Source organism: Oryza glaberrima, chromosome 3 (genome assembly GCF_000147395.1).
Source record: "Oryza glaberrima chromosome 3, OglaRS2, whole genome shotgun sequence".
In the NCBI taxonomy this organism is placed as follows: Eukaryota; Viridiplantae; Streptophyta; class Magnoliopsida; order Poales; family Poaceae; genus Oryza; species Oryza glaberrima.
Window position 1 is genome coordinate 14,476,393 of NC_068328.1, and position 71,784 is coordinate 14,548,176.

At 45.0% G+C, this 71,784-nt stretch overlaps 3 protein-coding genes, 1 long non-coding RNA gene and 2 other non-coding genes across 11 annotated transcripts; 4 read left to right on the forward strand and 2 right to left on the reverse strand.

The window, feature by feature from the left end:
• Positions 1-1,591: 1,591 nt before the first annotated feature.
• Positions 1,592-1,663, forward strand: TRNAW-CCA (transfer RNA tryptophan (anticodon CCA)). Its single transcript has one exon. It is a non-coding gene; the product is annotated as a tRNA-Trp (tRNA).
• A 5,968-nt stretch (positions 1,664-7,631) lies between these two features.
• TRNAW-CCA (transfer RNA tryptophan (anticodon CCA)) lies at positions 7,632-7,704 on the reverse strand. The gene has a single exon. It is a non-coding gene; the product is annotated as a tRNA-Trp (tRNA).
• A 1,215-nt stretch (positions 7,705-8,919) lies between these two features.
• On the forward strand, positions 8,920-11,597 carry LOC127766035 (3-ketoacyl-CoA synthase 19-like). The gene has a single exon (XM_052291042.1). The coding sequence runs from the start codon at positions 8,926-8,928 to the stop codon at positions 10,339-10,341; it is 1,416 nt and encodes a 471-aa protein (XP_052147002.1). The 5' UTR covers positions 8,920-8,925; the 3' UTR covers positions 10,342-11,597.
• Positions 11,598-14,272: 2,675 nt separating this feature from the next.
• LOC127766971 (uncharacterized) lies at positions 14,273-19,094 on the reverse strand. Of its 2 annotated transcripts, XM_052292163.1 has the most exons (7): positions 18,792-19,094; positions 18,614-18,687; positions 16,870-18,207; positions 15,872-16,069; positions 15,630-15,781; positions 14,652-15,164; positions 14,273-14,572 (listed from the first exon to the last, which is right to left on the reverse strand). In XM_052292163.1, the coding sequence occupies exons 3-6, from the start codon at positions 18,200-18,202 to the stop codon at positions 14,700-14,702; spliced, it is 2,148 nt and encodes a 715-aa protein (XP_052148123.1). In that variant the 5' UTR covers positions 18,203-18,207; positions 18,614-18,687; positions 18,792-19,094; the 3' UTR covers positions 14,273-14,572; positions 14,652-14,699. The 2 variants fall into 2 exon arrangements, with proteins under 2 accessions (XP_052148123.1, XP_052148122.1); XM_052292162.1 differs by having other exon boundaries at positions 14,273-15,164.
• A 4,986-nt stretch (positions 19,095-24,080) lies between these two features.
• On the forward strand, positions 24,081-25,684 carry LOC127765897 (heavy metal-associated isoprenylated plant protein 23-like). 2 transcript variants are annotated; one of them, XM_052290869.1, is made up of 3 exons: positions 24,081-24,399; positions 24,677-24,896; positions 25,052-25,684. In XM_052290869.1, exons 2-3 carry the CDS (start codon positions 24,731-24,733, stop codon positions 25,357-25,359), a joined length of 474 nt encoding a protein of 157 aa, XP_052146829.1. In that variant the 5' UTR covers positions 24,081-24,399; positions 24,677-24,730; the 3' UTR covers positions 25,360-25,684. The 2 variants fall into 2 exon arrangements, with proteins under 2 accessions (XP_052146829.1, XP_052146828.1); XM_052290868.1 differs by having other exon boundaries at positions 24,083-24,441; positions 25,052-25,683.
• Positions 25,685-27,464: 1,780 nt separating this feature from the next.
• On the forward strand, positions 27,465-31,290 carry LOC127768913 (uncharacterized). 4 transcript variants are annotated; one of them, XR_008016636.1, is made up of 5 exons: positions 27,465-27,850; positions 27,987-28,159; positions 28,243-28,419; positions 28,515-29,863; positions 30,175-31,290. It is a non-coding gene; the product is annotated as an uncharacterized LOC127768913 (long non-coding RNA). The 4 variants fall into 4 exon arrangements; XR_008016637.1 differs by lacking the exon at positions 30,175-31,290 and having other exon boundaries at positions 28,515-28,607; positions 29,751-30,168; XR_008016634.1 differs by lacking the exon at positions 30,175-31,290 and having other exon boundaries at positions 27,466-27,850; positions 28,515-30,168.
• The last annotated feature ends 40,494 nt before the right edge of the window (positions 31,291-71,784 follow it).

Sequence of the window (71,784 nt, forward strand, 5' to 3'; positions counted from 1 at the left end):
AAATCCCGAAATTTTGAAAATTTTGGTCCGAAATTTCTGAAATTTTAAGTAAAATTTAGTTGAATTTGAACAAATATTACCCGAATGAATGAAAAAATGAAAAATTTCAGTCAAAATAATATCGTATCGTCGGTGACCGAAATCCGAAATTTCCAACCCTGGTGGGGATACGGCGGAGGAAGCAGGAAGGTACCTCCGCCGTGCTTCCCCATTCCCATCAGGTGGTGGTGGTGGTGGACAGTGAAGCGCCGGATATGTCAACCACCTTCCGAACTCCATTATCGTGTTTCTCTGGTGTTCTGATCGTTTCTTACCGGGCCGGGCTGGTGGTCTGGAATGCAGCCCCGGCTGGAGTTGGAGTTGGAGGAGGAGAGCTACACAGCGTAGAATTCTCCCATATTATTTATTTCGTTTCTTAATCTCCACTCTGTTCCTTTCTCTCCCGACTCGTGTTTCTTTGTATATCCTGGAGAACGTGTTGAAGACTCACGAAGAATTTAACTTTTTACGCTAGAGAACGTGTCGAATATTCCCGAAGAATTTAACCTTTCACCATTTTTTTCACAACGGTTTTTTTATGATCCAACGGTTCATATTGTATTTCTGTTGCATCCGACGGCTCGTGCTTCTCTAATGACGTGGTTCAACGATGCTTTATTTTGAGTTTTACCTTTCACTTATACTTTCACTTATAGAGATTTTCACAAGCCAGAAGTATGAAAAAGATTAGGTTTTTACCTCACCCTCTTTAGGTGGTGTTTGAATCTCCTGAAGATAAAGATTAAGTATTTTATGCAAAACGGGGTGGTAATAACATGTGATTAATTGAGTTTTAATTATTGTAAACTTGAAAAATAGAATAATATGATATTTTGGAACAACTGTTATATAGAAAATTTTTACACAAAATACACAGTTTAGCCGTTTAAAAAGCGTGCCATGAATATCCAAAACTTAATCCACTTTTTAAGTGGAAACGATCGGAGCCTTAGTCTTTATGTTTGGACCATGAAGTTCTTCGGTAATATACTGAAGCACCGTGACGAAGTTAGAAAGATTTTTGAGCCTGAAATTACTATAACTAATATTTGCTATAAAATTCTTATCAATTTACTTGACAAAAAAATTAATATTAAAATTTAATGGAGCCGCGCGGGCGGTAGCTCCACCCCTGCTGGAGTACTGCCGTTTGATACTCTGGTTATACTTCTTCCTGCTTGATTTACTTGGCACTTTTGATCAACGCACACATATTGAGCCAATCACCTGAGAACGATCAAAATTTCCCTAGCTTCTATAACAACACATATTTAAGTGTTGCCAAAATTTGATAGGAAGAAGTCGCTTTCCTTTTAACAACAGAGCTAAGCAGGGCAGTGAAGACTCCGAAGGTAGTATATTTTTTTCTCTCCTTTTCTCAATCACACAAAACCAAGTCGACCAAAAACACCTTTTCTATCCTGGAAACTGGAAGAAGGACTGATCCAACACTATTGCTGTTTACGTTCTTACTTAACTTATTTTGTACCTAGAATTAGCCATCTGATAAGTGTTAAAACAGATAACGTTATGTGCTGTTCGGGACACAAACGGATCCGTGGCGCAATGGTAGCGCGTCTGACTCCAGATCAGAAGGTTGCGTGTTCGATTCACGTCGGGTTCAATACCCCGATTCAATGTCCGTATTATTTTTATTTCCTAATTACCTTATATTCACATCGATAAGCGTACTTCTGTTCATGCCGATAGGAATACGCATTTTTTTTTCCTTCTGATGTTCTGTTCATGCCGATTCGAATACACCTTTTTTTTCCACTCTGATGTTCACGCCTATACATATATTTATCCATTAATCCATACCCATCCTTTTTTTTTTCTAATTTCATGTCCATGCTAATATGTATTTCTAATCATACTGATACGAAGTTATATATGGAAAGCTAGCAATCGATGAACTTCTATTTATTTGCACTACTAATATATTAGGGAAAAAGGCGAATAAAAAAGTGATGATTAAAGTGTTCTCGAGTTCTCAACTGATGGGCAGATTGCCTCGAACATGGATAGCCTCGACCGATATATACAGCCGTACAACACCATGTCCGTCGCGAGAGAATCTTTCTCCACCAACGGCCATGGCTTTGAGTTTGAACTCCACACCACTAATGTTGCCGGTGCCAAAGCAGGAGAGCAATGTTTCTTCTGTGACAACACCGCTAACAAATCAACAACATATTTTGAAACCCTCTATTAATAGAATTCGTTTCATTTTTTATTCCACCAAAAATGTTTCACCTAGTGTACTCACAATGTTTCACTATGTATAGATCTAATGTTGCAGTGAATTGAAACATTCTTTTGCAACAAATCACACACATAAACCCTCTATTAAGGGAATTCGTTTCATTTTTTGTTCCACCAAAAAAGTTTCACCTAGTGTACTTATAATGTTTCACTATGTATGAATTAAATGTTGCAATGAACTGGAAAATTCTTTCACTATTTGTTGAAACATTGTTATTATATTAGGTGAAACAACGTCCGATTTAAATGATTGAAACATTTTCGATCTACTTAGTGAAACAATTCCGATATACTTGGTGGAACATCGTGCAACATTTAAACATAATTCAATAGTAAGTTAAAAAAAACTTTTCATTGGAATATATCCATGTATGAAATTGTTTTAAAGATTTAATTGCAACGAATTTAATGGTGCAATTAAATCATGTTTGGAAAAATAATTTAAGAGAAACAACAGTTTAAAAGTGTCAGCGCCCAATTTTTCCACAGGCTCCTCCCGAGTCATCCTGGCGATGACAATGACGGGAGCTTGTAGCCTTCTTTCATGGAGAAGGCTGCCAGCGATAGGGATGGAGGAGAAGGATAGTGCTCGTAGCCTTCTTTCATGGCAGGTATTCAAAAAATTATGACCAAAGTACGAGGAAGATTTGTCTTTTTTTATACCATTGTTAGAATTGTAGATAGAATCGGTTTTATGTTTTTGACAGAGAGTTTTAGTTCCCAAAAGAGTCTCCTGTGCTGTGCTGCATAGCACTTAAAGATGTGAGAGGAAATCGGCCTTTGTACGTGATTCAGTGGGAAAGAAATAAAAAAGAGATCGTTTTTCTAAATCAATGAGTTTTTTTATCATCCTTGAAGCAGTAACTTGAGGTAAGTACTCGAGGTACCGGTTCAAATCAAACGGTCCAGGAGATGTACCGGCCGGATGAAAGAACAACAGAGAGAAACAACAGCAGATATCCACAGCTACCATAGGTTTCCCTTGTCTCTTCATCAGTTGGTTGCACGCATTGCTGCACCTGCAGCACCGGTGACCTGCTCGGAGATCTGTTCGCGCCGCTGATCTCTCCCTCCCCTCCCTCACTTTGGTGGACTGCATGTGCGTCCCTGCACTTCTCCCCTTCGACGACGTGTCACGCCATTCCTCGCCGCTCTCCTCCTGTGTTGGACGCCATGCGGGAGTACGTGAACATGAAAAAATTAGAACGAAAGAAAAGACGGCTACTTGGCGTGAACACACTACGCCAGATTCTCACACCTCTGACGGGATACCTGTAACGGGCAAACGATTTGGTCACTGGTGACCGTCACCTGTGAAGGGTCATACGGGATGCCGTCATCGGTGAGGCATCCGGCCGTGGCCCGTCACAGGCATCCCCTCACCTGTGACGGGTCGAAAGGAAAATCCGTCACAGGTGAGTCAGTGACGAGTTTTGCTTCCAACCCGTCACTGGTATCCCCTCACATGTGACGGGCCGAGGCATTATAAGCCGTCACAGGTGATGGGCCGCCACCTGTGACGACTTTGTTTCCCGGCCCGTCACAAGTGAAGGGATACCAGTGACGGGCAACTTAATTGAAACCCGTCAAAGGTATGACCAATACATTTGATGGGCTTTTTTTTACCTAACCCATTTGAGGTGTGTTGGGTCTATAAATACCCCCCAAACCGCCAACTGCTTTCCATCCCGAGCAGTTCACTATTCACAAATCGGTTGGGAGGGCAAGGGGGGCGAATTTTTGCTAAAATTCAAGGTAAAAAACACATTATTCTTCCCTTCATTCTCAATATATCGATCATCATATATTTTTCTTCCTATGTTGTTGATTTCAAATGGATCGTAGTTGGATGTACCATGTTCATCGTTCGTCCACAGAGTATAGAGAGGGGGTCACTGAATTTGTCACATTTGCGGAGAATGACAGAAAAAGTAGGATGAGCATGTACATATTGTGTCCATATAGGGACTGTAAGAATGAAAAGATGATCCTTGATAGCTTAGAAGTGCATTCTCATTTGATAACGAATGGATTCATGAAGAAATATATCTGCTGGACCAAGCATGGAGAGCAAGAGGCGTCTGATGCCGCGGCTGAAGAAGTGTTGGATCAGGATGTAGAGAACATCGCCGCAGCTCGAGAAGGCATGTTCGTACCTTCTCCGTTAGGTGGAGAGACCATAGATTTGGACACTCAATTTCTATCTACAATGTTGCATGACATTGAAGACGCAGAGGACAACGACAGAGATTTTGAGAAGTTTAGTCAGTTGATGGAAGATTGTCAGATGCCATTGTATGATGGATGCAAGTCGAAGCACAACAAGTTGTCATGCGTGTTGGAACTCATGAAGCTTAAGGCTAGTAATGGCTAGTCCGACAAGAGTTTTACAGAACTTCTTGAGCTGTTAAAGGACCTGTTGCAAGAGGGGAACAATTTACCGCAAATGACATATGAAGCGAAGCGAGTATTATGTCCGTTGGGCCTGGAGGTAAGAAGAATTCATGCTTGTCCGAACGACTGCATTTTGTATTACAAGGAATACGCTAACTTGGATGTCTGCTCTGTCTATGGGGCATCTAGATACAAACGAGCAAAGAGTGAAGGTGAAGGGAGTAAGTCAAAGAGGGGAGGCCCCGCAAAGGTGGTGTGGTATCTCCCAATTGCGGAGCGCATGGAGAGAATGTTTGCGAATAAGGAACAAGCAAAGCTAGTGCGCTGGCATGCCGAAGAACGGAAAGTCGATAGAATGCTGAGGCACCCAGCAGATTCAGTACAATGGAGGACAATCGATAGGATTTACAGGAATTCTCAAATGACCCAAGAAACATGCGTTCCGCCATGTGTACGGACGGCATTAATCCATTTGGTGATTTGAGCAGTCGTCACAGTACATGGCCAGTTCTGCTCGTTAACTATAACCTTCCTACCTCGTTGTGCTTCAAAAGAAAGTATATTATGCTTGCCATGCTCATTCAAGGACCGAGACAACCTGGCAATGATATCGATGTGCACTTTAAACCGATAATCGATGACTTTGAAAGGCTATGGAATGAGGGCACACGAACATGGGACGCATATGCACAAGAGTATTTCAACCTCCATGCGATGCTGTTTTGTACCATCAACGATTATCCGGCCCTTAGCAACCTTTCTGGCCAAACTGTGAAAGGGAAATGGGTGTGTTCGGAGTGTATGAAGGAAACAATAAGCAAATGGTTGAAGCATTCACACAAGATGGTCTACATGGGTCACAGGAGATTTCTCCCAAGGTATCACCCGTATAGGAATATGAGAAAGAATTTCAATGGACACAAAGATACAGTCGGACCCCCGGCAGAGCTAACAGGGACAGAGGTGCACAACTTAGTGATGGGAATAACCAACGAGTTTGGAAAAAAGAGGAAAGTTGGAAAAACCAAAGACAAGAGCATGTCGAAGGACAAAACAGAAGAGCATGTGGAAAAACAAAAGACAAAATAGAAGAGCATGTGGGAAAAGAAGTCAATATTTTGGAGACTACCATACTGGAAGGATCTTGAAGTTCGTCACTGCATAGATTTGATGCATGTCGAGAAGAATGTATGTGAGAGTTTAATGGGATTACTGCTTAACCCAGGTACTACAAAGGATGGTCTCAACACCCGACGAGATCTGGAAGACATGGGTGTTCACTCGGAACTACATCCCATAACCAAGGAATCCGGCAGGGTGTACCTTCCTCCAGCCTGCTACACTCTCTCGAAAGAAGAGAAGATTGATTTGCTAACATGTTTGAGTGGTATAAAGGTTCCATCTGGTTACTCATCAAGAATTAGTAGGTTTGTTTCACTGCAAGACCTTAAATTGGTAGGAATAAAGTCGCATGATTGCTACGTTGTTATCACACAGCTGTTGCCCGTTGCAATAAGGAATATTTTGCCTCCTAAGGTGCGACACACGATCCAACGGTTGTGCTCCTTCTTCCATACAATCGGCCAAAAGATCATTGATCCCGAGGGACTAGATGAACTACAGGCAGAAATTGTGGTCCAGCTTTCCCGTGGGACTAGATGAACATCTTTCCGTGCACCTTGTGAGGCAAACAAAGTGTTGTGGTCCAGTTTTCACGACGCAGATGTATCCTTGCGAAAGGTACCTGGGGATCCTTAAGGGTTATGTACGAAACTGTTCACACCCCGAGAGGAGTATCATCGAGAGTTACACCACCGAAGAGGTCATCAATTTTTGTGTGGACTACATGTCAGAAACATCTTCAATTGGATTACCACGATCTCATCACGAAGGGAGGCTTGATGGTGTTGGTACTGTTGGAAGGAAGATTGTTAGGTTGGATCGGAAGGTGTATGATAAAGCTCATTTCAAGGTACTGCAGCTTATAACTGAGATGGTGCCGTACGTTGACGAACACCTTGCAGTTCTCCGATAGGAGAACCCAGGCCGATTAAAGAGTTGGGTCAGAAACAAGCACATGTCTTCTTTCAACGAGTGGCTAAATAACCGAATTGCCAGGTTGCAGAACTTGTCTAGTGAAACACTTCAGTGGTTGTCACAGGGTCCTGAATGGAGTGCCACCACCTGGCAAGGATATGACATAAATGGATACACCTTTCACACGGTAAAGCAAGATAGCAAATGCACAGTGCAAAACAGTGGGTTACGCATCGAGGCTGCTAGTGACAGTGATCGGCATGATCAATACTATGGCAGAGTTGAGAAAATATTGGAGCTAGATTACTTGAAGTTCAAAGTACCGTTGTTTCGTTGTCGATGGGTCAATCAGTAACCGATCGAAACCAAAATCCGTCAATGGTAACCTCACCTGTGATGTACTCGCAAATAAAGGCCCGTCAGAGGTGACCTACCTGTGACGGGCCTTTACTTTCGGGGCCGTTGCATGTAGATCACCTGTGACAGCTTCTATCTACGGAGACCATCACCTCTGACGGCCTTTATTTAAAGGACCGTCAGAGATGAGTCACCTATGACGGTTCCCAACTGGCCATAGGCTAGCGGAGACCAACACCTCTGACGGCCTTCTAGTAACTTGCTCGTCAGAGGTGGGTGTCACCTGTGACGGTCGGCCACCCGTAAAAAGTGACTGGACTCACCAGTGATCACTGATCACTGACCATGCTTCGTATCACTGACCATGCGCGAAGCCGTCAAAGGTGAGGATTTGGGTACGTCACAGGTGACCTTGGCCAGTGTAGTGACATCAGAACGAAGAAAAAAGAAAGGCGTGTTCGTATCAGCATTAACTCGCTTATCGCGTGAACATCAAAAGGAAGGAATAAAAAGATAATCCGGATATTTGATCGGGGTATTGAACCCGACGTGAATCGAAAGACGCAACCTTCTGATCTGGAGTCAGACGCGCTACCATTGCGCCACGGATCCGGCCGTGTTCAGGGGCTGTACATAACCTTGTGTTATCATCAAGTAAACCAGCCTATCCTTACTAAACAGGAAACTTACATGTTGATTGGATATGGAGACACCTATTGTTAATTTTCTAGGTACAAAATAAGTTCAGTAAGAATGGTAAAGGTTAATATAAACAGCAATAGTGTTGGATTAGACATTCTTCCAGTTTCCAGGATAGAAAAGGTGTTTTTAGTCGACTTAATTTGTTTTGTGTGATTGAGAAAGAGAGAGAGAAAAAAAAGAGTCCTCACAGCCCTGCTTAGGCTTTGTTCGGAACCCAGGGTTCTCAACCCCCACTCCATCGTATTCCACGCGCATATACTTTTCAAACTGCTAAACCATACGTTTTTTAAAAAGTTTCTATACGAAAGTTGCTTAAAAAATTATATTTATTTTTAAAAAAAATAGCTAATACTCAATCAATCATGTGCTAATGGACCGTTCCGTTTTTCGTGTGTACTGTGTGTGTTGGGAACCGATACTTCCGAACACAGCCCTAGCTCTGTTGTTAAAAGGAAAACGACTTCCTCCTATCAAGTTTTGGCAACACTTGAATATTTTGGTCGTTCTTAGGTGATTGCGCCAAGTAAATCAAACTGGAAGTACTCCTAAATCAAACTATCAAGCGGTAGTATTCCAGCGGGGCTAGAGCCACCGTCCGCCCGCTCTCGCCGATGAAAACTATATTAAACTAAAATATTGAGCACGCCGACGAAAACTATATTAAACTAGAAAACTAATTTTGTCTAAAAAAAATTTTCTATCGCCAATAGAATTCCGATAATCCCGTTTATCGCTACCCTCCGATATTTTTTGGCTATCAATAATTAAAATGTGTGCCTTTTCACTATCTTTACAAATAACATCAGATTACTCTGGCTTATCTTTTTCTTTTTCTTTTTGAAAAAACAAGCGCAACTTTTTCACAAAATAGCCAAGCTGTTATTGAAAATGTGGCTGCAGATTTGACATTTCAGGCGCACAAGATTCAGCAAATCCGTTTTCTGAAACATGCGATTCATATGTGGTGCGAATATTGGCCCGTCAATTGCTACTGCTAACTGTAAAATGTACTAGTTCTGCGAAACAAGAAAACCAAGTTAGAAACTGTAATTAATTTCGTCGTTGCAACGGTCGCTGTTATATATACCAGTCGCCTCTTGGCTCTGAAACGCACTCGCACCCACACATCACATGCATGCGAACACGATGGAGCTCACGCCTTTGCTCGCCGTCGTGCTCCTCCTGCCGCCGGCGCTCGCGGTGGCGCACATGGCATGGACGGCCGCCTCCCGCCGCCGCCACACGCGGTGCTACCTCTTGGACTACGTCTGCTACAAGCCGGAGGATGACCGCACGCTGACGGCGGAGCTCGCCGGCGAGATTGTCCAGCGCAACGAGCGGCTCGGGATGGCGGAGTTCCGCTTCCTCCTCCGCCTCATCTCCCGCGCGGGACTCGGCGACCGGACCTACGTGCCGCGGAACCTCCTCGACGGCCGCGAGGAGCTCGCCGCGGGGCAGCTTGACGCGGTCGACGAGATGGACGCCTGCTTCGACGGCGCCGTTCCGGGGCTCCTCGCCAGGACGGGGCTCTGCGCCCGCGACGTCGACGTGCTCGTCGTCAACGTCAGCGGCTTCTTCCCGGAGCCCTGCCTCGCGTCCAGGGTGGTGCGCCGGTACGGCATGCGCGAGGACGTCGCGGCGTACAACCTCTCCGGGATGGGGTGCAGCGCCACGCTGGTCGCGGTGGACGTCGCCCGGAACGCCATGCGCGCGCGGTCGCCGCGGCCCGTGGTGGCGCTGGTGGTCTCGACGGAGTCGCTGGCGCCGCTCTGGTACGCCGGGAAGGACAGGACCATGATGCTGGGGCAGTGCCTCTTCCGGTGCGGCGGGGCGGCCGTGCTGCTCAGCAGCGACCCGGCCCACCGCGGCCGCGCCAAGATGGAGCTCCGCCGCCTTGTGCGCGCCACCACCGCGGCCAGCGACGACGCCTACTCCTGCATCATGCAGCGCGAGGACGACGACGGCTTCCTCGGGGCCAGCATCAGCAAGGCCCTCCCCAAGGCCGCGCTCCGCGCGTTCGCCGCCAACCTGAAGCGCCTCCTGCCGCGCGTCCTCCCGGCCATGGAGATCGCCCGGCTCGCCGCCGACCTGGCATGGCAGAATCTGCTGCAGTGGCGCCGCCGAGGGCAAGCCAAGCTGAAGATCAACCTCAAGGCAGGGGTGGACCACATCTGCCTCCACGCTGGCGGGGTGGCGGTGATCGACGCGGTGAAGAAGAGTTTCGGGCTGGAGGAGCGAGACGTCGAGCCGTCGAGGATGACGTTGCACAGGTGGGGGAACACGTCGGCGAGCAGCGTGTGGTACGTGCTGTCGTACATGGAGGCGAAGGGGAGGTTGAGGCGAGGCGACAAGGTGCTGATGGTGACGTTCGGGTCGGGGTTCAAGTGCAACAGCTGCGTGTGGGAGGTAGCCGGCGACATGGCCGACAAGGGCGCGTGGGCCGACTGCATCGACGCCTACCCGCCGGAGAGCAAGCCCAACCCGTTCTTGGAGAAGTTCGCTTGGGTCAACGATGAAGTCGCCGATGAATCCGCCTCGCCGTTCTAGAGGACGGGATCACGCGACACGCATTGGCAGTAGGAGACTAGGAGTAAATAAAGCGCAACCCGCCTCGAGTATAATTTTGCTATAACAAATAGTATATTCCTAAAGAATAACGTGGATTTCTTGACGACAGATGTAGGTGTTATAAAATCTATTTTAACGTGGATGATTTAAGATGTAAGTAAAAAGCTTAGTATAGAAGGAAGCTTACGCCGGAAAAAAACTTACATAGAAAATAACTTATCGTGGAAGGAAGCTTGCAGTGTGAGCAATCTTACAAGAGAAGCGCTTAAAGGCAGAAACAAGCTTGCCGCGAAAGCCAGCTTGCAGGAGAAGTAAGCATACGACACAAACCAGCTTACGGTGGAAGCCTCTAACTTTCTCTGCCTATAAATAAGACCCAAGGTCTAAGACGATGACGACCTGTTAATGCAAAATTTTTCACCGCCACACGAAGCCAAGGAATATTTGCATTACTTCAGTGTAGTTCTTAAAATTTAGGTTTAAGGCGTGCCAACTGGTTTGATCCTGCAACCAACAGAAAGACAACATAAAAATTTAATTGACAATAGTCCATTGGTTGATGGGCCGATGTTGTATCATATTAATTCAGCTGATGCAGGGATTGAATCGTCCATAAGTTATAGACGGTACAAGCGAAATAGATGTAACTTACCTTGTTATTGGAGATCGAAATCAACAAATGCAGTCCAACTCGTAAAGATGAAAATCTAGAAAAGTAGAGGGGACGATGCCGATCCTTTCACGCCAATACATATCTCTATTTTAGTTGTACATGGGAAACTAGCAATCGATGAACTTTTATATTTCTCTGCAGTACTAAGGTTGTGTTTAATTCCTGAAATTTGGAAGAAGTTTAGAAAAAGTTGGTAGTTTGGAAAAAAAAAGTTAGGAGTTTATATGAGTAGGAAAGTTTTGGATGTAATGTGATGTGATGGAAAGTTAGGAGTTTGGGGGAAGTTTGGTGTGAACTAAACAGTGCCTAATATAATAGGGGGGAGAGAAGAATAAGAAAAAAAATGATAAATCAATAGGATTAAATCATTCTCTAGTTTTCAACTGACGGGCAGATTTCTCCACCAACGGCCATGGCAGATTTTAAGGTAAACCCAATCTCACAAATCTATGGCACATACTCCCTCCATCCCAAAATAAATCAACTCCTAGAGTTTAAAATTTGTCCCAAATTAAACCAAGGCCGTGTTTAGATTCAAACTTTTTTCTTCAAACTTTCAACTTTTCCGCCACATCAAATGTTTGGACACATGCATGGAGTATTAAATGTGAACGAAAAAAACAATTACACTATTTGCATCTAAATCGCGAGACGAATCTTTTGAGCCTAATTATGCCATGATTTGATAATGTGGTGCTACAGTAAATAGTTGCTAATGACGGATTAATTAGGCTTAATAGATTCGTCTCGCAGTTTACAAGCAGAATTTGTAATTTGTTTTGTTATTAGTCTACATTTAATACTTCAAATGTGTGTTCTCATACTTAAAAAAAATTTAGCACGCGAACTAAACACAGCCTAACTCCTACCTTCTTACTTACCATCAATCCGCAAATCGAGAAATTTTATTACTTCAATACCCCTCACCTACCCATCAACCAATATAACATTCACATTAAAAAAATTAGTTATTATAGATCCTGATTCTTTTGGCAAGGGGATGAATATAAAAAAAAGTATAGATTGACAAAATGGGACATTATATGTTAGCCAAAAGATCAGGGTGGTCTTGGCGTTCACAATTTAGAAATTCAAACCAATGTTTTTTAAGTAAATGGTTGTTTAAATTAATAAATGAGCAAGGTGTGTGACAAAATCTATTGAAAAGAAAATATCTCAGTGGTAAATCAATAACTCGGGTTGAGAAGAAAACAAGGGGATTCCCCTTTTTTATCAGATCTAATGGAGGTTAAGAATTACTTCTTAAATACGGGCTCCTATATTATTAATAAAGGTGAGCCAGTTAGATTCTAGAAGGATAATTGGTTAGAGAATTACTCTTTGAAGGACAAATCAGAGTGCGGACAATTAATCGGAATTTGACGGAAATTTAACGTTTTGGACAAATATACGTACATAACTCATAATAGCTTGTTATTTTTGGCACATAAATGCATATAACTACATATACACCTACTATTCTTAAATAAAAATAAGGATAACACGACATTAACTCGATATATAGTAAAATATAGGTCTGGACACTCATAGTTGTGCATCAAATAGTGATATGTTTGGTTCGTAATGCATAAAGGTCCTATTCGAGATTCAAACAAAAGATTAAAATGAGGACAACAAAATATGAGAGATTGGATTTGAAACAGGATTAGATGAAAATAACTAACCCTAGACTTGTAGCTTGTAGCGGCAGGAATGAAATGCCAGGGTTTTGGGATTGAAAACGAATTTCTGCTACCAATATGGTGCTAGGTTACACAACTAATGGGTCAGCGTGTTATCGTGGGCTGGCTGGGCAGGGCCTTATCACGTGATTAGGCCCGGTTGTTCTGCCGATTAGTCGGTAATAACGGTGATTATACGTCCCGGACCACTAATGTGCACCGTTTTGCTAAAACGTGACGGAGAGGTCGGCGCCACCGTTTTAACGTCAGTATATACGGCCGTATCATCACCCGTTATCCACAACACTGAATATAATAGGTTATCTATGAAGTTAGTTCTATTTTTTCTTTACTCTCTTTTTCTTACTATAATTTAATGTAAATATCTTAAAACATGTATATAGCTAACTCTGACATAAGAGCCAGCACTTCTTATTTTTCTCTCTTTCACATAAGCTTATAGTTGACATGTAGTCCACTATTATCTTGCTCTCAAAGCAAGATATGGTAAATAAATAATTGTTTAATTTATCATCTTCTCATACTGGTTTTCATCCCGTTATCTGCAAAGATAGTAACGATATCTATTGTAGGTTTTCATCCCAGTATATTGAAACAAAAACCACAGGTTTGGCGCAATGCTAAGAATGAAAACATTCAGATACTAGACTCAATAGTTATGTTCAGAGATAGCGATGCTGAATACAAAGACCTCTCAAATATATAAGCTTCAGCTCTTCTAATTTTAGTGCACGCTATTTTACTTCAACTAGACATATTGGTTTTATTATGTCCCAGATCAAAGGAATTGACGAGTACATACATTCAGCATGCAAAACAAGAAAATGGTTTACGAACACAATGGAGGAACAAGAGAGTGACCACCTGGGGCGCCCTATGCAAGTCCCCCAGCAAGATGACAGGTAATAATGCAAAATATTACTTCAACCCTCTCATTCCTTCTGTGACTATGCAGCTAATAAATATTTCTAACCCACGGTTGGTCATGTGGGTGGCATTGCTCTGAGATTCGTAGAATTGGAACGGAAAAGACTTGTCCAGCGAGTTCTACACAATGGTATTATTCAACCGCATGCAGCTAGATATATGTCCTATATATTATATACTCACTAAAATTAATTCACAATCCACTGCAGGACACCACTCGATACCAACAAAAGGTGGCTTCCAACCTTATTAATTCTTCTCTGAATATTATCATCTAAAGTGTAAGAAGATATAAGTTGTCTACAACACCGAAGCAGCTAAAGATGCAATTTCTGACCCCCACGAAGCACTGAGACCTCAATTTTATGTCTATGTAGTATCAATGTATCCAGCTATTACTTATTACTGCTCTAAAACATTTAATTTGGGGATGACTAATGTACTGCAAACTGAGCATGCATTCAGATTGCACATCGAACTATTTTGCCACAAATTCCAGAAAGAGTATCGAGCAGAACAGAAGACAAACCTATCAGTACAAGCAGCAAAAGAACACAAACCGAAGCACATCCCATACAGGTGAGAATTTACCAAGCAAAATGGCCAATGTGACAATAACTATCCTCGCAATTAAATTATAATAGGAGTCACAAGTCGCAACCATACCCGATTGTTTAAACCAACCATAATCTCAGACGTCAGACGTTCCAAGTAACAAGAGTTAGACGCAACACACTAGACAGTGATAGAACAAAAAACATTCCTTCGGTAGAAAATACATTTGCTGCTTCTACACTAGCCTACAGCTACTCTCTCTTGCAGCAAAATACCTAACAGCAGTCGCCGCCTCCTGTTATTTCAAATGAACTGCAAGAGCCAGCTGCTGAGCTGTAGTACACCATTTTTCCTGGAAAGTTAGGAAGAAAGATCTCAGGCTCTCAGCCCTACAACCTGCATACACATGCAAGTATGTAACCACTACATACCTCCACATGCCCCCATACTAGCGACAAGAAAAAAGAGGCTACAGCTCCTCATTCTCTCTTGCCTTTGCCCTGTGAAGCAAGCTTGGCTGCCACTTCCTCTTCTGATAAAGGAAGGTAATAAATCCTAGGAGAAGAATGTGTCTTCCTGAAGAGATCATCGAGTGTCACAACAGGAGGTTCCGGCTGTTTCTTTGGGGTGGGTGGAAGCCTCTCCTTTGCTGATCCTGAGTCAGATGTAGGAGGCTTAGTAAGAGGCGGTGGAGGTGGCAAGTGCTCCCTTGGTGCAGCGGCTTGACGAGGCATGTTTTGATTAGCCTGAGCCTGTTGAAAGGGTGGCTCCTTTGGTGTAGTAGCAGGGCTAATAGGAGCCGCCGCTGGCAGAGGAGGTTCAAGCTTGAGCTTCACTTCCTGGGGATCAACAAATTCAGCAACCAAACGATTGCCGTTGTTTGGTGGCCACTGCAAATCGTAGACAGCATCCCGAGTAGCCACAGCTTCCTCTACTGATGAAAACTGCAAGATGGGGGCCATGTAGGCAAAGTCAGTGGAACAACAACGCAAGCTCAAGCTCACATTTAACGCACAACCAGTCCACACAAGAACTTCAAATGCTATACTAGAATGAAATTATTCTGGTACAGAGTACTCCCTCCAGACGTTGGGACACCTAAACTTAGTTCTCGCATCAAATATATTTGACTAGACTACAGGGAGTACATTTATAAAACCAATTTTAAGTTCTCTGGTTACCATCTCAAGATGATCTATCACTGGGTCCATGTTAAGAATTCCCATGTCGAAATGATCCATTATACCCATGATTGAACACATTTTGGTAATGCTAATTAACAAAAAGGGCTAAAGAGATTTTTTGTGCAGAAATTCATGTATTCAGTTAACTATGTTTATGCAATTCAGATGATATGATAAGTAACAAACTAAGAACAATTGTAAATCTTTGATAGCAAGGAAAAATACCGTAACATAGCAGTGGGTCTTGATGTGATCCATCCAGAAACTACAAAGAGATCCAGTTTTACCAAGAAGTTCTTGCACAGCCTTCAGCGTAAATGGCCTTACAAATCGATCAATTCTCAAGGAAGTTGTTGCAGGTTTCTGAGATGGTGGCACTGCAAGCCAAAATAAAGGAAATACAGTTCGATTACAGGATTGTGACTAATGAAATATATAGACTTGTGATCAGCAAATAGTGAACTCACCAACCCGCTCCTTTGGGGAATCTCCACTAGCTGTTGAATCAGACCTGCCAAAAGATCGTTTTAAAGCAGGCTGAAAAATTTCCTTAGGAGCATCAGAGCCACTATGACTTATTGGTTGTCTCTCTGGAACTTTGGCACCATCTGCAGCCCATCGACGCTGGCGTTTGATTGGCTCAGTGGCAGCAACAGTTTCTTCAGCTGCGTTCAGCAGACACCAAAACAAAAAACAGACGTTAATTCAAAGCAATCACACAATATAGCCACGCAACTTCATCAAATTATCTAATATTTAAGAGTTTTAGTTAACTCGGTTGACAACAATAGCACATGACCTCTCATAATTTTTTTTTTAATGAACTACATAGCAGATGTGCTTGTCCTAGCTAAGGTACTAAATAGCAGATAGCAGGGTAGTAGCAGATTTCCATCAGATTAGCGTAGCGATCGATATAATTGACACCATATTCCAATAATGGAATAAAAGAAAACTCAAACTACAGGTTTATTTGTTGAAATTAAAAATTGTAAAGTAGTCCTTAATTTACTCTAAAATCATTGTTTAGAAAACTAATTATTCATAGAGCCAAGTCCAAAAAATAAAAATATGTACATTTTACATGAACCAAATAGCAACCGCTATTTTGCAGATAGCGCCCACAACCGCTATTATACAGTACTCCCCCCGGTCAGGAATACTTGAGTCAACAGTCATGTATTCCCAACCAGAGGGAGTAACACTTGTTTGCTATTGGTGAGAAACAAATTTACTTACAGGCTATTGATGATTAAATCTTTGAAGGTATAATTTATTTACGTGACTGCAAGATACTAAGGACGAAAAAAGAACATAATAAAAATCTGCGCAACTTTGTGCACAATCATAATGGCAAGGACAGTCTGATTCAAGGTATTATAATCCATGAATGGCTATGCTGAAAATATGCAATTTCAAGTTGAAGGAATAATGAGAAGCATAAAGGGAATGTCAGGAAATAAACCTTCGAGTTTCCTCTTTTCGGTTGAAGCTGCTGTCTTTTCATCAGCTATAACTTCTTTCATGTCAACAGAGGAATCGTCCACAACAGTATCAGGGAGGGACACCTCTTTCACATGATCTGAGCTAAGCTCAGCTGTTCCTTCAGATTTAATGTTGGACTCAACTTGCTTAATCTCCATGACATCCTCCTCCATTGACTCATCACCTGAACTCCTGTCTAAATTTAGTTTCTCTGGAGAGCCGCCTTCATCCACATTAGCTGTGGAATCTATGTATTCCAAAGATGACTGGTTTTTACCCAGATCTTTGTCATCATCCAATGGCTGCAAATCTCCACCTATGGAAGTAATGCCAGAAGATGGTTTTACCATCTCTGGCTTAGCCTCTAGTTCTAAATCAAAATTATTAGCATTCAAATTATCCTTTATATTATTCTTTTTGTTAGTTGATATATCATCGCTAGAAATTGACTCACACTTAATTGGAGACCCTAAATCTGGGCTAACCTCAGGTACCTGATCATTTGGTTTTGGTGCGATGGGCTTCTCGTCCTCATTCGTGAGCTCAGAATCTTTGCGCTCTTCATCATACACTGAAGTAGTGTCACCCAAATCATTAAGAACCGCCTTCTCAGTTGCAACATCAGTATCCATAGGATCAGCATCTGTTGGGATGGCATCCACAGTTGTTGCTACTGTGTCATGTTGTTGAACTTTGCTGGCTTCAGTAGCATCTATCTTGATATCAGAAGAGGTCATGTCTGACTCTACATCAGCACTGGTCATATCAAGGGCACCAATTGCTTCGTTGGTGCCAACATCTTGTGTCTTCTCAACAAAAGGTTCAGTATTATTTTCAGCATGAAGATGTTCGTTTTGCACTGTGGAAACATCTCCTGCAATTGGTGGCTCTTCTCCTTTGTCTGTTGGGGCCTTGCTTAAGGGAGCTTCATGGGTTGCCACCGCGTTAACCTTGGGGGGCTCTTCGGCAGCTGAAACTGTGAGCGACTGACTTACTTCAGTGATAGGAGGTGTAGCTTCCTGAGTTACTTGAACCACAGTTTCCTTGTGAACTTCTGTAATAGAAACTGTAGTTTCCTGAGAAACACTCTGTATTTCAGATGCCTGGTTAGCTGCTGGATTCACTTCGACAGTTTCATTATCTTGTTCTTCTTCTTCTTCTTCTTTTTCACTCTGAATTGACTCGAAGAGTCGCCTCACAAGTTCATCTTTCAAGCCTTTAACAGGGAGCCTCCTCTTACGAAGTTCATCCTTCAGATCAGTAACTCTCCATTGATCAATAGGTCTGTTGTTTAGCACAGGGTATGATGACATTGTAGCTGCCAACATGGGAAATCAGTAAATGTCAATGATTTGCTTGGTCACATAAAAACATGCATACGGTAGAAAATAATATCAAATGATGGCAAGTAGGACCACATGTCAGCGACACACCGACATAATTTTCCAACTCTCTGTAGTGTTGTTTCTATTTTATGGAGTAATAGTATAGGTAGTTTTCTATCTTAAAGACTAAATGAATGAACTATCCTAAATTACTAATTCACCAAATGATATATGAAATAACAAAATAGTAGCTAGATTCATCACTAGCAATATTATAACTCACACATAAATCTGGATATCATTCAATCCGATACCATTACACTGACCCCACGTCCCAGCACCACTCCTGGATCCTAACCGTAGAACAAATCGCTGGGCACAGAGGGCGGGGAGGCTCACCTGACAACCCCGGCGCACAGAGATCGGACGTCGGAGACGGGAGGGGCACGACCCTTCACGGAAGCGCCAAAACCCTAGCCCAGGAAACACGGAACCGTCAGATCAAACACGAACCCTAACAAAAATCCCACCGCAACCGCTGGGGGTGGGAAAAAAAAAGAGCCGATTCCTCTCTTACCAGCCGCCGCGAATCCTCCAGAGGCCACGCGCGCTCCTGAAACAACACAACCAAAGAAAAAAAAAAAGCACCCAAAAAAAGTTTCTCCCCCAAACAGAACAAAATCTCGCGGAAAAAAGGGAAGCGGAGCAGGAGGACAGCACAGCCGGAAGAGGATTAGATTGGAGAGGGGAGTGGTGGTTGCAGGCGAATCAGGGGGAGGGGGGGAACACCGGGTGGGATTGGAGCTCGCGTCGCGTGCGTGGAGTTCTAGGGTTTGGGGGCGCGCGGCGCGGAGGGAGGAGAGAGAGGAGGGGGGGGGGGGGAGATGGATGTGCGGGGTACGGGGCGCGTGTGGTGCGGGGGACAGCGAGAGGCGAGGGGGGGTTTGGATCTTTCTAGCGGCTTGGGGGCTGGGGGACTGACAGGTGGGGTCCCCCCGCGGAACAGAAACACCTTATCGTTTCGTTTTTGAGGTTTTGGGGAGTACGCTTCCGTGTGTAGGACACGAATTTCTCTTCAGATAATCAGATTGTGTATTCATTTATTATCAGTAAGTTCTTGGGAAACATGATTTTAGAGAGGGAAATGAGGAACCCACTTTCATTTGCACGTTTGATTTTTCAAATATATCTACGTTTTCAGGCCAAAAATTTAGGTGGGGACAAATTCAGCGCAAGGTTTCCTTAAAAAAGTAATAAGTTCACTTCGATTCTCTGAAATATAGGTGCAATTGATTCGTATTCCTCAACCCCAATATTGAATATCTTGACCTCCCAATTATAAAATGGGTGCAATTTGACTCCCTCTATTGTTTTGAGGATAGTTTTCATTGACCTGGTCTACTCGGGGCGAGTCAGCTTGAGGGGCCTACATGGCATTCTCTCTCTCATTCCCTCGTTCCTCTCTCTCCCCTTTATCTCTCTCAAACATCAATCTCCGGAATCACCAAGCCAGCGCGTCGTGCCACGCATAGATGAGGATGCCAAACGAGGCACCCCGTGTTAAGCAGCTCGTTGCCACCGACCAATATGATTGTGACAGCGATTGCCCCATTGCGGGGGAACCACGACTTTAGACCTCACTCCTCTACCTCTAGGGCTGCCCAGTCCTCGTGCCAGGTCAAATCAACGTTGTCACCACCGCAAGCACCGTGCAAAGTGGCTACGCCACGGCTGCCACCAAGACCAAGGTGGCACGCTTCCAAGCATGGTTCGCCCCTGGAGGAGGAGGAGGAGGAGGAGGAGGAGGAGGAGAAGGAGAAGGAGGAGGATATGGTGTCGGCCTTATCGAGGCGGTGAGTAGACATGGCTAGAAGCTCTGACAATGTTAGTGCTTGATTTTGGAAGGAAGATATAGGAGCTAAGTGGAATTAGCAACGACGATATAGGATCTCTGTCCTCCTCCCGCCACCCTCCCTCCCCGATGAGATGGACATCGACCCCTCCTTCTTCAAGCTCACCACCCTCCACCTCGGCACCCTCTATAGACCTCCTGTCGTCAGGCTTTTTGCGGCGAGACAACAATGAGATCGCCCCCGAATCAAAGGCCAAGGCGCGGCCGATTCCACGGTAGGGCTTCGCGCATCCCCAAGTCCCACTAGTTGTCGCCCCTCTACTTCCCATGGCCGTAGTAGAGAGGAGGAATGAGAGGACCCAAACAAGAGAGGTCTGGAGGAAGGGCCGAAGGGGAGAAGAGGAAGGACATATAGAAGGGGGAGAGACCAGAAGGAGGAAGAAGCGAAGGAGAGAGAGAGAATAACATGTAGGCCCCACACGTTGACTTAGCCGGGTGAACAGGTCAACAATCCACATCAGCGAAAACCACCCTCAAAATAGCCGAGGGAGTTAAATTGCACCGGTTTTAATAGTTGGGGGTTAAAATATTTGATAGTCCGATTAAGGCATAGGAATCAAATTGCGGCAATATTTGAGAGAGTCAATAGGGCTTTTTCCCAATAAAAGCCTTGCTTGGGCCTTGGGCTTTTTGCCTTTTCCATTTCTGGGATTTCTGGCCCATCTACCATGCTTCTGCTCGCATATCTATTCCGGTCCTGGGCTGGGCTCAACGACTCACTAGCTTTTTCAGTTTCTTCGGTATTTGTGAAACGAATTGATACACTTCAGCTTCAGGCTTTCAACATGGATTCAGATTTCAGAATTACAGATGATTAGCTTCAGGCTTTCAAAACATGAAGCTTTAATATTGGCCAAGCAAAGAATGCTTTACGGTTATCATTTGGAGTCTATATATTCCGTACCACCTATGTTTTCTGTTCTCCATTGCTGCTGCTGATAATGATTATTATGTGCCATAAGATTCATTCCTAATTCTTTGTCTGTTAGCTACTTCCTCCGTTTAACAATGTAAGTCATTCTAGCATTTTCCATATTCATATTAATATTAATGAATCTAGATATATATATATATCTATCTAGATTCATTACCATCAATATGAATGTGAAAAATGCTAAAATGACTTACATTGTGAAACGGTAGAAGTATCATTTTCCAAGTCTGCCTGATGCAGCTATTCTTGGCCTGATTCGAAACTTTGTAATGCAAATACGCAATGATGCCTCATAAACTTGAACAGGGGACGACATCAAGATGCAGGGTGCATTGCTGATTGCTGGTCTTGGCTTGCACAAAACACCTTTCCATAATCACATTCCTGTCCTGGCATAATAAAGCAGCAGTACGAAAGCAGGCCAAAAACCAGATTTGCATGCTAACTAACTTGCACTAAAACGTATTACCCATGACTTCGATCTTCAGGCAATCCAGGTTTAGAAGCAAAGGGTGTTTATGACACTTGTAGCAATCAAGCAGTACCAAATCAATAACCTTTTTTTTTCTTTAATGATTTTCGGAATTGTTCTTTTCCTCTTCATCATGTCCATTCTTCAGATATCTCCTTCCTTCACTTCAGTCTTGACTGATCAACTTGACAAAGCCTCAACCCACCACCTGGTGTCTAGCTCCTGCATGGATGTATTTAGCCAGGCAAAGTCATGTCAGGTCAGTCCACTTGCACACATCTCTTCTACTCCCTCGGTTCCTAGAAATAAGAATTTCTAAGTTGTTTAGCAAATATTAAGGATAAAAGAAAATATTTCTTTTCAGTTACTCGTTGGTCAAATTTTGAATTTTGAATTATTTGGATTCCCCTCATAAGCACCTGATTGGCTGAAAATGCCTAGATTCCCGTACATTGGAACCAATGTTTTACAAATGATTATATTGTGTACAAAATTTCAATGCTAAAAATGCTTATATTTGGGAATACAGTGTGTAGTTCGTGGCAAGAACTTTTCCTGGTTGCATTGCTCACGGCAAATTTATGACAGGGCAAATAATTGTGCCATCCTCATGTGTGACCTGACCATCCCTATGATTTTGGGGTTCTGTTTATGTGCAGTACCCTGTGTGAACATGCATAATGCTTGCGTTACACATTGGCCATGAGCAGAAACAGGCCTCTTTTTTTCTCTTTCAGTTATGGCATTCAGGCTTGGCTATAGGATTCTTGTTAGAGTTTCTGCGACCTGATATATATGCAGTTGACGCATGTACAGTTAGGCCTCTGCACCAATATATCAGAAGGAAACTGCACAAACTGTAGGAGCAGCACCAAAATATCAGAAGAAAATGCAGTGGCGTATAGCAGTATAGTATAGGTAGGGCGATGTTCTGTGGTCATCACCTACAGTCTGAAGAAATCTAGAACAAAAAAAAAAAAATCAATCAAAAATTACATGACAAAAATTCAGTCGACAGGCATTGAGCCAGCAGGATGAATTCAACAAGTTACAAGTGCATCATGGCAAATGCCCCACTAATGCTTGTCGGCTTGTCGATGTGAACAACTTAAAGACAATAGACCGTGAAAGTACATAGTACGAGCAATAAGCTAGTAATCATTTGAAAGTGAAATGCACTTCTGCATGATGAACCAAAGGAAAAGGTGAAGTGTTTAACGAGAAAATTGTATATCTATCATCGTGTAAGACTAGATTCGCAAGAATAACATCATTTAAATGAGCTTCGATAGAATACCATTCTTAACCAAGTACCGTTTGACACAATACCATTTTCATCCTTTTTGGCACTTAGAAAATATTTTACTCTCTTTTAAGATTTTTATTGCCAGAATTGCCCCTGGACCAAGAATGTGATAGTGCTGTTCTGGGTTATTTATCTCTCCCATTGTAATTGACTTATTTCTAACATTTTGGATTACCTTCCACGTGATTGATTTATTTCTAACATTTTGGATTACTTATTACTTGCTAAATTATTAATTTATATGCCAGAAAACATCGCATTTTATATGCGAAATACGCATTCCAATTTATATGCCAAATACACTGTACACATGACAAAGTTCTAGCATTGGGGAGATAAAAATTATATGTCAGGTTCAACCATTTGAACCAAGGGTATTTCCCTCGGAAAACAACTGCAAAGATGATAAAATGAGCTTAAAATGGAAGAAATGATGAAAATGACATTGTGTCAAATGGTATTCGGTTGAGGGTGGTATTCTAGCGAAGCCCATTTAAGTGATGACATTTCAGCGAATCCAACCTTATGCGATGGTGGATATGCAATTTTCTTGTGTTTAGCAGACAGATTTGCAACAGTGTATTGCTAGTCATTATGGATCACCGTCAGTGCTTCACTCCTTTTTTCTGCACTGATGGAGAAACAGTTTATTTCCCCCCTGCAATTCTGTGCATATCTGATCAGTGGAAAGACTGTATACACATACATTGTGTTGGCAGAGTAAAATGTGTATATCATGCAAAACTTATTGGGTGCCATTATCATCCCGTTGGAATGCAACATGCATGCGTGATATTTCGCGAGAATTTTACGGAAAACGATTAAATTCATAAAAGAGTTCAAACTCGTGTAAAGAATTGATTTCACTGAAGTAGTTTTTTACCTTTTATCGTCAGGTTAATGGATTCAGAAGATAATGCCTGAGCTCTGTTGTCATCCGAGAGAAAGGGGGCATCACGTCCATCAGTGGACAGTGGGACAAGACAAGGAAGACCAAAGACCACATGCTTCCTTCCTGTGTCTCTGTGATCAATCACCATTACTTGCTCTGTCAAAAAAAAAAAGAAGAAAAAATCAACTTTGAAATCGAAAAATGGTGTGTCCTGATTTATAGGTAGAAGTTTTTTTTTTAAGAATAGAGGGTGCACATCAGATGACTGCACGAGTTAATCCAATAGAACACTATTAGTTGCAACACAAACCTTAACATTTAGAGACCTCACCTTTCACAAAGAGTAGTCTCTCTCAAGATTTAACAGTTAACACAAGGTTGCCATTGTTTCGTCCTTTTTGGCTCAGTGCCTTTCTTGTGTTCTAATTTCCTTGAGGGGATCTTTCTTGTTGATTTGCCCCTGCATGCCACAGTTGTGCCTTCCTTGATGAGAGGCTCTTGCTTACCACCAGTGCTACGCATTGTGTGCACTTGACAGCTGTGGCATTCAGGCAGCCTCATGCTTTTGCAGTTGCAGGTGCCTATAAAAAAGGAGATATGTGGCCATGTAGAGAGCAGTACTCACAGATAGATAGTGAGATCTGAACTGTGAAAACCACAAGGTGATAGGTATCTAAATAGTGATCTGAGCTGAGCTTCCTTGCATCAAAGGCACTGATTTTCTCATCTCCTTTTTGCTTTCAATCCATCATCACTTTGTCGTTGCCTATTTGAGGGGAGAAAAAGAGGGGAAAAAAAAAGGCTGCATCTGATCGGTGACACTTTTCAGATTATCTGGCTTTTACTGTCACTGCCAAAAGGAACAGCAGATGCTTTCTATCTCGTGCTGTACATGCATATATACTAGTTAATCTGCCTCACATTTGGTTTCCATTCGTGTTTGCAGTCAAGCTAGCGGCTCAGATCGATCTCTTTCGGTTCTTCAGAAACTTGGTGTCAAATGGGAGGCTCATTGGAGTACTTGGCCGGCCTGTTCAGTTGTGGTGATCATCACCATGGCCACAAGAACAGCAAGAGGAGGCAGCTGCAGACTGTGGAGCTGAAGGTCAGGATGGACTGTGATGGGTGCGAGCTCAAGGTCAAGAACGCCCTCTCCTCCTTGAAAGGTTCTTCTCCTGTCCTGTAATTTTTTTTCCAGCAAAACACACATATATGCATCATATATGCATGCAGTATTTTGGCACAAGATCTTGTGGTTTTCCTGGCATGAATTTGAATTTGAATGTTTTAGTTTCTGTTTGTTTTTGGTATGGTTTTTCAGGCGTCGAGTCGGTGAAGATTAACAGGAAGCAGCAGAAGGTGACGGTGAGCGGGTACGTGGAGGCCAGCAAGGTGCTGAAGAAGGCGCAGTCGACGGGGAAGAAGTCCGAGCTGTGGCCGTACGTGCCGTACAGCGCGGCGAGCCAGCCGTACGTCGCCGTCGCCGCCTATGACAGGCGGGCCCCACCCGGCCACGTCAGGAACGTGGAGGCCTCTTCCGCCGCCTACGTGTCCGGCGGCGGCAGGACGGAGGAGCGGCTCACCAACCTGTTCAACGACGAGGACCCCAACGCATGCTCCCTCATGTGATGAAAATGCAAAAGAGATCAGAGTATCTGAGTAGCTAGATTGAAGCTTTCAATTTTAAATTCAGAGGTTTAAATTTGTACTAGCTTTAATTTTGGCTGTCTGAGCGCAGTGACCGAATGAGTTTGCTTGTTTTAGGTAGTTGATTCTAGTCAGAGTAAATTCCATAAAACTACAAGTATTTTAAGGAGATGACTAGGGATCGGACGTCCGATCCCAGTTAAAATTTCAGACGATGTTTCATCACATAAAAGAAAATGTTGCACATGTTTCACCACTCATTAAAAAATGTTTCAATAAACTTGTTTCAGATGTCCGATCACAGTCAAAAATCCGGACAGTATTTCATCACGTAAAAAAAATGTTGCAGATGTTTCACATCTCATTAAAAAATATTTCATTAAGATGTTTCATTATTCAATGGAAAATGTTTCACCAACCAATAAAAATTGTTTCAACAAAGAGTTATTTCAGATCATTTCTCAAAAAAAAAAGTATAAGTCAGATGCAACATCCAAAAGTAGTGATTGCAACACCAAACGCAAACAAGTGAAACATAAAAAAAAATATTTAACACTCTGAACTGGGGACCTGGGGTGACACGGGCGGCGTTCCCCCTCGCCCCGTCGCCAACCATCACCTCCTCCCATCCCCCGTCTTGCCGCCGTCGACTGCAAAGACGGTGGCACACGGGCCAGCCCTTCCACCCTAAAGACTTCGAGATTGAAGCCCGCAAACCAGATCTGGGGCGGCTCCGGTTGCGGTGGCGATAGACGGGAGGCAACGGGCAGCGACGATGAAGGGAAGTGGTGACGAGAGACGGCGGCGCGGCTCTGCGAAGCTGCCGTCGAGGCAACGGATCTGGTCCCCCGCGGCCAGATCCAGTGCTCCCGCTCGAACCTGACTGAGGAGCCGACATCGGGCTGGCGGCGCGTGGCTGGGGCGGGGCAACACCATTAGCAGAGAAAAATAGGGCGTGAGCGGTGGAGAAAATGGGGAGCAGCGAAAAAACGAGAGAGGATAAGAAAAGCATGGGTGGATTAGCCGTCCGATATTTGTTGTTGCGTCGAACACGCGATATGAAGTGTTATCCGTATTTTAACTAAGTTATTATAAAATTGAAGTTGTATAAAAAACTATTGGATTTAACACTAAATTTATTATGAAACTATAGATTAATTAGCAAATTTAACAAAATTATTTGTTTAGTAACAATTTAGTCACAAAACTACAACATTTATAACTCCAACATAACGGTAATGCTAGTGATTTGAACTCTAAAATATTTAGTCTTGTGATAACTTCAATACTAAATCTATAATTTTGTGATACTTAGTGTTCAATCTGTAGTTTCGTGATAAAATTGACGCTAAATCTATAATTTTATGAGAGAACATCTTAAATCTATAGTACCGTGAAATTTACTCTTGATTCCAGATTCTACGAGGTAAATAATTAATGTAGTTTTTTTAGATCCCGTAAGTAATGGAGGCCTGATAAGTTCGTGGTGTTGTTTTAGCTATCATATAGTAGGGTATTTATTATAGACTAGTTCCCTTATGCTCTTCCATATTCTAAAATTTTAGTTTTGTAGCATCTCCAACAATAACTCTTATTTTAGAGTCCCTAAAAGTTAAATGAGGGCTGCCCCCATTTCCTTATGTCTCTAAAAATGGTTCTAACTCCAACAACAACCTCTATTTCTTAGCCCCTATTTCCTTTTCTCCTCTATTTCATCTTATAATCCATCTTTTGTGTTTAGTTTAATATCACAATAATGTAAATATTAATATTTCCAATGCATAGAATTTAATAGAACTACTATCCAACACGCAGTGCGTTGCAACGCGCCACTACCAGCGCCAGCGCTCCCACATGCATGAGCCCCACTCAGCAGGACAATGAACAAATCAAAGTTGTAATTTTTTTTACTAGCTATATCATGAACCTTCCTATCATATTATTATTAAATCCTTAGTTTTTACAACCCACTAACAGCAGTGCTCCGATGAATCTCAGCTCAGCTAGCTTTGCTACAGGGTAACAGTCTTCCATGCGTCACGTGCCGTCCGATCTTTTAATCCAGCTTCGATCCGCCCGTCCACGACCAAGCATCCCGTCCCGAAGCCCTCTCCACCGCTCCTCCATCGGGCGAACCAATCGAGAGGCTGCGCCCAAATCACAACCTCCCCATCCCCTTTCCCCACAAATCCCCAATCGTGCATCCCATCCTAATCCCCGACGCTGGCATTGGGTGGTCAGATTCACGCGACAGCAGTGCCGCGGGAGCTCGATGGCGGTGGCAGAGCAGGAGCTCGGGCTCGGGGGTGGTGCAACAGTTTCGTGGCAGCTCGTCGGCGACCGGGCGACGCATGCTCAGATTCACGGAGGCAGCGGTGCCATGTGCAGGAAGCTCCATCTGGAATGCCCTCATCTTCTGAACCTCGCAGCTCGCACTGTCCTCCTTAATAACATTGTTGAACCAACCATTGAGGTGCGCTACATTTTTTTTTGTTTACCCCTCTGCAAACTCCTCTGCATTTTATCAGAAGGACGCATGGAATATATCAGAAATAATTCTAGATTGCTAGCACGTTTTGCTCTATTTGATTATTTTTCTCTGTTCACAGTATGTGAATACTGTCAAATAATATGACTAAGTCATCAGATTATATAATGCTACCGCAAAAGCGTGGGGAAGCCAGGAGCATCTCATTGCCAGGTGAGCTCCCGGCGCAGTGATTTCTCAGTTTCTTGATATGTGCCCACAGCAAGTTAGTAAACCAAGCTACAGTTTAATCAGGTATTTTAGTCCATGTACAAGATGGTTATGTTTGCTTATTTCTTGTATTATATGCTCATATATTTCTTCGCTCATTTATGCAGAGTGGCAGATCTTCAAATATGTCAAATTACTTTTGATGTATCTTACTCGGTCGTTTTTTTTAAACTACCTACTTCTCTATTGAATATTGAATGGTTAATGAAATGTCAGATCATCACATGTACTGATTTAGCATGAGGAGGCAACTTATGCAACCTCAAAACTGCCAGTTATTGCAGGTACCAGTTCATAGAATACATGTTAGGACTCTGTAGTGTGTTTGTTTTCTGAACTCAAACCACAATTTCATAGCTAACCTGTTCCAATGCACCAGAGGCTACGATGACCATCAATCTGAGCCCAACCAGATTCCAGCATCTCATCCTCCACTTGCTCAGGTTTACCTTTGACTGCCTAGCTTTGTTTGGTAAGCAGAGCTGTTAACATGTATTTCTCTATTACCAGGATTAGTGCTTATATCATAAATTGCACACAGGTTGTTTTCTTTAGACAAAACCATTAATGATAACATCCAGTTTGCTTTCTCAAGATGTTAGTATAGAACAAATCCTTCAAAATTGTTCTTTGTGGTAATTAAAGATTCAGTATGCAGACATTTTTGTTGTCCACAACATATATTCTTGTGCACGGTAAGCAGGCCAATATGTGTTTGGATGGGTCAAACAAATGGTACCATGGTGTGGGATTCCTATTTTCAGTTTCTTTTTGGTTAATAGGGCAACAACATCAAATTAAAAAAACATGTGCATCGTCCTCCTTTATACAACTTAAGTGATGCTTCTTATACCCAGGTTATGTTCAGAACACAACAACCATATGTGCAGTTTAGCTGACTTTCTTCCCACCTCTCTGTATGGGAATATATGTATCTATGTATAAGGATTAATTTCATTGCTCATCTTTTGCTCCTTAAATGATTCTTTTCACTTATGAGCAAACTGTCTTGGTCTATTCAGCTGCATGGAAGGTGAAACACAAGAATTTGGCAAGAATAACATACTGCATTTTCATGGTCTCTTCTAGCGCGTATACTAATTATCCTTTTATTTTCTTGGAAAACTACTGACATCTTCATACTAGAAACATGAAATTAACTATTTATCACATCAAGACTTCGTAGTAGCCAACTACATGTACTATTTCTTTTGCACTAAAATAAGATGATAGAGGCACAATTAGGTACTTAACTTAACTACTAATAACATCTATCTTATTCTCTTTATAGCTCAAAACGCATTGCATTATTGTTAGCCAAATGAAACATAGCTCCACTATCTAACTTATCTGTTCTATTTCTACCAGATCATGTAGTTCAGCAACATTCAACAACTTTAATAGCATATATTTTTGTTGTATGGCATCTCAGATTCATGTCCCGGGCTTTTCTGTGGATGATATTTTTGCCTTTTTGGTAATTTACATAACTATTAATCTTCAGGTGTAAATTAGAACATATCATAGATACTAATATAAATTAGGTGTGGATTACTGATATTAGAACATATATACTAATCTTTACACGTAAATTAACACTTGAACTGGTTTGCAGAGGAGCCAGCAAGGTGGCGTGGCATGATTCGAGTAATGACCTGCATGGAACATAGCTATAACTTGCAGTATTTTTTTTCCGCAATGATTATTCAGTGGTGCTGGCATGCTAAGGTATTTCAGTAGTAACATAGCTAAAGCTACGCCTTGTAATAGTTTTTGGTGCAAAAGTATTCAGTCCTATCACTCAAATTATTCTTAGGTATTCTCTTTGATTTTGTGTTGACTGGAAGTGAAACTGTAATGTTTGACACAATCAAGCAGTGCTTTGAGCAGCTGCAGGAGTGGTCAATACATTCTTTGCTGCCTTAACCATTTTTGGTCGTTGGCATTTCTCTTGACATATATACTTTCATATATATGTTGCCATTTTGCTCTAATGTCCATCATTATGAGATTAATTTTGTTCCTTTCTTAAACTGCAGCTGTTCATAAAGGGAATTTTAATGGTTAAGGCACCAATAATCCAAGCTGCAATTTCATGTTCTAAATTAATGCATGATTCTGGAGACCTTAAGTATCATGGAATGTTAGGATTTTATCTTTGATCCTTTTTCATGTAACTTCTGTGCTTGATGTTAAGTACTTAAAGCCCATTAAAAAAGTTATATCCTTTCATATATATGTTGCCATTTTGCCATGTAAAATGAGTTCCCTTCATATCATCTATGAGACTTGTGAAGTTAGTTATACATATCAAATAAATGAATCAGGTTTAACATGTTTGCCAATCTATGTGATATTTGCACATTTTATTGAATGAATAGTTACAAATAAAATTGAATATAACGTCTATGTCCGTATGGGGCTATATTTGCACCCGCGGCAACGCGCGGGGTGCCGTCTAGTTTATATGGTTTTTTTTTACCACATACAAACCACCCACCACTCGTTTGACCGTTGCCCACTCCGCTTCATCCGGAGCGAGAGGAGGCCGTTCCAGTTGCCACCATGCGAGGATTTGCCGGCGGCAGCCATCGATGGAGGAGTTCGTCCCATTGCCATCGATGAAGCAACCGGTTTACGGTGGCACCATCGAGGGAGGAGGCGTTCCCGGCAGCAGCAACATCGAGTCCCTCCTCTCTGCGGGCATCGACGCGCTTGAGGTGGCATGTGAGGGTCACCCTTGCCGGCAGAGGGGGGATCAGTGGGGATGAGGCGCTTCTAGCGGCGGCGGCATCGAGACCCTCTTGCTGGCAGGCATCATGGTGCTTAGGACGACAGGCGTCGCCGCGTCGACGCGCTCGAGGCAACGGGTGAGGGTGAGGTTCGCATCACCCTTGCCGGCAGCGCGGGGTCCTCCAGTCCTATCTGCCTTCCTCATCGCCATTGACAGATCGAGCAAGTGCGGCAACCAGAGCGGATTGATGTGGCCGAGATCCATTGCGGCTAGGGATGGCAGTCGGGCATGACGGGCACTGTAACGTCCCGTCTTTCCGAAGCCGGGCCCGCTTATATCTGGCAGCTTTCATAGGTCATAGACTGTCCTCACAGACCAACACATGTCTTTTCTGCATACTTTGTCCTCACTCGGAAAGAATTTCCCGATCGGTCACCCATCCCTAAATTGCTCCAGGCCAAGCACGCTTAACCTCAGAGTTCTTTAGAGACCGGCTTGCGGAAAAGAAGTTGCAACTTGTTGATATGAGTATTCTATTAATCCTATTAAGCTCTGGGCTGGGATGTCACAATCCTCACCTCACCCCCTTAAGAGAGATCGACGTCCCCGTCGATCAATCCTAGGCCTGGAACGTCCCCTCTTGGCCACGTCCGTGTGTCTAGTACCAGCGCATGTGCCAAGCTATCTGACCACTCCAGGTCCACACCAGCCATGCGCACCATGTCTGCGCAACTGCGACACATGCGCCCGTGAAACCGCGAGAGTCGGCTTTGATACCATTTTGTAACGTCCCGCCTTTCCCAGGCTGGACCCGCTTACATCTGGCAGTTTTCATAGGTCATAGACTGCCCTCACAGACCAACACGGATGTCACAATCCTCACCCCCTTAAGAGAGATCGACGTCCCCGTCGATCAACCCTAGGCCTGGAACGTCCCCTCTTAGCCACGTCCGTGTGTCTAGTGCCAGCGCATGTACCATGCAGTGTGACCACTCCGGGTCCACACCAGCCATGCGCACCATGCCTGCGCAACTGCGACACACGCACCCGTGAAACCACGAGAGTCGGCTCTGATATCATTTTGTAACATCCCGCCTTTCCCAAGCCGGGCCCGCTTACATCTGGTAGCTTTCATAGGTCATAGACTGCCCTCACAGACCAACACATGTCTTTTCTACACACTTTATCCTCACTCGTGCGCACGGTCCACACCCGCTTACATCTGGTAGCTTTCATAGGTCATAGACTGCCCTCACAGACCAACACATGTCTTTTCTGCACACTTTGTCCTCACTCGTGCGCACTCGGAAAGAATTTCCCAATCGGTCACCCATTCCTAAATTGCTCCAGGCCAAGCATCTTTTCTGCACACTTTGTCCTCACAGACCAACACATGTCTTTTCTGCACACTTTGTCCTCACTCGTGCGCACAGTCCACACCCGCTTACATCTGGCAGCTTTCATAGGTCATAGACTGCTCTCACAGACCAACACATGTCTTTTCTGCACACTTTGTCCTCACTCGTGCGCACTCGGAAAGAATTTCCCGATCGGTCACCCATCCCTAAATTGCTCCAGGCCAAGCATCTTTTCTGCACACTTTGTCCTCACTCATGCGCACTCGGAAAGAATTTCCCGATCGGTCACCCATCCCTAAATTGCTCTATGCCATGCATCTTTTCTGCACACTTTGTCCTCACTCGTGCGCACTCGGAAAGAATTTCCCGATCGGTCACCCATCCCTAAATTGCTCCAGGCCAAGCATCTTTTCTGCACACTTTGTCCTCACTCATGCGCACTCGGAAAGAATTTCCCGATCGGTCACCCATCCCTAAATTGCTCTATGCCATGCATCTTTTCTGCACACTTTGTCCTCACTCGTGCGCACTCGAAAAGAATTTCACGATCGGTCACTCATCCCTAAATTGCTCCAGGCCTAGCACGCTTAACCTCAGAGTTCTGTCACCCATCCCTAAATTGCTCCAGGCCAAGCATGCTTAACCTCAGAGTTCTTTACAGATCGGCTTCCGGAAAAGAAGTTGAACCTTGTTGATATGAGTATTCTATTAATCCTATTAAGCTCTAGGCTAGGATGTCACAATCCTCACCCCCTTAAGAGAGATCGACGTCCCTGTCGATCAACCCTAGGCCTGGAACGTCACCTCTTGGCCACGTCCGTGTGTCTAGTACCAGCGCATGTGCCATGCTGTGTGACCACTCCGGGTCCACACCAGCCATGCACACCATGCTTGCGCAACTGCGACACACACGCCCGTGAAACCGCGAGTCGGCTCTGATACCATTTTATAACGTCCCGTCTTTCCCAGGCCAGGCCCGCTTACATCTAGCAGCTTTCATAGGTCATAGACTGCCTTTCCTAGGCCGGGCCCGCTTATATCTGGCAGCTTTCATAGGTCATAAACTGCCCTCACAGACCAATACGGATGTCACAATCCTCACCCCCTTAAGAGAGATCGACATCCCCGTCGATTAACCCTAGGCCTGGAACGTCCCCTCTTGGGCACGTCCGTGTGTCTAGTGCCAGCGCATGTGCCATGCTGTGTGACCACTCCGGGTCCACACTAGCCATGCGCACCATGCCTGCGCAATTGCGACACGCGCACCCGTGAAACCGCGAGAGTCGGCTCTGATACCATACTGCGACACACGCGCCCGTGAAACCGCGAGAGTCGGCTCTGATACCATTTTGTAACGTCCCGCCTTTTCCAGGCCGGGCCCGCTTACATCTGGCAGCTTTCATAGGTCATAGACTGCCCTCACAGACCAACACATGTCTTTTCTGCACACTTTGTACACACGCGCCCGTGAAACCGCGAGAATCGGAACGTCCCCTCTTGGCCACGTCCGTGTGTCTAGTGCCAGAGCATGTGCCATGCTGTGTGACCACTCCGGGTCCACACCAGCCATGCGCACCATGCCTGGCTCTGATACCATACTGCGACACACGCGCCCGTGAAACCGCGAGAGTCGGCTCTGATACCATTTTGAAACGTCCCGCCTTTTTCAGGCCGGGCCCGCTTACATCTGGCAGCTTTCATAGGTCATAGACTGCCCTCACAGACCAACACATGTCTTTTCTGTACACTTTGTCCTCACTCGTGCACACTCGGAAAGAATTTCCCGATCGGCCATCCATCCCTAAATTGCTCCAGTCCAAGCACTCTTAACCTCAGAGTTCTTTATAGATCGGATTCCGGAAAAAAAGTTGCAACTTGTTGATATGAGTATTCTATTAATTCTATTAAGCCCTGGGCTGAGATGTCACAGGCACGGGTAGTGACTACCCATGCTCGTGCCCGCGAGGTAATTCATGCCCGCGGGCATGCCCATTACTACATGACGGGCAAGGAACACTACCCATGCCCGTTGCCCGCGGGCGCCATGTGCCCACGGGCATGCCCGTTTACCTGCCACGTACTCACAGTTCGACACTTTAACCACAAAGCTCCACAAGCATTACAAGTTCATCAATACTAGATAGTGGCATTTATACTAATTTGATTGAGGGAACATATGTCAGTTGGTTTTTGCGGGTAAACGGGCGAAGCGGGCATGGGTAGTCACTACCCATGCCCGTGCCCGTATGCCCGTTGCGTATAGATTTTGACCAAATAAAAAACTCATGGGTATTAAATGGAGAACAAACCCAACTCTATTAGGGTTTTTACCCACGGGTAAACGAGCAAACGGGTTAAATTGCCATCCCTAATTGCGACGGTGTCGTCCTCAGCACATTGTGGCGCCCCGTCGTCATTGTCAGCACATTGCTCATCTCCATTCATCGCGCTGCCTTGGATCTGGTCCCTGGTGGTTCCTCCACCTGCTGATCGCCTCCGATGGGCTGCTGCTGCCCTGGCTCCTCTACCGACTACCGCCATTGCTTGCATGATGCGTCTCCAATGCCGCTGCGTTCCGCTGGCTGTACACACCGGCCACAGGAGTACATGACTGAAGACCTATTGGCGCATTGTGTAATTGTTTTACTCACAGAAGTGACCACAAGAATGGATTGTTCTGCATTGTGTAATTGTTTTACCCACACCAAGTGCAGTGTGTTCTCTCCAAAAAATAAATGGAGTAAATAGATTACTCATTGTTCTGTCCCGATAAAAAATGGATTAAATAGATTACTCAGGGTTCTGTCCCAATAAAAATGGAGTAAATAGATTACTCTTACAAATGAAAACGTGAATAAAATTTACCGTAGTGGCAATTATTAGACATGGAGTAAATAGCTTGATATTTTATCAGGATAATTGTTTTTTACTCTGATAATAGAACGAGATGATAGGTAGAAATAGATACAAAACTAGGGTAACTAGGCTTGCATTTCACTAGGATAATTATTTTACACTCAGATAATGGAACACAACGAGGGACATAAATGGGTTTTACAACGATAATTGTTTGCAAAATCTATTTCGAGAGGCATATCGATTTAGAATTAATGAGCGACGCGAACAATTACGTGAGAAGTACCAATGGCATTACACACATGCATGCAAGTAGTTTTTGTTATTAGGTTGTGCATATTTTTTTTCTTATAAAATTTTCTCTTAAATTACTTATCCGATCTATAATCTGATTACACCATTATGTTTGTTGCAATTAAATCTTTATAACAAGATCTTACATGATAATATTATGATGAAAAAACATTTATGTTGTAAATTACTTTTATCATATATGTAAGTTACTTTTATCTTATATATAAATTACTTTTAGATTTGATTAAGTTACTTCTCATAATTTCATAATGCTTTGAGTTGATTACTTTTATTATTGTTTTTACTCAATTCCATAATTTGTGCTGATTAAATTTAATTTCTAAATAGACTTATATTTTTATTCCTACGACGAATTTACTTTTAATATCGTAACAACTTACTTTTATTTTATGCTAAGTTACTTTTATAATTTATATAAATTACTTTCAAGCTTTATTAAATTTACTTTCATGAATGTATTTACATGAAAATCTTCTCTACACTTTTGAATTTACTCCACATAGTTTCTTATTGGAACTCACTCATAATGTAATTACTTCTAATGCTACATAGAGTTACTTCTATTATATATTCTATTATATAGCTAAGTTACTTCTACAATTTAAATAAATTACTTTTAAATTTATAAAATATTTTAATATATTCAACATGGATCTCATTTTATCACATATTTTAAGTGGAGTACAATGATGCAAATAGATCTTAAAAATAATATGTGATTTAAAAGATATAAGTGATTAAAGAGGTAAAAAAACATGCACTATAGTACTTTTTAAGCTAAAAGGAGATTTAAATCTAGGATGGAGTGATCGCTCCTTTAGGCAAACCAGAGACCGGTAGCTATGCAATCATGTCCATAATTGTTTTACTCGAGTAACGGAACGAGATAAGGGACATAAACGGAGGGAAGTATTTTTTTTCTTGTTTTTACTTCTGAGAGGGGACGTAGAAGGGGATGAAAAAAAAAAAGAAAACTGAAAAAGCAGAGGTAGGTGTTAGGAAACCGCCGGACCATGAAGGCCCAACCCGGTTACCCACTAATTGGACTCATCACTAATATAAAAAGTGGGCAAGACATTGTCCTCTAAATAGAGGGTTGGAGGAGAGGTTTTGTACACTTGAAAATGCAATGGATGAATGAGAAAGGATGTCACACCCTTATATCTTGTGTCTCCACTTTTGCAGAGTTACGGAACTCTCTTGGACTACTTCGTATAGTAGCAGAAGGGTTGCGTAATACGTTATCAGCACGACGTCTACGTCTGTGTTGTGTTGTGGCGGCACGTCTGCCGTGCTGGGCGATGCGTCCTCCAGGTGCGGGCGCGACTGCAGTTGGGCACGGCCGGTGTGGCCGTCGGGTGCGCGGATCCATTTTGCATCTCGCCGATCTAATCGCGAAAACCAATTCCTCTTTTCGTTCTTATTCCGCCGTTGCCGTTCTCGACGAAATCTACCACAGCCGACTTGGAGTCGCCGGCTTATGCCGATTGGTGGAAACCGCGATCGACGAAACACGGCACTGGCGTGACGGCAACACGCCACGGCAGCGAACCCGCGCCATGGCCGCTAGCCCGCACATGCCACACCACGGCCGCACCCTGCAAGGTGGCGTGCCGACGTGCCATGGATGTACTCGCTAGAGAGGACTGAAGATGAAGGAAAGAAGCAAAAGAAGAAATGGCCGTACATGCTCCGTCTGTTGGCCGCGACATGGCCGCACCATGACCGCGCACCCGACGGCCACACCGGCCGTGCCCAACTGCAGTCGCGCCCGCACCTGGAGGACGCATCGCCCAGCACGGCAGACGTGCCGCCACAACACAGACGTCGTGCCGTTGCCGCACCTACAGGCTGCAGCCACTGCCCGGCCGATTGAGTTCCTCCTCCACTCCGCCACAGCCCGGTAGTGGCCCGCCACATGGGTGCACCCCTCGGCTCGACGCGCCAGTTGCGCCACCGCCAGGCGCGCTGCCGGCCGACGACCACACATGTCAAGGCGCCATCGGGGGCACAGAGAAAGGGGAATAGAACGAAAGAAGAAGGAGATAAGGAAACAGGAGGAGGAAAAGAAAATGAAAAAAAAAAAGGGAAAAGAAAAAAAAAGAAAAGGTGGCGAGCCGAATCGGATGGCCAAGCAACCGCCGCCGACCGCCCGCCGCCATCCGCCGTCGTGCCATCCCGGCCTCCGCAGCGCGTCGAGCCACGCAACACGGCCGCGCACCGCCACCGCACGGACCGCACTTCCCCGCCGCGCCGGCTTGCGTTGGGCGCCGACGGCGCCGCCCCTCCTGGCCGCCGGCCGAGTCGCCCCCCTCGCCTGGCCGCCGGCGCACGGCCGCGCCGATGCCTGGCCGCACCACCGCCTGGCCGCGCCACCCCCTGGCCGCCGGCGCACGCCCGCGCCGTCGCCTGGCCGCCTGCGCCTCCTCGACCACGCAGTCAACGGGAGAAGAAGATAAGGAAAGGAAGAGGAAAAGGAAGGAAAGAAAAAAAAAAGGGAAAGAAAAAGGAAAAGTGGAAATATTCCCGTAATTTTGCAAAAAGGCCCTCGTATGTTTTGGAAATTAAGTGCATATTCCACTGCTTAGGAAATTTGCCTTTTTAAACCCTTAATTTTTCATAAAATACACAATTAACCCTCTGTATTGGGATATTTGTTTGAGTGGCATTTGAAATTTGCAAATATCACCAAAATCATATTCTCGCATAAAAGGGACCACGGGACATTGGATTTCGACCCCGACTTTGCTTTTCAGGTACCTTTATTGCCGATATATGTGATTATGAAATTTATCGCATTATTAATTATTTGCGATGCGTTCATTACTTTTAATTAATATCGTTGCGATAAAATGTATAGAATTGCATAGTATAGACTGAAATAATTTACGAGAATTTTGTGTACCATTATATTACAACACTTGTGCATTTTATCGGCATTTAGTTTGCGCATATTTTTGAATAACGAAAGATGACTGGCATCGCAAATTAGAAATTTGCTAAATCTAGAATATTTCTGACATATTATTTGTTCAATGTCGAAATTACGATAGAGCAAGAAGCTCTACGGTATCATTAATCTAATCGCGCTATGTGCATTAACTCGATGAGTTTGATCTAGCATTTCAATCTCTCGCCAGTGCCTCCAAGCTACTCTCATGAATAAGTACGCTAAACGAATGAGCACGTTAGCATTTAGAGGATTATGGTACATACCCTACCTCTCGTAGAACAAGAACTATAAGCAAGAATGGATGTTTTCGACTATGATTCACCAAGCAGATGACCCAGAGAGAGTATGGTAATACGATGCATCGCATTTGCATTGAATACCGCCGAAACTTTTAATATTCTACCCGAACGCGACGAAAGTCGCACGCAAGTATCACTAGTACACGCACAAGAAGTATGCCTAACTAGCACACTCAATAGCACATAATGGATTATATTATAACCCTTGAAATCTAATCTTGAATACAAATAGATGGTGACTGATTTCTTTCAATGATTTATTTCTACTGTCTTTATGTCCTGATTATTACCCTATATGATTGGTTAACTTATGAAATATTTTATTAGAATTTTGATAAAGGAAGAGTTTAACTGTATAAATTGATAACTATATGTTATAATTTTATTTTGATGCCCTGTCCTAAACATTTGCTTTATTGTATTAAATGATTTGCTAAAAAAACATAACGTATTGCTCCATAACTCTAAAGGCTCAATTTAATTTCTTTACGATGAAACCAACCACTGCATTGTTTCTATGTGTTTTACTGTCCACAATTCTGAACTAGTGATGGCACCGAACTTCTATAAAGCTGCTAAGTTTGAAAACAATCAAGTTATAATTAATTCCATTATTCTTGCACTCCAGATTTATTATGCGGCTTTTTGATGACTTATGATTTAAAGGCTGCAAACTATTTCTATGAATTGTGTTCCATAATAACATTAGTATGTGGAATATAGTAAACTTTGTGATGTTAGCGCCTCTCACATTGATCTGGTTTCTCTCTAGCAACGTATGTACATCACAATTTCCACTCCAATTTGAGATATTATTATGTCATGTTGGCCCTTGAATTAAATCTGTATGATTTGCATGATGGAGCCACACCATTATATTATGCAATTCAAGTTGGTGTCCTGCAAACTGTGAAGTTACTGATAAAAACATGGTTGATGTCAATGTTGCTGATAATGTAAGAGTTGTCTATTGTGCATTTTTTTTTCTTATTGGTTCAACCCTTCACAGTGCCATTGATTTTTCTTTTATAATTTTTTGTTTCATGCATAATTGGTGGACACCGTTGCATTTAGCTATACAGAGTAGAAATAGAGATATAGCAATGATATTGTTTGCCAATGGTGCGGATAAGACAAGAACCAAGATATGTTATGGCCCTATGATTTACTGTTTTTTTTTCTTTTTGGAAGTGCAGTCCCAAAAAAAAAAAGACCTATAATAGGTGCACTCAGAGCCTTGTGTTTATTTGGGAAGTTGGCATATATTTTCATGCCATTTTTAGTCGCTTCACAGAAATTGAAGATGTTGAAGAATAGGTTGAAGATGTTGAAAGGCGTGGAAGAGAGCAGGGTTTGACGAATCCCAGTCAGTCGTCGAAGCAGACATCATAGTTGCGGGTGCTCATCATAGTTACGGGTGCTTTTCAAACTCGCTGTGAACACTGCAAGAGAAAATAGCAAAATAATTAATATAGTACATTGATGAAAACAACATGTTGAAACGGGGCGACCAGTGAACTTACAGGCTCCAAGGCTCCGTTGTTCAAGCCCTTGTAGCTGCTGCTGTAGGCCTTGATCTGCTTGGTCCCTAGATGGACGCAGAACTCGCGGCCGTCGCCATCTTTGCCTTCATTGATACAGAAGTAGACGATGTTACCATCGAACGGGTCGATGAGAGGGAACTCCACCACCTCCTTCGGTAGACCCGTCGATCGGTAGCTCTCGTCCCTCCAGACATCTGCAAGCTTGAGCGTGCGCTCCTCTGCCCATGCACCGCTGTGGTCGTACAGGACTGAGGACGTGACAGAGCCGGCCCGACAATCATCGCAGAGAGGCGGGGGTGCTACCGGCGATTTGCTCAGGCGGTGCTGTTGCCTGTGTGCGCGCACCTCGACATACCTAAGGCCGTTGCTGCTGACACCAACGCACCGGTCTCGGTTCAGCGGATACTCGAATAGATGGCCCTTCTTGGCCTCCTCCATGGCGACGTTCGGGAGCAGTGTGAAATCGAGGTCTAGCGGATCGTCGTCTTCTAGCAAGAGAGAATCGTAGGAACAGGATAGCAAACCGCGACGTAGGTCCACCCACCAGAACCTACCTTGGTAGGCTAGTATCGACGACACCTCCCAGAAGCAGTCACGGAGCTCGTGATCAGGGGCGAGGCGCACTGGCTTACGGCGCCATATATTGGTCGACATCGATAAGAAGTAGACATGCCACCCCTCCTCGGTCCTTGCACGCTCTAGCCATGTGTTGATGTAAAAACACGAGGCCTGGGAGATCTGCTTAACTCCAATGCAGGTCCAAAATCTTGCTTTTTAGATTCGTAAGCGTGCTAGTTGATTTGATCCTGCAATCAACAAGAAATAAAGACAAAGAAACCGTAGTTAATCCAAAAATGATAGCCGATCGGCCAGCCGCCGATGACGTATCATTTGTACTCGAGCCGATGTCATCTTTGCATCGATCGGCTGTGCGAGGCAATAATAAAGGAACTAAACCTATTCGATCGGTTGTAGTTATTAATAATATATAATCTTTATATCGCTATATACTTAAGTCAAGTGATTGGGATAGATCGGTCGCCATACCGAGACAGTATAAATCACTTAGATCGAAATATATATTAACAACGAAATTATATATGCTCATAGCATAGCCGATAAGATAGATCTAGCATGTATCGGCTAATACTCCGATACCACTCTATATTAAGATACTAAAGTGAGTAAAATATATTAAACAAGAAGCTTAACATATCTAAAAGCAATAAGATCTCAATATAAAGGGCGGATCTAGCATATCACTTAAGCACATGAAATATAGGGCTAAATCAGGTAAGATCGGCTGAAACCCCGATACTACTCTAATCGACAACCAAGAAGCAGGCTAGAGATTATAGTTCTAAGCACGACTTATGAGGTCAAACTCAACTGATGCAGCCATAAGTATGAAAAGAAATACAATATCTAGACAATCAAGCTATTGGGAACTTCATAGAGTGGTGGATATCCTATATAATCTAAGCCAACATCGATATTTAACCTGATCGGCTGCTCCCTAGCGATAGAAATTAGCCGATTGAAAGTTAGATAGCGATATTGTCAGAGATTATATAAGATATGTGATAACTCAGCAATTTACATAGACAAGATTAGAGTATCATAATGATAGAAGCACTAATCCTGAGAACGCAAGCCGCCATAACAAGTCATACCTCTAGTTGAAGATCGAAATCGGTGCAGCTCAACCCGAAAGCAAGAACTCGTCGAAACAAAACGAAAGTAAAAGGGTGGCGATGCGCCGAGATTGTATTTAAACGTGTGTTATCTGATTACATGGGGCTCGGGGTCTATTTATACCCGAGATTACAAGATATGTCCTTGTCGGACACGACTCTTAACTCTAACAAACCTTAAGATACCATAAGTCTTTGCGGCCGACTTTTGCCCACATTTATCTCTAAGGAAATACATAAGATATCCTAATTAATAGATACAATTGCCTAATCAGGACCCAATCCGAGTGTGGCAATCCATGTGAAGCACATTAACTCAACCCAATGACATACACCGAGTCGTATTGTCGGAATCGGCTGTATCGGCTAACCCTGTCCGACTCGAACCCTGCCGATCTGGTCGTAGCCGATTTGGAATCCAGCCGATTCTTGCTCTGTTTCCGAAACGATCTTCGTCTTCGATTCCGTTTCGGTCTAATCTCCATCTCCGATATTGAGGTTACCAAATTTGGTCGTTAACACATGCTCCCCATGTCCGGAATATTTGGTAATGTTTCGGATTTGCCATATCCATTTCCGAGAGAAACTCGCACTTGCCATTTTCCGACCGTTACTCCAGCGCTTTAAATACTAACCGTCACCTCCGAGAAACTTCACACTGTTTCCTCCATTTTCACCGCTGAAGCCAACCTAGTTTTTCCTCTCTTCGGCGATCCCCTCAGTGCGCTCGGCGATTTCAAGGCGATCTCCTCTCCGACCAAGCCTCCGCTCGCGGTGATGTCGACTTCCGCTGGCCCGTCCGCTGCGCCACCAGCCCGTCTACTGCACCACCAGCCGAGTATGCAGAGGTATGTATCCATCGGCTAGATGCCTTTTTCCTGTGCAGTAGATCGATTTTCTTCATCTCATCTTGTTTTCTTCTTCTCTACCTCTTTTGCACTTGTAGCATCTTTCCAATCTTGTTGCGGTTCCCAGCTTGTCGCACGACCATCAGTACTTTCTCGGTCCAATCGGCAACCTTGATCCCACTGAATTCATCATAGTCGAAACCAATAAGATCCCTTTTAGGCTGGCCAATCCAAACATAAGTCATTGGAAAAACACTTTTAAGTCATGGCCTTCCCTTGAGAAAAGTTGCCCTGTATGGTACAAGCGTGTATCGGCTAGCATGCAGGCCCACTGGGATGAAATCGGAATCGGCCAAGCCCTATCCCTCGCAATAGCAAATTCGGCAAAGGATGAGCCCCTGATAGCCGCTGCAACTTATTTTTGGTCCAATACTCTTAATGCCTTCTTGTTCAACCAAGGACCAATGACCCCTACTTTGTTAGATATCATCATGATTACTGGTCTGGATGTGACCTCATCAGCTAATTCTATGAGCTTGAACACCAAAAATACCTTTGATTTCAAGACCAAAAGCATTGGGGGTTGGTTGGGGTATATTGCAGCATACATGGGCAAACGACCAGTCACCTCTCGAGAGCATGTAGCTTTTCTGCTGATGTGGTTGGAGAAATTTCTTTTTTGTGGATCAAGCAGTGGTCCTACAACCAACTGGCAATTCTTAGCCGAAGCCTTAGAAACAAAGAGACAATTCCCTTTGGGCAAAATTCTCCTCGGCTATCTATACCAAATGTTGAACAATGCATCGGCTAAGATAGCCGTCGGCTCAGTGGTTGGAGCAGGTGGGGCATGGTGGTTGTTGCAGTCTTGGCTGAACTTAGTAGCCATGAAAGCTGTCAATCGGCCATCTGTGACAGAAGCAGAACTCCCAAGACTGGAGCCGATCACAGATGAAGATGGGGAAGAGCGAACCCACCGTAGGTGCATGTCTTATGGTGAATATGCATCTACACCAGCCGATGCTGGAGCAAAGTTATCGGCTGAATTCTTGAAAGACTGGTTCTTTAGTTTTTATGATGGATTTCAAAAAGATACCCGGGTCTGGTTCCCTTATGCTGACTCAATGGATTTTGAACTGCTAGCCGATTTCAGATTTGAAGACATCAACCATGAAAGATATCAGTCATCCAGAGAAGTCTTCACTACTGCTATCAGCCCGTGCATTCTTCCAGTCGGCATTCACCAGGGCAGAAATATTCAGGCTTCATACGAATTCTACCATCCGATGACTTCGGCTAGGCAGCTTGGAATGGGGCAGCTACCGATCGGCTTTTACTTTGCCGACAAGATTCAATGCCGAGGTGATATATCTTCAGCCTTGATGATGGATCGGCTGCTGAACATCTGTTAACGACCAAATTTGGTAACCTTAGTATCGGAGATGGAGATTAGATCGAAGCGGAATCGAAGACGAAGATCATTTCGAAAACAGAGCAAGAATCGGCTAGAGTCCAAATCGGCTACGACCAGATCGGCTGAGTCCGAGTTAGATAGGGATAGCCGATACATCCGATTCCGACAATATGACTCGGTTTGCGTCATCAGGCTGAGTTGATGTGCTTCACGTGGATTGCCATACATGGATAGAGTCCTGATTAGGCAATTGAATCTAGTAATTAGGATATTTTATGTAATTTCCTTAGAGATAAGTTTGGGCAAAAGTCTGCCGCAAAGACTTACGGTATCTTAGAGTTTGTTAGAGATAAGAGTCGTGTCCGACAAGGACATATTTTGTAATCTCGGGTATAAATAGATCCCGAGCCCCATGTAATCAATTAACACACGTTCAAATACAATCTCGGGGCATCGCCACCCTTTTACTTTTGTTTTGTTTCGACGAGTTCTTGCTTTCAGGTTGAGCTGCATCGATTTCGATCTTCAACTAGAGGTATGACTTGTTATGGCGGCTTGCGTTCTCGGGATTAGTGCTTCCATCATTATGATACTCTAATCTTGTCTATGTAAGTTGCTGAGTTATCATATATCTCATATAGTCTCTGACAATATCGCTATCTAACCTCCAATCAGCTAATTTCTATCGCTAGGGAGCAGCCGATCAGGTTAAATATCGACATTGGCTTAGATTATATAAGATATCTACCACTCTATAAAGCTTCCAATAGCTTGATTGTCTAGATATTGTCTTTCTTTTCATACTTATGGCTGCATCAGTTGAGTTTGATCTCATAAGTCGTGCTTAGAACTATAATCTCTAGCCTGCTTCTTGGTTGTCGATAAGAGTAGTATCGGGGTTTCAGTTGATCTTACCTGATTTAGCCTTATATTTCATATGCTTAATATATATGCTAGATCTGCCCTTTATGTTAAGATCTTATTGCTTTTTTACATATGTTAAGCTTCTTGTTTGATATATTTCCTTGCGGTAATATCTTAATATAGAGTAGTATCGGAGTATTAGCCGATACATGCTAGATCTATCTTATCGGCTATGCTAAGAACATATATAATCCCATTGTTAATACATGTTTCGATCTAAGTGATTTATACTGTCTCGGCATGGCGACCGATCTATCCCAATCACTTGGTTTAAGCATATACTGACATAAAGATTATATATTGTTAATAACTATAGCCGATCGAATAGGTTTAGTTCCTTTATTATTGCCTCGCACAGCCGATCGATGCAAAGATGACATCGGCTCGAGTACAAATGATACGTCATCGGCGGCTGGCCGATCGGCAATCATTTATGATTTAACTACGTTTTCTTTGTCTTTATTCCTTGTTGATTGCAGGATCAAATCAACTGGCACGCCCTCGAACCTAAAGGCAAGATATTTTGGACCTGCACTGGAGTTAAGCAGATCTCCCAGGCCTCGTGTTTTTACATCAACAACATCCCAGGACCTCAACTAGGCAGTATTGAGAACATAGAATTGGCAAGGTTCAGGAGCAAAGCATTTGACAGGTGGTGGGGTGAATGGAAACTACATCTGTTCCATCAATCAACCTCCATTTATATGACAGATCTCTTTCCAGAAGCTATCCCTCAAGTAAGTTTCTTATCAGTTTTGCAAACATAACTGTCAGCCGATTAATATCTTGACTGATCTCATTTTCTATTTTGCAGACCACAGTATCTTCTCCTCCTCGCAAGAGCAAAAGCGGCGAGGACATAGATTATGCTCCTGGTCTCGTTCCAAATGGAGGTGGACCATCTCCCCCTGTCATCGGCTACCATGCCCCCAAGACCTCAAGCCTACTCCAAGGGCAACTAAGAGAACCAGCTGATACCAGCAAGAAGAGAAAAACCAAGGCATCAACTGTTGATCCATCGGCTCTGGCTCCGAAGAAAAAGGCCAAAAAGAAGAAATCCAAACCAACTGATGATTTGCCTGCCTTAGATCCATCCATAGAACAAGCCTTGGATGAAGAAGAGATCGAGGAAGATGTCGACCAAGCAACAGCTAAACTGAGTGATCCAGAGAAGACACCATCGGCTTCACCCAAGCAGACTCCTCCAACTCCCGCTGCTCCAGCTCACTTTTCTCGGGTAAGGAACTCGTCTTACTTATTTCTTGAGATAAACAAATTTAAATAGCCGATTGCTTATTAATCTTGATTTTGCAGAAAAAGAAGACTACTGTAAAGAAGAAATCGGCAGCAACACAATCTAAGCCAGCTCCACCGGTAGAATTCTTTATCTCTTTAAGTCTAATTGTAGCCGATGTTAACTAACATTTGTCTTTTTCAGCCTCCTCCTCCTCCTTCACCTCCTGTGCAGCCAGAAACAAGCAATCGTACTCCATCGGCTGTAGGCAGTCACAATGTTGAAGAAGAAGAGCAACCGGCTGCTCCTGCTATCCCTGTAAGTTTTGCCTTTAAAATTTTCAAATCGGCTGTTCAACCTGTCTTGATACTTGACTATCTTCAACTTTCCTTTGTTGCAGGTCTTAGCCGATCTGTTCTCATTTGATATCAAGGATTATCTTGATGAGACAGAAGAAGATACCATCAGCAAGGCCTTGGCTTCTTTGTCCGATGACGTGAAAAGAACACTTGAAGATATCTCTCATCGGCTAGAGGAATCATCATTAGACACCCTAGTGGTCAACTATGGATCAATCAGGGCTCGGCTTCACGAAATTCAAGCTCTGATCCCAAATGAGCTAGCCAACGCCCTCACTCCAGCCGTCTACGTCGAGCAGCACCAATTCAAGCTGGAGAAGGCCAAGCAAAGATTAGCCGATCACCGGGAGCGCAAGGATATTGAAGCTACAATCCAGGTCAATCGGCAGCTTTTGCACGAAGAAAAGTCCAAACTTGATTAGCTGTCTGAGGGTCCGATCAAGTCCAACATTGATCGGCTCGAAGCTCGGAAGATTGAGCTCATAGCCCAACTTGAAGAATGCACTGCCGAGCTGGCTCTGGAGCAAAAAAAGCTAGCCGATCTCCCAAAGGCGATATAAGAACAGAAATCACAACTGAAATCGGCCATCAGAAATGTCGTTGATATGACTAAGTCCCTTAAAGTCATTCCTGGAACCGATGCTCAAGACGTCCAAGCCTTAGAAGAAGTGGAACAAATTAGGCAACGGGCTATATCGGCTATCCAGCGCTATTTGTCTCAATGAACATTTATGTAATAGGACTTAGAATATTTTTGTAATCGACTAAGATACTCTGATACTTTATTTAGCTATCTCACCATCACTTATGCCGATTAATATGGCTGTTGAATGCTCGAAAATCTCCAATTTCTCGAAAATCTCCAATTTTGTATATATGTGCCCCCCTAATTTTGCAATGATGAAGGTGTTGATAAAATTACAATTTGATCTAAGGGCGATATAACCATATCGGCCATCATACATCGGCAAAGTCACAGCCGATTATGATAAGAAAACGACTAAGGGCGATATAACTATATCGGCCATCTCAAGGCGATGTAAATACATCGGCTGTACATATATCGGCAAACTCAGCCGATCATGAATTAACCCACACATTTGGGTAATATTTCTTCAAATATTTTCCATTGAGTGCCCGTCCATAAACCTTTCCAACAAGTCCTTTTCAACATATAAGCTCCTTTGGACACAACTTTGTGGATCTGAAACGGTCCTTCCCAATTCGGTGACCACTTACCGAATTTATTATCACGAGTTCCGATCGGCAAGATCAACTTCCAAAGAAGCTCTCCTTCAGAAAAAGATTTAGGCACCACTTTCTTATTATAATGCCGAGCAACTCTTTCCTTATCCTTGGTAACTTTTGCAAGAGCTCGCAACCTTGACTGGACCAAATCTTCTCTTTCATCAGCCATGAGATTGTAATATTCATCGGTGGTCAATTCATCCTGCAAATATGTTCTTCTTGAGCCGATTCTAACTTCCCATGGTAAAACTGCTTCATGTCCATAAACAAGCTTGTAAGGAGGAATCTAAATCGATCCATGACAAGCCATCCGATAAGACCATAATGCTTCGGCTAACCTAGTGTGCCATTGCCGAGGAAAATCGGAAATATTCCTTTTAATCAACTTAATCAAGCTCTTATTGGATGCCTCGGCTTGCCCGTTGGCTTGTGCATAATATGGTGAAGAATTAAGCAACCTGATGCCCATGCTAACGGCAAACTGAACAAACTCTTCGGACACAAATATCGAGCCATGATCGGGAATACCAAATTGGTAGATAATATGTTCCTGAACAAATTGTATTGCATCTCCTGAATCAACCTTCTTTAAAGGAATAGCTTCTACCCACTTGGTGAAATAATCAATTGCAACCAATATAAATTTATGTCCTTTACTTGAAGGTGGATTAATCTGGCCGATCATGTCCATACCCCATCCTCTAAACGGCCATGGCTTGATAATGGGATTCATAGCCGATGCTGGTGCTCTTTGAATTGCTCCAAACTTCTGACAATCCTGACATCCTTCATAGTATCTAAAGCAATCTTCCTACATTGTCGGCCAAAAATGTCCTGCACGCCGAAGCAACCACTTCGTCTTGTGAGCCGATTGATGAGTACCACAAATTCCTTCATGTACCTCGCCCGTCACAACCATGGCTTGATCAGCACTCAAATACTTGAGTAACACCCCGTCAATCGTCTGATAATATAACTCATCATCCAACAAGGTGTATTTCAAAGCCTTATAACATAATTTCCTTGAAGCCGATTCAGATGGATTCTGCAAATACTGAAATACAACATATCTCCAATCATCGGCTGTAATTGTAGCAACTTCTATCTCAACATCTTTCAACATCGGCTTATATCCTGATGCCCCTTGAGCCAAATCATTAGCCTCAACATTCTGCTCTCGTAATACATGTTTCAAAGTTACCAGCCGAAATCCACTCATCAATTCTCGGCACTTTTCATTGTAAACCATCAATGTATCATTCTTGCATTTATATTCTCCTGCCAATTGACTGATTACCAATAATGAATCACCCATGATCTCTATAGCATCGGCTTCAACTTCCTTAAGCAATTGCAACCCTTTGAGAACAGCTTCATATTCGGCCTGATTGTTAGTTGCATAAGGCTTAATAGTGTAGGCAAACTCAAAACTTGCCCCCCGAGGAGAAATTATAACCAAGCCAATACCACAACTATGAGTGCATACTGATCCATCGAAGAATAAAGTCTAAGGCACGATATCAACCGAGCCGATTGAGTCATTACGATGATCCATAATAAAATCGGCTATAGCTTGTCCTTTAATCGTCTTTGGTGAATCATACCGAAGATCAAACTCTGTCAAAGCAAATATCCACTTTCCAACCCTCCCTTTTAGAATCGGAGCCGATAGCATATACTTAACCACATCGGCTTTACATATCACAGTACATTCATTGGACAATAGATAATGCCTCAAGTTGGTGCAAGAAAAATACAAACACAAGCACAATTTTTCCACTGGAGAATACCTTGTCTCTGCATCCAAGAGCCTTCGACTTAAATAAAATATAGCCCTTTCTTTTCTTTCAAGCTCCTGAATCAACACTAAGCCGATCGACTTGTCACCAGCCGATAGGTATAATCTAAAAGGTATCCCTTTTTGTGAAGGAATCAAAACTGGTGGGGAACTAAGATATTTCTTAATATTATCCAAAGCTTTTTGCTGCTCTGCCCCTAAGTGAACTTTTGATCGGCTTTCAATCTCAACAAAGGTGTAAAAGGTTCTAACTTTCTTGATAAATTAGAAATAAATCTCCTAACAAAATTTATCTTGCCGATCAATTCCTGCAGTTTCTTCTTGTCCTCTGGAGGTTGAATATTCTGAATTGCATTAATGCTCCTTTGAGTCACTTCATGTAGACCCCCGATTTTGGAAATCGAAAATCTTCTGTGTTTATCCGTACCAATCCCTGGATCAGTAGTTGGTACACACATACATAGTTGGATCACAACATATCATGAATGAATTTAGGCTAAAAGAGTTAAATACTTACATTAGGGCCTGGTAGGCCAACAACTATCAGAGAACAACAGCGGAAGACAAAATAATATAAGGGCTCGGTTAACATGCCACAGGCAGTCGACTGGGGAACGAGACCTAGAACAAGACCGCACTCCGATCATCTTGTTGGATACGCAAGCATACCGACAAGGGCTTCTATTCAACAGTCTCCTAAAAGATATATAAATAGCAAGGGTGAGTACCAACCGTACTCAGCAAGCCACCACAGCAACAATGCACATGATAGGGGTATTCAAAGGATGGCTATGGTTCTTTTGCGCAAAGCAATGTCATAGTTGACTAGGGACTCATACGTAATCATGGTTACAAAGATTTAAGGGTAAACAATAATCAAGGCATGGCATAATCACAAGTAGGATGTTCATCATTGCATGCAATTTTATTTGTAAACAAAACAATTTCGCAATTGGGATCAACATGTTCAAGGAATAGTGATGACTTGTCTGCTCAGAGTAGTTCTTATTCTTAATATAATCTTGATCAACCTTCACCTCCTGGAAGCTGCATACGTTGCCTCACGACTAACCGATACACAGTCTAGAATACGCGAGAAAAACCAATATTCAAGCAACAACCAAATATGCACAAACAAAATATATTTGTTGAGGTCGAACCTAAGGTTGCTCATATTATTCGCGCTTGCTAATGGATTCCAACATGCTAAGGGCTAAAGTTTCTTAATCTTTCTGTTGTCATGGTGGTCTATATAGGAGCTAACCAATGTAGTATGAATGAAATACGTATCTGGCTACTATGTGGTTTAGTCTAGCAAATGGCTATTCATGCATCTATCTAAATAGAACGGTTATACACTAGAGGTTCTATTGCCGGATGGATTTGGATCGGTCAAATAATTACTGTGAATCATTTGTATTATTATTTTATTGATGGAGGCTTTATTTTAATTATGTACATATTTTACTTGTCAAAATAAATTATAAAGGTTAACAATTACCCATGCTTTGTATGTTAGAATTGTTTAGGTTAATCATATTATGGTTACGGACTATCCCATCACATAATTTTACAATGAATAATCCTAATTTACAATTATATTAGGTCAAGATTTATAATTAGTATTTTATCCACTATAGATGTTTGTCATAGACTCATTAGTTTACTATACACAAAAGGGTAGGTTTTTGATATACCGTACATCTAAATTGGGATGTACAATGTATGTGTGTGCAACAATATTTAATCATTGGATCATTTACTGAATAGTTGCTATTTACTAGAAGCTATACGATATATGTGATTAAGATGGCTCTGTTTTGTTAACTAATGGATGTCAACCGAACTATATATATTCCACTTCTCATGACATTATTCCGACTAACTTTTAAGTGGTCCAATTACAACTAGCTCAGTTATTATTCTCCTTATACAAGTTGAAGGTTCATCTAAGTGTGTTTATATTTTAGTTACAAAGTATGAGGCTAAACTTATGTAAATAATTTATAAGTCATAGGTTTAGTTATATTTGGACATAGACTAATAAATGGCACTAATATTTCCTATGCTTTAATTAATTTGAAACAATGCTCCTAGTTAGTTTACATAGGCTTTATAGTGAGAAAGCATGTTAAAGACAATTATTTGACATCTACTTTACAGTACAATATCAATTTTATTATTAGCACATTTTAAGTTAACTATTATGCATCATCTTGATATTAATTATTAATAATTATAAATATATTTTATTAAATAGTGAATTATATACCATTGGAAAGCTTGTGAATTTAGATGAATTTAGGTTCAAGTTTCACTCAAATCGGAGTTAAAATGAATAAGTTATGCTAGTGTAAAGATTCAAATTTGAATTAATTCTAATAATTGCGAAATGGTACTGTTCCTAATTCATTTATTTTTAATACAACCTTATCCACAGGCTATAGTGACTGATAGGTGGGGTCTTCCTATTTTCTTTTCTTTTATTTTATTTTTCTTTCTAAAGGAATCATATGGGCAAATGGCAGGTGGGCCCGATTCCTTTGACTAGGGTCAAACCGGCCATTAAACCCGGTAGGGCCCGCATGTTATAGACTCGAGATTATAAAACCTCTATAATTAGATTTTTAACCACCCGGACCCACATGTAATAGACTCAACTAATAAAGATTAAGAAGGGGATTACTATTCACTAAACACGTGGGGCCCACTCTAATCTCTCCTCTCCTTTCTCTTTTCTCTCTCTCTCTGCTACCTCTCTGCTTCCTCACGCGGCTCGGCTGGAACCGGCGGGTGGCGCGGCGCGGCGTCAAGCGGTGGGGCAGAGGAAGGCTCACCGGACCGACGGCGGGGTTGACGGAGACGCGGCGGCGGGGTCGACGTCGGAGCACGGCGCGGCGACGAGGCACATGTCGCGTCCCAAATCGACCCTAAAATACATCCTCTAAATTATGCCTAGAATAATTAAAATGCTTGTGAAAGCCTTCAAAAATTAAAATGTGCAAAGTTAAAAGTCAAATAGGGCTTGGAGGATTTTTGTATATTTCCTAAAAGCCTAAAATGTGTAAATAAATTTTAGTGGAATTTTCAGAGCACAAATAATAATTATTAAGAAATAAACAAAGTTAAAATGATTTTATAAAAAGAAAAACCCTAAAATCCCTCCTTCTCTCTAATGGGCCGGATTCGGCCCATCTCCCTCCCCCTCTCTCCTCCTCCCTGCGGCCCACTCGCCGTCTCCCCGCGCGCGCGCCGCTGACGGGCGGGCCCGCCCGCCACCCTCGCTGACGGGTGGGGCCCACCCGTCATCCCCTTCCTCCCGCCGCTCCCGCCGCCTCCCCACGCCCTAGCGCCGCCGCCGCCGCGAATCCCGCCGCCTCCCGCCGTCCCCGCAAGCAATAAAGTGGGGGGAATCACTCCCCGTGATCCCCTCTCCCTTTCCCCCCATTTTTCCCTCTCTCTCTCGCGTTCAAACGGGCGGATTTGCCCCCGCAAATCTCGCCGGCGCCGTTGATGGCGGCCGGACCTCCCGCGCCGGTTTCCTTCCCCTCCGGCCGCCCTCTCTCACTCCCAACCCTATATAAACCCTCCCCGAGCTCCCCACCACCGTTTCCACCACTCACCGCCCTCTCTCCTCGCCGGAATCGAGCTCGCGCCATCGCTCTCTCTCTCCGCCGTCGCCGCCGAGCTCCGGTCCGCCGCCGTCGTCGCCCCGGACCACCTCCCACCTTGGGGCCGCCTCCTTCGGCTTCGCCGCAACCTCGCCGACCTCGTCCACCTCTCCGTTTCGGTCGCCGACCGCCGGAGCGCCGCCGACCCCGTCGACCCGAGCCGCGCCGCCGCCTTCCTCCGCTCCGGTTGCCGTTTCCGTCGTCGCCGTCGACCCGGGGTGAGCCGTGGACCGCCGCCTCCTTTCCCCCTTCCCTCCCCTCTCTCGGCCGCTGCTCCGCCGTGCCGGTGGTCGCCGGCGGCGACCATCGGGGCGCGGGCGCTGCCTCCCGCCGGCCGCGCCGACGTGGCCGCCTCCGGGCGCGCCTAGCGGCTGCCGCGTGGGGCCCGGCCGTCAGCCGCCCGCGCCCTCGGGTGCGGCTGACGCGTGGGGCCCACGGCGCCGGCCGGTGTAAGCCGGGTGCACCCGGTCCACCGTGGACCGTGAGGCTGCCGCGTGGGGCCCACTCCCGTGGACCCGGTCCGCGCGCCCTCTCCCCCGGCTGACGCAATAAATCTATTTTTAAATTAAAATTTAAACGAAGAAATTCGTAAATATTCATTTAAAGAGCATATAAACTTCAAATGGCCATAACTTGGCCATTTGAACTCGGAATTGGACCGTTCAAGTCTCTAATTTTTCCTTAAGAAGTCAAGAACCCATTTTTGTGCTTTGTTCCTGCTTGTTATATGGAGTTTATTAGAGTAAAAGCTCTTTTATTTTCCGTTGGTCGTGTAGACGCTGCAGCTTCGGAAGATCCGCTCTTCGTGGAGGTTGAAGCCGACGTTTGGGAAAGCGAGCAAGGCAAGTCACATCATTCTTTGAACATATTGGATCCTAGTTTATAAAATTATTTTGATTTAAATTATTGCATTATCGCTTTATTTAAATTCCCGCGTTATCACTGTTTTATTTAGCCATGCCTATTTACCTTTGTTATGACCTTATTATTGTGGTTATTGTTATTATTACCTTGTTCACCCTAGAATAAACAAAACCCCAGCTAGTGGGCACTCTATTCATGGCTCCACTAGTATGAATTTAGGTAGATGCTTCGCTGATTAATTAGGCAACATTAGGTGGTTTTATAACTCTAGACTTTGGGAATATTCATATCACTTGGACACCATGGAATGGTTGGATTATCGTGGAATTGGATGCACACCTCCCCCTCTATTCAAAACCCTCAAAATGGTTTTAGGCTGGGCTCGGGGTGCATGGTTTTGATGGTAGCACCTCGGCCATACAAGGACCGGTCTTCGGGCCTCTGTTGCAAAGCACTACCGTACTTCCACATGTCTAATGGGTAAGGCTTAGTTTGTGGCTCAGTCTGGCTATAAACAAAAGTACACGGATGGAGATGGACGAAGTCGGGGGTCGATGGACATCTCTAGGGCAAATGAAGGCTACACGAGCTGCGGCCCGGTAGTCGAGATGTCATGGCGCAGGACCGGTGTCCTGCTGCTAGGGGCTCAGTCCTGCCTACCTGTCCCGGGGGTTCCGGCCGTAGGTGGGGTTGGGTCGGTACTCTTGTCTATGGCTAGGATGGGTTGGAAACTATGTCACGTCTTCCGTCCGTATACCGTGGTGGTATGTGGCACGTGGTTACGCGTGAGGAAGATGTGTCTTGTGGGTAAAGATGTACACCTCTGATCAGAGTATAATCTATTCGAATAGCCGCGCCCTCGGTTATGGGCAAGCCGAGCAATGTACCCAAGTTAGTGTTTTAATTCTTAAAACCTGCTTAACAACTAAAATGTGGAATGGTTGGCCTGGGTTGGCTTGGGACGAGCTGGGACCCAGGGTCGGGTTGCCAGTTCGGTCTGAATCATCGTAGGCCTTGGGTTAAGGCAGGTTCGTGTGGGTTCACGGCCTTGGTTAATAATATTGTACAGCTCTAGAATCGTGTTTACAAAATAGCTTTGAGCAACTAAGGGTCTTTTAAATGCTGTTTATTGCAAAACCTAACCCCTATATTATAACTCCATTGTACTCCTTTGCATTTATGCTGCACTTGTGGGTGTGTCTTGTTGAGTACGGTGGTTGTACTCAGTCTTGCTCAATTTTTCCCAAACCCAGAAGAGGAGCCCCTGGATGATGAAGGCTTTGGTGTCTAGCTCGTGCCTGCCGTCAAGCGCCTGTGGTCGTCGCCTTAGTCTTCCGCTGTTTTTCGTTGTCTTTGAGTGTGCTGGGCCGTCGCTGCCCATGTAACAATTAACTATTTACGCTTCCGCTTGTTAAACTCTGAATTGTATCAACTTTTGGTGTACCTTGCCTCCTGGGACAAGGAATAACACACGCACGTAAGGAACGCCCGTTGGGTTATTTCCGGTCGTGACAAGTTGGTATCAGAGCCCCCTTGACCCTAGGACGAGCCTTAGATCCCAAGCCTTAGCAATATTTTCGAAATAAAAATCCTCTCTTATTTGTGAAAATCCTTTAGTCTCTCTCTGTCTTGCTGCTTTATTTGTCATCAAAAGCTGATCTCTAAAATATTTTTATCTCTTTTGTCCTTGCTTGTAGATGGCCGGCAGCATCAACCGTCGTGGCCTGGACCTGACCGGCTTTGTTCTGGAGCTACGGGGCATGTGCGTTGTCCTGGGATATCCGCATGGAGTGGACTACCAGGGCAAGCAGCTCCCGGAGCAGGAGGGTGACGATGCAGAGCCCCACGCTGCTTGGGAGGTCACTGCAGTGATCCTCACTGGCTCTCCCGAGAGGACTTCGTTGGCAGTCACCGCGGGTGGAGATTCCTTCTCCGCCGCTTGCCAGAACGCCGCACTCCTCGCCATCGGCACTCTTCACCAGCGCTACCCGGACGAGTTGCAGCACTCGTCCTACCGCTACCACCCTCGTCGCGGAGGAGCCCGCGACTACGCCACCTTCCGGGATGCTAGCTCGGAGGATGACGCTACCATCATGCACCTGGCGCGCATGGTGGAGGCGTACGATGCGGCCCGTATCGACTTCCATCATATGGTGCGCCGTGGGATGGTTGAGAACAACATGAAGATCCTGGAGCTGCGTCAGGAGAATCTGCAGCTGAAGAAGGACCTAGACGCGCTGGAGGCGCAGCTGTGTCAGCTCAAGGTCGCCCAGGGAGAGGTCTGCCGTCCCAAGCGCCGCCGCGTCTGCCGCAGCCAGAAGATCACTGCCCGCAAGAGCACCCCCAGGCCTGAGCTTGTTCGTCAGTCCCTGGCGTGGACCTGCTTCGTGGAGACCCCTCGTGCCGAGCCCGCGCCCGTGGTTCCTCAGGAGGGGGAAGCCTCCGGCGTTGGTAGCACGGAGGATGCGCTGCTGCTCACCTTCCGCCCTGGCCCGTCGCAGAAGTAGACGAGCAGTTAGTAGGCTTGCGTGTGTGTTCTTTCTCGTTTGTCTTCCTGTTGGAGTCGTGTGGGGCATGGTTGTACCGGTGTGTGGTATGACTGTGTCGGAGCCTGTCTTTATTTTATTGGCTTAAGCAACTTGAACCTTAATGAACCCACTTCAATAGCAGTAATAAATTCAAGAATTATGGTAGTCGTGGGTGATTAGTTTTAATAGTCTGTTCTCTCTCTTGGCTGGTTCTGTATGGGGTATTTCAGATGGTGACAACCAGGAGAAGTGCTACTACCGGTGATGGCAACCAACCCGAAGGTAGCAACACCAACATCCAAGGCGGCCCACCTCCACCTCCTCCCCCGCCACCACCACCACCACCAGACACCAACCCCATCCTCACTCAAATCCTCGCCCAGCAGGCCAACATGATGGCTGCTTTCCTCCACCACATCCAAAATCCACCATAGCATCATGCTTCACCTCCACCACCACCCCCGCAACATACTAAGCTCGCCGAGTTCCTTCGCATCCGCCCGCCTACCTTCTCTAGCTCCAATAACCCCGTGGATGCCTTGGATTGGTTGCATGCCGTGGGGAAGAAGTTAGACACCGTGCAGTGCAACGATGAGGAGAAAGTCATCTTTGCCGCTCACCAACTGCAGGGGCCCGCATCTCTATGGTGGGACCACTTCCAGGCTACACAGCCGGCGGGGCAGCCTATTACTTGGGCCCGCTTCACCGCCGCTTTCCGGAGGACCCATGTGCCCGCCGGAGTCATGGCCCTTAAGAAAAGGGAATTCCGGGAGTTGAAGCAAGGCAACCGCTCTGTGATGGAGTATTTGCATGAGTTTAACAACCTGGCCCGGTACGCCCCGGAGGATGTTCGGGAAGATGAGGAAAAGCAGGAGAAGTTCTTGGCAGGAATGGACCCTGAGCTATCGGTGCGTCTCGTTTCCGGGGACTATCCGGATTTCCAATGTCTGGTCGACAAGAGCATCCGCTTGGAAGCCAAGCACAAGGAACTGGAGTCGCACAAGCGTCGCTTGGCGAATTTCCGCAATCAACAGGGGGCTAACCAAAGGGTCCGCTACACCAATCCCTATCCAGGGGGATCCTCCTCGCAGCAGCAGCAGCAGCAGCAACCACGCTCCGCGCCCCGACCTCAATTCGTGGTGCGCGTCCCACAGCTGCAGCAACAGCAGAGTCAGCAAGGTACCCGTGCACCCCGTCCTCCTGCGCCCGTTGTGCAACCTGGTCAAGGCCGCAGAGACGTTCAAGGTCAGCAGCGTCTGTGCTTCAACTGCTTCGAGCCCGGGCACTTTGCGGACAAATGCCCGAAGCCGCGGCGCCAGCAAGGCCAAGCACCTCCCCGCCCCAACAACGGTGGTAAGGACGTCGCTCGGGGTCGTGTGAACCACGTGACTGCCGAGGATATGCTGACGACTCCGGACGTCATCGTTGGTACGTTCCTCATTCATTCCATTCCTGCTACCATTTTGTTCGACTCTGGAGCTTCCCACTCGTTTATATCTGTGCCTTTCGTGGGAAGAAATCAACTGGGGATAGAACGGCTTAGGAACCCTCTGCTCATCACCACCCCTGGAGGGGATATGACAGCAAAGTATTATAGCCCAGCCGTTCCTATAGACATCCAGGGAATCCCTTTTCCCTCGGATTTGATTCTTCTGGACACCAAGAACTTGGATGTGATCCTTGGGATGAATTGGTTGGCTCAATTCCAAGGTGTAGTGGATTGCGCAAGGCGCACTGTCACTCTGTACCGAGGGCCGGAACAACCAGTTGTGTTCTTTGCACCCCCAACCTCTGTTGGCAGTTCGGAACTTCATCAGATAGGACTGTCAGAAATCCCCATCGTCAGTGAATTCGGTGACGTGTTTCCGGAAGAACTACCCGGTATGCCGCCCAAGCGGGAGATTGAGTTCCGGATAGATCTTGCTCCAGGAACAACTCCTCTGTACAAGCGGCCCTACCGTATGGCCGCGAATGAACTTGCCGAAGTCAAGAAGCAAGTGGAAGAGCTGAAGGAAAAGGGGTATATTCGGCCGAGCACTTCCCCCTGGGGTGCTCCCGTGATTTTTGTGGAAAAGAAGGACAAGACAAAGAGAATGTGTGTTGACTACAGAGCTCTCAATGAAGTCACTATCAAAAACAAGTACCCCCTTCCTCGGATCGATGATCTGTTCGACCAGCTCAAAGGTGCCACCGTCTTTTCTAAAATCGACCTTCGCTCCGGATATCATCAATTGCGTATTCGTGAAGAAGATATCCCGAAGACCGCATTCACCACGCGATATGGGCTGTATGAATTCACAGTCATGTCGTTCGGTCTGACTAATGCTCCTGCCTTCTTCATGAACTTAATGAACAAAGTGTTCATGGAATACTTGGATAAGTTTGTTGTGGTCTTCATCGACGACATCCTGGTGTACTCGCAATTAGAAGAAGACCATCAGCAGCATCTCCGTCTGGTGTTGGGAAAGCTGCGGGAACATCAATTGTATGCCAAGCTTAGCAAGTGTGAGTTCTGGTTGTCCGAAGTCAAGTTCTTAGGGCACGTGATATCTGCTAAAGGAGTTGCTGTGGATCCCGAAACAGTGACCGCCGTCACTGATTGGAAGCAACCCAAGACGGTCACTCAAGTCCGCAGTTTTTTGGGTTTGGCCGGGTACTACCGGAGATTCATCGAGAACTTCTCCAAAATCGCTCGACCCATGACACAGTTGTTGAAGAAAGAAGAAAAATTTGTGTGGAGTCCGCAGTGTGAGAAAGCATTCCAAACTCTCAAAGAAAAGCTGGTTTCCTCGCCAGTGTTAATCTTACCGGATACTCGTAAGGACTTCCTGGTGTACTGTGATGCTTCGCGCCAAGGTTTGGGGTGCGTATTAATGCAGGAAGGTCATGTGGTAGCCTATGCCTCACGCCAGCTGCGGCCTCATGAAGGCAACTACCCTACCCATGATTTGGAATTGGCCGCTGTGGTTCATGCTCTAAAGATCTGGCGGCACTATCTCATTGGAAATCGCTGTGAAATATATACTGACCATAAGAGGTTGAAATACATCTTCACTCAGTCGGATCTGAATCTTCGGCAGAGGAGATGGTTAGAACTCATCAAGGATTATGATGTGGGGATCCACTATCATCCTGGCAAGGCCAACGTAGTCGCCGACGCTCTAAGTCGAAAAAGCTATTGCAACACTCTTGGCGTCCGTGGCATTCCACCGGAACTTAATCAACAGTTGGAAGCCCTGAACCTAAGCATAGTTGGTCGTGGATTCTTGGCTGCATTGGAAGCCAAGCCCACCTTGCTCGATCAAATCCGCGAGGCTCAGAAGAATGATCTGGATATGCATGGGCTCCTCAAGAATATGAAACAGGGTAAAGCCGCTGGTTTCACAGAGGATGAACACGGAACCCTATGGAATGGAAATCGGGTATGTGTTCCAGACGTCAGGGAACTTAAACAGTTGATACTTCAGGAAGCTCACGAAAGTCCCTATTCCATCCATCCTGGCAGCACAAAGATGTACTTGGACTTGAAAGAGAAATATTGGTGGGTTAGTATGAAGCGGGAAATCGCAGAGTTCGTGGCACTTTGTGATGTGTGCCAGCGTGTCAAAGCCGAGCACCAACGACCGGCCGGACTTCTCCAACCTCTACAAGTGCCAGAATGGAAATGGGATGAAATTGGGATGGATTTTATCACCGGACTTCCAAAAACCCAAGGCGGATATGATTCTATATGGGTAGTCGTGGATCGACTAACCAAGGTAGCACGGTTCATTCCCGTAAAGACCACCTATGGAGGGAACAAACTAGCTGAACTCTACTTCGCTAGGATCGTAAGTCTGCATGGCGTCCCCAAGAAAATTGTATCTGATCGGGGAAGCCAGTTCACCTCTCATTTCTGGAAGAAACTCCAAGAAGATTTGGGAACCCGATTAAATTTCAGCACCGCGTATCACCCGCAGACAGATGGGCAGACCGAGCGTCTGAACCAGATCCTCGAAGATATGCTTCGCGCATGTGTCCTAGATTTTGGGAAGACATGGGATAAGAGTCTCCCCTACGCCGAGTTCTCCTATAATAACAGCTACCAAGCCAGCATACAGATGGCACCGTACGAAGCGTTGTATGGCCGTAAATGCCGGACGCCACTATTGTGGGACCAAGTTGGGGAAAGCCAAGTATTCGGGACCGATATCTTGAGAGAAGCTGAAGCGAAGGTCAGGACCATTCGGGAAAACCTAAAGGTGGCACAGTCTCGGCAGAAGAGTTATGCAGACAACCGACGTCGTGACCTGGAATTCGCAGTGGATGACTTTGTGTATCTCCGGGTAACGCCGTTGCGGGGTGTACACAGGTTTCAAGCGAAAGGGAAGCTCGCCCCTCGGTTCGTGGGTCCTTTCCGCATCATTGCTCGACGCGGAGAAGTTGCTTACCAATTGGAGCTGCCCGTTTCCTTGGGCAACGTGCATGATGTGTTCCATGTGTCGCAACTCAAGAAATGTCTTCGAGTACCGTCCGAGCAGGCCGACTCAGAGCAGATTGAAGTTCGCGAAGACTTGACCTACGTGGAGAGACCAGTGAAAATCCTGGACACCATGGAGCGCAGGACCAGGAATCGGGTAATCCGTTTTTGCAAGGTCCAGTGGAGCAACCACGCCGAGGAAGAAGCTACTTGGGAGCGTGAAGACGAGCTGAAGGCAGCCCATCCAGATCTCTTCGCCAGTTCTTCCGAATCTCGGGGTCGAGATTCCGTTTAAGGGGGGTAGGTTTGTCGCGTCCCAAATCGACCCTAAAATACATCCTCTAAATTATGCCTAGAATAATTAAAATGCTTGTGAAAGCCTTCAAAAATTAAAATGTGCAAAGTTAAAAGTCAAATAGGGCTTGGAGGATTTTTGTATATTTCCTAAAAGCCTAAAATGTGTAAATAAATTTTAGTGGAATTTTCAGAGCACAAATAATAATTATTAAGAAATAAACAAAGTTAAAATGATTTTATAAAAAGAAAAACCCTAAAATCCCTCCTTCTCTCTAATGGGCCGGATTCGGCCCATCTCCCTCCCCCTCTCTCCTCCTCCCTGCGGCCCACTCGCCGTCTCCCCGCGCGCGCGCCGCTGACGGGCGGGCCCGCCCGCCACCCTCGCTGACGGGTGGGGCCCACCCGTCATCCCCTTCCTCCCGCCGCTCCCGCCGCCTCCCCGCGCCCTAGCGCCGCCGCCGCCGCGAATCCCGCCGCCTCCCGCCGTCCCCGCAAGCAATAAAGTGGGGGGAATCACTCCCCGTGATCCCCTCTCCCTTTCCCCCCATTTTTCCCTCTCTCTCTCGCGTTCAAACGGGCGGATTTGCCCCCGCAAATCTCGCCGGCGCCGTTGATGGCGGCCGGACCTCCCGCGCCGGTTTCCTTCCCCTCCGGCCGCCCTCTCTCACTCCCAACCCTATATAAACCCTCCCCGAGCTCCCCACCACCGTTTCCGCCACTCACCGCCCTCTCTCCTCGCCGGAATCGAGCTCGCGCCGTCGCTCTCTCTCTCCGCCGTCGCCGCCGAGCTCCGGTCCGCCGCCGTCGTCGCCCCGGACCACCTCCCACCTCGGGGCCGCCTCCTTCGGCTTCGCCGCAACCTCGCCGACCTCGTCCACCTCTCCGTTTCGGTCGCCGACCGCCGGAGCGCCGCCGACCCCGTCGACCCGAGCCGCGCCGCCGCCTTCCTCCGCTCCGGTTGCCGTTTCCGTCGTCGCCGTCGACCCGGGGTGAGCCGTGGACCGCCGCCTCCTTTCCCCCTTCCCTCCCCTCTCTCGGCCGCTGCTCCGCCGTGCCGGTGGTCGCCGGCGGCGACCATCAGGGCGCGGGCGCTGCCTCCCGCCGGCCGCGCCGACGTGGCCGCCTCCGGGCGCGCCTAGCGGCTGCCGCGTGGGGCCCGGCCGTCAGCCGCCCGCGCCCTCGGGTGCGGCTGACGCGTGGGGCCCACGGCGCCGGCCGGTGTAAGCCGGGTGCACCCGGTCCACCGTGGACCGTGAGGCTGCCGCGTGGGGCCCACTCCCGTGGACCCGGTCCGCGCGCCCTCTCCCCCGGCTGACGCAATAAATCTATTTTTAAATTAAAATTTAAACGAAGAAATTCGTAAATATTCATTTAAAGAGCATATAAACTTCAAATGGCCATAACTTGGCCATTTGAACTCGGAATTGGACCGTTCAAGTCTCTAATTTTTCCTTAAGAAGTCAAGAACCCATTTTTGTGCTTTGTTCCTGCTTGTTATATGGAGTTTATTAGAGTAAAAGCCCTTTTATTTTCCGTTGGTCGTGTAGACGCTGCAGCTTCGGAAGATCCGCTCTTCGTGGAGGTTGAAGCCGACGTTTGGGAAAGCGAGCAAGGCAAGTCACATCATTCTTTGAACATATTGGATCCTAGTTTATAAAATTATTTTGATTTAAATTATTGCATTATCGCTTTATTTAAATTCCCGCGTTATCACTGTTTTATTTAGCCATGCCTATTTACCTTTGTTATGACCTTATTATTGTGGTTATTGTTATTATTACCTTGTTCACCCTAGAATAAACAAAACCCCAGCTAGTGGGCACTCTATTCATGGCTCCACTAGTATGAATTTAGGTAGATGCTTCGCTGATTAATTAGGCAACATTAGGTGGTTTTATAACTCTAGACTTTGGGAATATTCATATCACTTGGACACCATGGAATGGTTGGATTATCGTGGAATTGGATGCACACCTCCCCCTCTATTCAAAACCCTCAAAATGGTTTTAGGCTGGGCTCGGGGTGCATGGTTTTGATGGTAGCACCTCGGCCATACAAGGACCGGTCTTCGGGCCTCTGTTGCAAAGCACTACCGTACTTCCACATGTCTAATGGGTAAGGCTTAGTTTGTGGCTCAGTCTGGCTATAAACAAAAGTACACGGATGGAGATGGACGAAGTCGGGGGTCGATGGACATCTCTAGGGCAAATGAAGGCTACACGAGCTGCGGCCCGGTAGTCGAGATGTCATGGCGCAGGACCGGTGTCCTGCTGCTAGGGGCTCAGTCCTGCCTACCTGTCCCGGGGGTTCCGGCCGTAGGTGGGGTTGGGTCGGTACTCTTGTCTATGGCTAGGATGGGTTGGAAACTATGTCACGTCTTCCGTCCGTATACCGTGGTGGTATGTGGCACGTGGTTACGCGTGAGGAAGATGTGTCTTGTGGGTAAAGATGTACACCTCTGATCAGAGTATAATCTATTCGAATAGCCGCGCCCTCGGTTATGGGCAAGCCGAGCAATGTACCCAAGTTAGTGTTTTAATTCTTAAAACCTGCTTAACAACTAAAATGTGGAATGGTTGGCCTGGGTTGGCTTGGGACGAGCTGGGACCCAGGGTCGGGTTGCCAGTTCGGTCTGAATCATCGTAGGCCTTGGGTTAAGGCAGGTTCGTGTGGGTTCACGGCCTTGGTTAATAATATTGTACAGCTCTAGAATCGTGTTTACAAAATAGCTTTGAGCAACTAAGGGTCTTTTAAATGCTGTTTATTGCAAAACCTAACCCCTATATTATAACTCCATTGTACTCCTTTGCATTTATGCTGCACTTGTGGGTGTGTCTTGTTGAGTACGGTGGTTGTACTCAGTCTTGCTCAATTTTTCCCAAACCCAGAAGAGGAGCCCCTGGATGATGAAGGCTTTGGTGTCTAGCTCGTGCCTGCCGTCAAGCGCCTGTGGTCGTCGCCTTAGTCTTCCGCTGTTTTTCGTTGTCTTTGAGTGTGCTGGGCCGTCGCTGCCCATGTAACAATTAACTATTTACGCTTCCGCTTGTTAAACTCTGAATTGTATCAACTTTTGGTGTACCTTGCCTCCTGGGACAAGGAATAACACACGCACGTAAGGAACGCCCGTTGGGTTATTTCCGGTCGTGACAGCACAGCGCGATGGCGGGGCGCGTCGGCTCAGCGGCGGCGGTGGCTTCCGAAGAGGCGGCGACGCCGGGGACGGGAAAGAGAGGGGAAAGGGAGGGGAGGTGGTGAGGGTGGTGTGGGAAGCAATGGGCAGCAAGGGGGAGGGGTTTATATAGGTGGAGGGAGCGGGCAGTGCTTAATGACGACGGCGATGCGGCGCGGCGGTGTGGGGCGTGACGGCGACGGGACGACGACGGGTGACATGGTGCACAGCAGAGCGAGGCGACGGCGACGGTCGACAGTGACGCGCGCGGCGCGGCAGGGGCGCGGGGCGCAGGGCGGCGTGGCACGGGGCACGACGCGGGGGCGACGGCGACAGCGTGCGCGGAGGGGAGGGGCTCGAGACGACGCGACGGCGTGCGGCGGAATGGAGACGGCGCGGCAACGGAGACGGCGTGGGGCTCGAGACGAGCGGTGACACGACGGCGACACGCGACGACGCGACGGCGCGCGGCGGCTCGGGGCTCATGGGTGTCGGCGACACGCGGCAGCGGCGACGTTGGGACGGCGCGCGGCGCGGCAACGCATTGGGCTCGAGGGCGCGTAGGCGGCAGCGGTGACGCGATGGCGACGGCAGCGGCGCGGGGCTCAAGGGCGACGGCGTCGCGATGGAGCGCGGCACGACGGCGCGAGGGGGCGCGGCAGCGGCGCGCGCAGAGCGAAGCGACGGCGTGCGGCGCGTCTGAGCGACGGCGACGGCGATGGCGACACGACGGCGTGCAGCGGCGTGGGGTGCAAGGCAGCGGCGCGGCAGGGCTAGGGAAAGGGCTAGGCGCGACAGTGGGGAGGAAGAGGGCTAGGGTGGCTAGGAACTCCATCAAACACCTCATGTGCAATGAATAGTGCTATCCTTAATTAAACCCCTATTTAGCCTATCTTCTATACAATTTTAATCCTATAAACTCTAAATTTACTTAGTTAAATGTTAACTAAACTTAAGCACTGAATACTCATGAAAATTTATCCAAAATTATTACCCATATTTATTTATTTATCGCACAAATGAATTCTTTTTAGATTAATTTGAGTTATCGACCCTAAGGTGAACTTATATATTTTTGAAGACTTTGGGGTAATATTGAATTTAATATAACGACTTGTCATGATTAATATATTAGCAGATTGGTCGAGTTTAGTTGTATAGCAATATATTTTACACGGATAGGTTCAATCTATTTATTCTATAAATAATAAATTGAGACTCGGCACAATATTAATCTAATTGTTTAATTAAAACCTCACATAATTTTATAAAGCTTAGGTTAATTATATAACCATTATTTCATGTGAATTGGTTTACCTTTATATAGACCATTATAGTTTAGTAATATGCCATTAATTACTCCTAGTGAAACTATGTTATAGATAGAGTTCCATTATAAATGGTCATCATTTCATGTGTATTTATATGTCATGGCACGCAACACATGGTTCACGTATTTAGTTATTTAATCCATAATTTAAATTAGTAATTAACTTTCCGTTTGTCTGGCTTTGTTTTCTTGTGCGTAATTATTTGTAGGGTTAACAATAAATATTATATTCTCGTAAATTTATCTATTACTTAAATTTTAGATCCTTACTTTACTTTCTTTGTGATCATTTACGGTTTGGCAAGCAATAGCAATCATAATAACTAGCATGATGCAAAAGTTTTAAAAAGTTCAAAATTTTAGTGATTTTTATTGTCTTGAATTTTCAGAATGTTACAAACCTACCCCCCTTAAAGGAATCTCGTCCCCGAGATTTAGTGGGACTACGGAGACAGCAAACTAGTTCAACTAAAATATTGATCGACAAACAAACATGCTAATCGAAGGTTGAAACTCCAGGGTCTTCGTGGCTTCCGGACGTCATGAGTTGATGAGCGAAGCGAAGCGACACTCTTTGTACTTCTGCCGTCTTGGTCAGCAACGGACTTAGTTGACAGTCTTGTGGCACATGATCCGTCTTTTCACAGAGGAAGCAGGTGATCTTCATTGTACGGCATTCTCTGTTTTGATGGTCTTCGTCACAGTAGGGGCATTGAGTAACGCATTTGCTACCGTAGTGTCCTATCTCTCCGCAACGACTACATGCTTTAACCTTCTAAAGTTCTTTGGATGGGTCTTGAGCTTTGTCATCCTCTCGAATAATGCGTGAAGGCAGTACTTCTTGTTCTTCTTTGACGCCTTGAGTACAGTCTATCGCATAATGTTCAAATTGTCCTGAAGCAGCATCAACCAACTAATCGGCTATTGGCATTGGGTACTCGTCTTTTGGTGTAGCCTTGTTTAGATCACGAAAATCAATACACACCCTAACTTTGCCATTCTTCTTGATAACTGGAACTATATTTGAAACCCATTCAGCATATCGGCATGGACGAATAAAACCAGCATCATACAAGTGCTTCACCTCAGCCTTGACAGCCTCGAGCATATCGGCTTTGCACCTCCTTGGTGGCTGCTGATATGGCCGAATCCCAGGCTTAATAGGAAGCCGATGTTCGACAACCGATCGGCTGAGTCCTGGTATCTCATAATACTCCCTAGCAAAGCAATTAAAAGCTCTATCAACTTGGTTCTAAATTCTGAAAATAAATTCTTACTAATAAATGTCGGCCGTGGTCTGTCTCTCGGACCTATGTCAATTTCTTCCAAATCATCAGCTGACATGAAACCCTATCCTTGCTTGTCATCGAGATCATCTATTGTGTCCTTGTTGTAGACGTTTGAACCCTTCACAATGCCCTCAAAGTAATAATTTGGGCTCTCCATCTTCAATTGGCTGTATATCACAATCGGACACTTTTAGAAAATCTCCTTCCCAAACTTTTCCAGACAAGCAATCAATACCGTCCATCTCCCAAAGAGCTAAATCGACATTAGCAACATTAACTGACATGTCGGCTGGTACAATTTCAATCTTGTCACCTTGCCATTGAATCAAACACTGATGCGTGGTTGAAGGAATACAACAATTAGCATGAATCCAATCCCTTCCAAGCAACAGGCTATAGGAACCCTTCCCATCGATGACAAAAAAACGTTGTAGGAACAGTCTTACTGCCGACTGTCAGCTCCACATTTAAAACTCCTTTGGTTTCCGATGGATTACCACCAAAATCTTTGAGAATCATATTGGTCTTAATGAGATCATCTGGATTTCTGCCCAACTTCCTGAATGTAGCATATGGCATTAAATTCACAGCAGCTCCTCCATCAACCATCATTTTGGACATCGGCTTCCCATTGGCAAACCCATTAATATACAAAGGCTTGAGATGCCGATTTTCTATCCCTTCTGGCTTCTCAAAAATTGCTTGCTATGGTGACAAAACTACCTTAGCCGAAGCTTGTTTAGCTTCAAATTCGGCTGGTAGCATGAAAACCATGTTCACCGATGCAGATGCAACGGCTTTACCCTTGAGCAACCTCCTTGCCTTATCGGCTTCGACTTCATCGGCTGTTGTAACTGTGCTCTTAACGCGCCACTCTTGCCTAGTCTTTGTTTTCTTCAGCCGATGATTAATCTCTTGTCGTACTTCCTAAAATTGTTCTCTATTCCTCATCCTTTGAACCCTTCTTTTCTGATTCTTGGTGAAAATACCCGTAGGACACCATTGTGCTTTCCTATCTTCACCCTCATCATGGTCATAATCTTGATTCACCGGGCCCAACCTCTGATGAACAGGAACCCTTTTCTGACTCAGCCGATTACCTCTAGAATAGGATCGGCTCGAATTCCTTGCATTACTTCATCCAGGGCAATCCTCGATAGATGGCAGCCTCATACCCTCATTCCAGCAAAATCTAAAAAATTCACAATCCCAATGAGGATCAAAACCACCATCTTCTTCATGATATTCACCTTGCTGCCTATCATACTTCCTCTGGTATTTGCTTATAATCCTAGCCGAATTCACCTGAAATTTTCTATTACTCCCCCCATCGGCTGTCCTTTCAGACGTATGCACCATATTAACAAGGAAAGGGTTGCCATCAACTTTCATCGGCTTCTTTGAATCATCAAATTTGATCTTCCCCCCTTCAATGGCTGCCTGGATTTGCTGCCTAGAAACCTTGCAATCATTGGTTGAGTGAGAACCAGAATTATGCCATTTGCAGTATCTCCTTTTTCCTAATTCCTCAGCCGATGGAATTATATGACCAGCAGGAAGTTGTATCTGCTTTTCTTGAAGCAATAGGTCAAAAATCTTTTCGGCCTTGATGATGTCGAAGTCAAACCTTTCCTCTTTTCCAGAGCTCTTTACCCATTGGCATGGTATGACTTTCTTGCTCTTGACCCATTCGGCTGCTGCAACTTCGGAATCATCATCCTCATCATCAGAATCACACATGTAAGGATATACATGATTGATTTTCTTGAAGTTCTTCTTTGCCTCAGCAAACCTTTGCTCATGTAGAGTCACCTTTTGTGCTAGATGTGATAAACTCTCAAAATCTTGAGCCGAAAACTTTTCTTTGATTGGTGCTATCAACCCCTGAAAAGCCAAATCGGCTAACTGAGAATCTGTCAAAGATAAATTGTAACATCTGTTTCTCATCTCCCTGAACCTTTGAATGTAATCTTGCACAGACTCATCATGCCTTTGTTTAATTGCTGTTAAATCGGACAGTTTCATCTCATGAATTCCACTGTAAAAATAACTATGAAACTGCTTCTCCAAATCAGCCCACTATTGACAGAATTGTATGGTAAAGAAGAAAACCATGTGAATGCTGATCCTGACAAAGATAAAGGAAACAACCTAACTCTCAAGGCGTCAATAGCCGATGCTTCACCACATTGAGCCAAGAATCGGCTGACATGTTCATAAGTCGAAATATTATCTTGCCTCGAGAACTTTGAGAAATCGGGCACTTTGTATCGGCTAGGCAATGGAACCCTCTCAAACCACTCAGGATAAGGATGCTGATACAAATTTTCAGTATCTTTTGGTTTGAGCCCAAACTGTTCCCTCATTACATCTGCGATCATATCAGCCCATGACGTTTCCTGAGGTACTCCTTGCATTTGGTGATGCATTGGCTCAAACTGATTGAATTGAGGAGCATACTGAGGTTGAGGCGATCCTGTCTGTTGATATTGAACATGACGTGACGGAGGCTGATATTGATAATTCAGATTTCCTCCTTGATAGTTCTGGAGATTCGATTGAATATTATGCACCAAATGTTCAGGGATAACCTGAGGCAAAACTGACTGATCGGCCTGTACATGATGGACCAAGTGTTCGGGAATAACTTGGTTCAAGGGATGCTGTATTGGTCGATTGTCAGGTGTTCTCAACCTTGCTGATGCATGCTGCAAGTTCTGCTGCTGAGTCGGCTGGACCGTGTGCTGCCTCGGTTGTGCTTGTTGAGTCGGCAACGGCTGTGCTGGGTCGGCTATTGTCGGATTTGGCAGAAACATTACAGCAACTTGCTCCTGAGTCAACCGATAGACATTTTGCCCAGCAAGTTGTGGCTGCTCTCTGGTCAACAACCTGGGGTTAACTATCTGTCTTGGTGCTGATGATGTAGCTTGTGCAGTAGTTGAAGCTGGAGCCGTCGGCTGAGCCGGCAGTGCATTAGAGGTATTTTGCTAATTTGCTGTAACCAAAGGTCTATAATTTGGAAAAACACCTCCTGGTAGAAAAACTGGTCCTGAGGCTTGGTGCTCGGCTATCGAACCATCGACAACAGTCTTCACCATGTTGGTTAAGGTATTAACTAATACTCCAGACTGGTTAATCGAGGCATGTTGCACGGCATAGTCGATCCTATCTTGAAAATTATTGAATTGCAGCGGCTCTTGGTTGCCATCTGCACCAAGGTCTTCAACTGTACCATCTTGAGGAATGTCACCTTTGTCACCTGAGCCAATTGCAGTACCTTTGTCACATTGAGATGAACTCAAGCCGACCTCATCGGCTGCAACCACTTTCAACTTGTACTTCTATACGATGGTTCCTCTGCGGGTCTCCTGGAAAGAATCCATGAACTTGTTCTTCACGTTGCTCATCATCTGTTCAAGCTCATCCCTTTGCTCAGCTGTCAGCCTATCCAATGTAATTGGAACAATGTTGGAAGGGTCCACTTCAGCTGATGGATTTTTGGCTTCTATTTTGTTCACAGGAGGTTTGACTCCTGTTCCCGGTGATGGTGGTAGTTTTTCAGCCATCGGGACAAAGTCGTTGAAAACTCGGGTCCCACCGGGCGTGCCTAGAACGTGTTGATGTAAAAACACGAGGCCTGGGAGATCTGCTTAACTCCAGTGCAGGTCCAAAATCTTGCCTTTTAGGTTCGTGAGCGTGCTAGTTGATTTAATCCTGCAATCAACAAGAAATAAAGACAAAGAAACCGTAGTTAATCCATAAATGATAGCCGATCGGCCAGCCGCCAATGACGTATCATTTGTACTCAAGCCGATGTCATCTTTGCATCGATCGGCTGTGCGGAGGCAATAATATAGGAACTAAACCTATTCGATCGACTGTAATTATTAACAATATATAATCTTTATGTCGATATATACTTAAATCAAGTGATTGGGATAGATCGGTCGCCATGCCGAGACAGTATAAATCACTTAGATCGAAATATATATTAACAACGAAATTATATATGCTCATAGCATAGCCGATAAGATAGATCTAGCATGTATCGGCTAATACTCCGATACCACTCTATATTAAGATACTAAAGCGAGTACAATATATTAAACAAGAAGCTTAACATATCTAAAAGCAATAAGATCTCAATATAAAGGGCGGATCTAGCATATCACTTAAGCACATGAAATATAGGGCTAAATCAGGTAAGATCGGCTGAAACCCCGATACTACTCTAATCGACAACCAAGAAGCAGGCTAGAGATTATAGTTCTAAGCACGACTTATGAGGTCAAACTCAACTGATGCAGCAATAAGTATGAAAAGAAATACAATATCTAGACAATCAAACTATTGGGAGCTTCATAGAGTGGTGGATATCCTATATAATCTAAGCCAACGTCGATATTTAACCTGATCGGCTGCTCCCTAGCGATAGAAATTAGCCGATTGAAGGTTAGATAGCGATAT

Coding starts and splice junctions, on each gene's coding strand:
- LOC127766035 (XM_052291042.1), top strand. CDS start 8,926: ATGCATGCGAACACGATGGAGCTCACGCCTTTGCTCGCCGTCGTGCTC.
- LOC127766971 (XM_052292163.1), bottom strand. CDS start 18,202: ATGTCATCATACCCTGTGCTAAACAACAGACCTATTGATCAATGGAGA. Junction 16,070..16,869: donor CGAAAAGAGGAAACTCGAAG/GTTTATTTCCTG, acceptor TGCTGAACGCAG/CTGAAGAAACTGTTGCTGCC. Junction 15,165..15,629: donor AGACCCACTGCTATGTTACG/GTATTTTTCCTT, acceptor CCCATCTTGCAG/TTTTCATCAGTAGAGGAAGC.
- LOC127765897 (XM_052290869.1), top strand. CDS start 24,731: ATGGGAGGCTCATTGGAGTACTTGGCCGGCCTGTTCAGTTGTGGTGAT. Junction 24,897..25,051: donor CGCCCTCTCCTCCTTGAAAG/GTTCTTCTCCTG, acceptor ATGGTTTTTCAG/GCGTCGAGTCGGTGAAGATT.